This window comes from Dermochelys coriacea, chromosome 8 (genome assembly GCF_009764565.3).
Source record: "Dermochelys coriacea isolate rDerCor1 chromosome 8, rDerCor1.pri.v4, whole genome shotgun sequence".
In the NCBI taxonomy this organism is placed as follows: domain Eukaryota; kingdom Metazoa; phylum Chordata; order Testudines; family Dermochelyidae; genus Dermochelys; species Dermochelys coriacea.
This window is the reverse complement of record NC_050075.1, coordinates 102,894,018-102,946,432: the sequence shown is the minus strand read 5'-3', so window position 1 is coordinate 102,946,432 and position 52,415 is coordinate 102,894,018. Positions and strand designations below refer to the sequence as shown.

General features: G+C 45.6%; 1 protein-coding gene and 2 long non-coding RNA genes across 3 annotated transcripts; 1 reads left to right on the top strand and 2 right to left on the bottom strand.

Moving 5' to 3' along the window:
* The first annotated feature begins 18,508 nt into the window (after positions 1-18,508).
* LOC119859994 (cytochrome P450 4B1-like) lies at positions 18,509-49,040 on the top strand. Its single transcript, XM_038412991.2, has 12 exons — positions 18,509-18,814; positions 24,435-24,579; positions 26,005-26,049; positions 30,577-30,704; positions 34,163-34,287; positions 35,306-35,457; positions 36,216-36,322; positions 37,796-37,986; positions 38,620-38,753; positions 41,686-41,750; positions 45,371-45,453; positions 48,358-49,040. The coding sequence occupies exons 1-12, from the start codon at positions 18,605-18,607 to the stop codon at positions 48,524-48,526; spliced, it is 1,554 nt and encodes a 517-aa protein (XP_038268919.1). The 5' UTR covers positions 18,509-18,604; the 3' UTR covers positions 48,527-49,040.
* Positions 20,668-27,909, bottom strand: LOC122461262. Its single transcript, XR_006283140.1, has 3 exons — positions 27,536-27,909; positions 22,301-22,481; positions 20,668-20,752 (listed from the first exon to the last, which is right to left on the bottom strand). It is a non-coding gene; the product is annotated as an uncharacterized LOC122461262 (long non-coding RNA).
* LOC122461264 lies at positions 24,460-25,733 on the bottom strand. The gene is made up of 2 exons (XR_006283142.1): positions 25,187-25,733; positions 24,460-25,037 (listed from the first exon to the last, which is right to left on the bottom strand). It is a non-coding gene; the product is annotated as an uncharacterized LOC122461264 (long non-coding RNA).
* Positions 49,041-52,415: the final 3,375 nt, after the last annotated feature.

Sequence of the window (52,415 nt, the reverse complement as noted above, 5' to 3'; positions counted from 1 at the left end):
ATTATGTTGTGTGATGAAACCTCCAGGAATAAGTCCAATCAAAATTGGCAACCCTATTGATTTGAGTCCTGACTGCAATGGAGTTAAAACAAACCCACTGTGCTACTAAAATGAAACACTAGTAGCTCCACTCCTAACCACAACTGCATGACAATAGCAGAGCCTAGTGACTCAATGGTAGTTCTGAAGAATTTCACAGAGCCTCTTTCTTTACAATGACAGGTTTCAGAGTAGCAGCCGTGTTAGTCTGTATTCGCAAAAAGAAAAGGAGTACTTGTGGCACCTTAGAGACTAACAAATTTATTAGAGCATAAGCTTTCGTGAGCTACAGCTCACTTCATCGGATGCATTTGGTGGAAAAAACAGAGGAGAGATTTATATACACACACACAGAGAACATGAAACAATGGGTTTATCATACACACTGTAAGGAGAGTGATCACTTAAGATAAGCCATCACCAACAGCAGGGGGGGGAAGGAGGAAAACCTTCCATGGTGACAAGCAGGTAGGCTAATTCCAGCAGTTAACAAGAATATCAGAGGAACAGTGGGGGGTGGGGTGGGGGGGAGAAATACCATGGGGAAATAGTTTTACTTTGTGTAATGACTCATCCATTCCCAGTCTCTATTCAAGCCTAAGTTAATTGTATCCAGTTTGCAAATTAATTCCAATTCAGCAGTCTCTCGTTGGAGTCTGTTTTTGAAGCTTTTTTGTTGAAGTATAGCCACTCTTAGGTCTGTGATCGAGTGACCAGAGAGATTGAAGTGTTCTCCAACTGGTTTTTGAATGTTATAATTCTTGACGTCTGATTTGTGTCCATTCTTTTACGTAGAGACTGTCCAGTTTGGCCAATGTACATGGCAGAGGGGCATTGCTGGCACATGATGGCATATATCACATTGGTAGATGCGCAGGTGAACGAGCCTCTGATAGTGTGGCTGATGTGATTAGGCCCTATGATGGTATCCCCTGAATAGATATGTGGACAGAGTTGGCAACGGGCTTTGTTGCAAGGATAGGTTCCTGGGTTAGTGGTTCTGTTGTGTGGTGTGTGGTTGCTGGTGAGTATTTGCTTCAGATTGGGGGGCTGTCTGTAAGCAAGGACTGGCCTGTCTCCCAAGATCTGAGAGAGCGATGGCTCGTCCTTCAGGATAGGTTGTAGATCCTTGATGATGTGTTGGAGAGGTTTTAGTTGGGGGCTGAAGGTGATGGCTAGTGGCGTTCTGTTGTTTTCTTTGTTGGGCCTGTCCTGTAGTAGGTGACTTCTGGGTACTCTTCTGGCTCTGTCAATCTGTTTCTTCACTTCAGCAGGTGGGTATTGTAGTTGTAGGAATGCATGATAGAGATCTTGTAGGTGTTTGTCTCTGTCTGAGGGGTTGGAGCAAATGCGGTTATATCGTAGCGCTTGGCTGTAGACAATGGATCGAGTGGTATGATCTGGATGAAAGCTAGAGGCATGTAGGTAGGAATAGCGGTCAGTAGGTTTCCGATATAGGGTGGTGTTTATGTGACCATCGCTTATTAGCACCGTAGTGTCCAGGAAGTGGATCTCTTGTGTGGACTGGTCCAGGCTGAGGTTGATGGTGGGATGGAAATTGTTGAAATCATGGTGGAATTCCTCAAGAGCTTCTTTTCCATGGGTCCAGATGATGACGATGTCATCAATGTAGCGCAAGTAGAGTAGGGGCATTAGGGGACGAGAGCTGAGGAAGCGTTGTTCTAAGTCAGCCATAAAAATGTTGGCATACTGTGGGGCCATGCGGGTACCCATCGCAGTGCCGCTGATTTGAAGGTATACATTGTCACCAAATGTGAAATAGTTATGGGTCAGGACAAAGTCACAAAGTTCTGCCACCAGGTTAGCCGTGACAGTATCGGGGATACTGTTCCTGACGGCTTGTAGTCCATCTTTGTGTGGAATGTTGGTGTAGAGGGCTTCTACATCCATAGTGGCTAGGATGGTGTTTTTAGGAAGATCACCAATGGACTGTAGTTTCCTCAGGAAATCGGTGGTGTCTCGAAGATAGCTGGGAGTGCTGGTAACGAAGGGCCTGAGGAGGGAGTCTACATAGCCAGACAATCCTGCTGTCAGGGTGCCAATGCCTGAGATGATGGGGCGTCCAGGATTTCCAGGTTTATGGATCTTGGGTAGCAGATAGAATACCCCAGGTCGGGGCTCCAGGGGTGTGTCTGTGCGGATTTGTTTCATGTTCTCTGTGTGTGTGTATATAAATCTCTCCTCTGTTTTTTCCACCAAATGCATCCGATGAAGTGAGCTGTAGCTCACGAAAGCTTATGCTCTAATAAATTTGTTAGTCTCTCAGGTGCCACAAGTACTCCTTTTCTTTTTTCTTTACAATATACATGTAGCTTGCTGGCCTGTCCCTCAGCCCAGAAGGGGCTGACCTCATGACCAAAGCATGGATCAGGCCCCTTTCTCAGAGTTCAATATATTATTCAAGCACAAAACAAAATTATTCTTCTGACCAAAGCAAGTTGTAGGTGTCTAGAGGACCTTCCTCTTGTATCTGTTCTCCATGTCAGGGCTGGCCATGTCAACCCACGTGCTTCCTATAGCCCACCTCTAATTGTATTCTCTTAGGCCTTTATAGTAACCCCCTGATCCCTTCCCATCTGCGTCTGACAATCGAACAGGGCTTGCCAGCTCCAGGCCTCCTGGCTCTTCAAGGGGCAGAGCAGCTTGTTATAACATCCAAGGCATGCAGACACCCAGTATAACCCCCTATTGTAACATGGTGTCATGAAATTATTACGGTGGGCAATTATTACACATTGACAAAGAGCATTGTTTCCCAGGCTGTTGTAGTCTGCAGCACAGATAGCTTGTTGAAAGTAGGTTGAGCAAGATGATCACTGCAAGAAGCATCCTGCAAAGCAAATCACTTGCTGGTGGTTGTGATTGTTTTCCCCATAACAGGGCAGGAATTTAAGGTGCTGTCAGGGTGAATAAACAGAGGCATGTGTAGAAGTGAGTCAGGATTGTCCATGGAGGGTGTATGCCCCGGCGCTAATCACCTGTGACAACTGAACTTGATAAATAGATTTCTAATGCTTATTTATTCAGATTTATAACACTATGGATAAAAGCACCTGGCCTAGGCCTTTGCCAACAGTTAAAAAAACAATCAATCCAAAGTAAAGTCAGCAGCCGCTCCACACCCCTATGCCAAAGCTAACAGTGCACAGGAGAAGCCACACCCAACAATTCTCACCCTCTTCCACATAAATGATAGCTTCCTGGGTGTCCCTCCCTCCACAAAGGCCTGGGTGAATAAATGGGCTTTGCAGCCTGGCCACATCTGAGCCATTTCAGACTAAGGGCTCAGCTACACTTGAAAGTTGTACCATGATAACCATGTTGGTTAAAGCTCTGGTTTTTTTACTGATACAGTTCTACTGGTACAAGCCAAAATGAAGACACAGTTATATCAGTATAAAAGTGTCTGATACTAATATAGTTATTCCTCTTCCCTTACAGAACTAGCTATAACTAAGCACCTTTAGGGCTTGTCTACATTTACATTTTATAGTGCTCTAACTTGCTGGCTCAGGGGTGTGAAAAATCACCCCCCTGAGTGCAGCAAGTCTGAGCGCTTTAAAGAGCTAGCATAGGCTCTGGGTGCTGGGAGCCACACTCCCAGAGCTCGGAGCTAATTCCCTCGTGGAGGTGGATTACCAGGAGCGCTGGGAGAGCACACTCGCACTCCAAAGCGCTGCCGTGGGAGCGTTCCTGCGGCAGCGCTTTGAAGTTTCCAGTGTAGACATACCTATACTAATGTGTAGACATACCTATATACTCATATCAGGCCTGTACCACTTCAGCTATACTGGAATCATTCAAGTAGCACAACTTTCTAGTGTAGACATGGCCCACATGGAGAGTAAGTTCCAAATAGGGCAGCTTGGAGATTTTCCATCAAAAGAGGCTTTGTGACTAAACTAAATTTTCCACAAAAAGTATCCGCTTTCTGTGGAAAATGTCAGTTTTCATTGAAAAGCTCAGAATCCCAACACTGGAAATTTTTGGACTGGAAACTAAAGCTTTTCAGTTTTTTTGGCAAAAAGTTGAACTTTTCAATAGAAACCAGACCCATCCCCCAACATTTTCCTACTAGCTGTAATACCCCTGGAGGACCTCACAGAGGATGGCCTGCTGGTTACTTGTCACCAGTGATGAAGTGGGAATGTTCTGTAATATTTGTATTAATCCTATGTGTGCCTTAGTTTCCCTCTGTGCTTTCCATTGCTCCCCAGAGGGCTAAAAACAGTTAAAGATGCTCTTGGACTGGAGCAATAGACATGAGGTGTTTGTGTCACCTAGCTGTCTGGGATAGAATGAATGGGCTGTTAAAGGAGTGGCTGAAACCGACCCAAATCGATGGTGAATCTGAGATGACAATGGGAACCCCACTGGCCAGAACATTCACACCTTGCAATCGCCAACCAAGAGGAAGGAATTTTTCCCCTCCTCCCAGCAGGGAAGGAGAGCACAGGTCCCCAGTTAAAAGCAAAGGGAAAAGGTGGCTGGTGGCTGCGTTAAGCTCAAACCTTGAATTGACAAAGGGCTTGGCTACACTTGCGAGTTACAGTGCGTTAAAGGAGCCCCGGGCGCACTAGCTCACTACGTGTCCACACTGGCAAGGCATGTAGAGCGCTCTGACTCCGTGGCTGGTCCGCTCCTGGTACTCCACCTCAGCGAGTGGAATAACGTTTGGTGTGCCCCCGCTGGAGCGCCGCGGTGCCAGTGTGGACGCGCTGGTCCCATAATGTGCTCTGATTGGCCTCCAGAAGTTCCCACAGTGCCTGTTCTAGCCACTCTGGGCATCACTTTGAACTCTACTGCCCTGCCCTCAGGTGACCAACCATCAGACCTGCCCTTTAAATTGTCTGGGAATTTTGAAAAATCCCTTCCTGTTTGCTCAGCCAGGTGTGGAGTGCTCTCAGCGAATCTTTCCAGGTGACCGTGCCTCCACGTGCCAGGCGAGCCTCAGCGTGGAGCAATGGTGAGGTGCTGGACCTCATAGTTGTTTGGGGGGAGGAAGCTGTCCAGTCCCAGCTGCACTCCAGCCATAGGAATTACGATACCTTCGGGCAGATATCAAGGGACATGATGGAAAGGGGCCATGACCGGGACGCACTGCAGTGCAGGGTTAAAGTGAAGGTGCTGCGGAATGCCGACCGCAAAGCCCGCGAGGCAAACCGCTGCTCCGGTGCTGTCCCCGCGACCTGCCGTTTCTACAAAGAGCTGGACACGATACTTGCGGACGACCCCACCTGTTGCTGCTAGCAGGCTGTCTTACAGGACAACTGAAACAGTTGCTGGTAAAAAGCATTTTATTTCCCTTCCCACAGCCATATATATACAGCACTTGTTTATTCCTTTTCTGTTGTTTATCACCCAATGTTCTCATCATTCTTATCTTTGGGTTCCATTATCTTGTGGTGGTAAAGACTCTCAGGTGCTGCTTATATCCTTAGTCCTTAGTTCAGCCAAAGTTTAGTCCTCAGTCCAGCCAAAATCTTCTGGCCTTGTCCTTCAACTTGTTACCCGCAGCCCCGCCTCTTGTACTGTTCTTTTCCATTACTTGGTACACATTTCTAAAACATCTGATACTCAGCATTTCCCACATCTCCCCCTTTTTGTTTAAAAGCAGCTTGAATCATCCGTGACATTCCCCAACGCATACATTGAACTCTATATGGACCACACAAACAAATTATACCAATACAGATACCAATTAATAAAAGAGTGTGCTATAATGATGTTATTCATATTTTGTTCTAATTTTGCAAGTAACTCATGAACAGAGTGAGAATGATCTGACAAATTAACACAACACATACCCTCAAAATCTTCACATCCTGCATGGCAAATGCTATCTACATCGGTTAATAACGCAATTAATATTTCAAAAATTAAATTACACTGTTTAATATTCCAACACACTAATTTCTCTAAATTAAAAGCATTTTCCATAATAGCAACACCAGGGGCAAAAAACGCTGCAAATGGGTCAGCCCGTAGCTACCTCTCAATAGTTCACCAAAAGTTCATTAAAAAATTCACCGCGCTCCCAACTATCCCACAAACACTCTCAACTTGCTGACAAATACACCATGTTCTTACATCTCCTCCCTTATTATTACATGACACACGAACCATCGGCTACTTGCGTAGTTCCATCCAATTTTCATTCATCAGCAGGGGTGACCTAACAGGGGCAGAGCAATGCATCTTACGGAATGTATCAAACAAGGAGGGGAGACATTGCAGGCAGCAACAAAGGCAAATAAGACCAATACATACAAAAACTATAATTCCAAATAATTGCTGAAGCCACCCCAAAGAAGGCAACCACCCTGTAAGCCAGTCCCAAAATCCCGCAAACCCGGTATCTTGACGGATGTGCTCAGTGAGAGAAGTCAATTCATCCAGGCGCTCCTCAATGGATCGGCTATTATCCGTAAGATTAAAACAACACATATGTTTAAAAGATTCACATCCCATATGATGCTTAAGCAATAGAAAATCAATCGCAGCTCGATTATCTAAAATGGCATCTCTTAATTCCTGTTGTTCCATACTTAAAAGAGCAATTGCCTGTGATGTAGCATTAAGCGCTTTAACAGCAAAACAAGCTAATGCATTCAAAGTTTGCACCGTGTAATAAGTTGCAAAGCCAGGAATGCCTGCAACGGCATTCATCAAAGCCAAATATTCCGAGTGACTATATAAGGTAACATCAGCGGAACACGTATTTTGCAAAGGGCACTAACTGCCCCGGATCCCACTGAAGCGTATCCGAAACGACAGGGTGGGGGTCATATGTAGGCATGTCTCTAACCCAAGAACGGTCGACATGCTCAGTGGCATCCATAGGCACATCATCTGGTGGGAGCGGAACAGTACTTGGGTCCAGCGCCGGATTGGGCGCGGAAGGAGCCACGGGAATTACAGTCTCGGAGGCGCCGAAGAAATCTCGGGCTCCCATAGGAAGAACCTGTGGGGGATCATCCTTAGGTTTGGGGCGGAATGTCTCAGTAATCGTCGCTTGCACCTCTGCCTCAGCTGCAAGGGCCGCTATAGCTTTCTTAACCTTGCGCCAGGTCTGGCTAAGTGACACAGCCTCCTTATTCCCATGGGCAACGGAGTCCCAAAGATCCTGTCCCAATCGCTCCCACACTTGTCCATCAAAAGCATGGTTTGGCCTCTTCAGAAACCCTCTCCTCTGTCCCCATTTCAGCAGATGAGACAAGGATTCTGCAGTTACTTTCTCGCCCTGTCTCTCTATGATACGACGTAAAAATTCATGCACGGTTTTCTCTTCAGCTGATACAGCGGTACCCATTGCTACTTAAAGCCGCTCACCTGTGCGCACTTGCGTCACTCTTGGACGCCCAGGAGCCGAAAAGCCGGTACCTCCTGCCGCGGCTAGAACCCACGCCTTTTCAGAAGGGATCACATCGGGGTCACCATTTGTTGCTGCTAGCAGGCTGTCTTACAGGACAACTGAAACAGTTGCTGGTAAAAAGCACTTTATTTCCCTTCCCACAGCCATATATATACAGCACTTGTTTATTCCTTTTCTGTTGTTTATCACCCAATGTTCTCATCATTCTTATCTTTGGGTTCCATTATCTTCTGGTGGTAAAGACTCTCAGGTGCTGCTTATATCCTTAGTCCTTAGTTCAGCCAAAGTTTAGTCCTCAGTCCAGCCAAAATCTTCTGGCCTTGTCCTTCAACTTGTTACCCGCAACCCCGCCTCTTGTACTGTTCTTTTCCATTACTTGGTACACATTTCTAAAACATCTGATACTCAGCATTTCCCACACCCACCTCCACTTCGAGGATCACCATGGACACTTCAGAGCCCAGTTCAACAAGGCAGGAGGAGGAGGAGGAGCAAAGCAGTAGTGAGGGTGCTGAGGCTGGGGGAGACACCCCGGAATCCCTAGATGCATACAGCCAGGAGCTGTTCTCAAACCAGCAGGAAGGTAGCCAGTTGTGGCAGCCGGTGCTTGGGGAAGGACAAACACCAGAGGAGGTTCCCGGTAAGCGGTTTTTACTTTGGGAAGGAAGTTATTCGGTGCAGGCTCTTGGGGTGAGGAGGGTATGGGCTGCATGCATGCCTAATGTGGAACAGGGCACTGATGTGCTCTCTCACATCGCGGTAATCGGCCTCAGTGATCTCTTCAAAGGTCTCATCCAGAACTTGGGCAATGTGCTTGTGCAGGTTTCTCGGGAGAGCAACTGTGGTCCTTGTCCCAGTAAGTCTAACTTGTTCATGCCACTGTGCCATGCGGGGCGGGGGGACCATTGCTGCACACAGGCAAACTGCATATGGGCGGGGCGGAATCCGCATTGCCGTAGAAGACCCTCCCTTGCTTCCCAGGTCACCCTCAGCAGCGAGATATCTTCCAGGACGAACTCCTGTGGAAAATGTGGGGACTGTGTTCAGTGTAGGGGCCCCCTCCTGCTGTTGGCTCTCCCCAAGGCACAGAAACCCAGAGGACAGTACAGCCGTGAAACAATCAGTCATGCTTGACCCTGTGCTTACTCACCATTTTGGGGCTTCCATGGGTTATGTGTGCTTGCTTTGGGATGGGCAAATTATCCTATTGTGTAGATTGTGCTTGCCCTTAAGCAGGGGGGAATCATTGTTCTGTCTGGTATGAACAATGCTGCCTCTGTTAAGTGTTGCATTTTGCCTTTACAGATGCAACCTTGAGATCTCAGCAGTCTATGTTATCACCGGCCGAAAGACCCCAAAGAATCAGAAAGAGAAGAAGCAAGAAAGCAAGGAAGACATGTTGCATGAAGTAATGCAGCATTCAAGTAATAAAAATCGAAAAGTGCAGGAGTGGCGGGACAGTGAAAGGAGGATCCGCCAGCAGAATGAGGAGCGCCGGCACAAAATCACGGTGCTCCGGCAGCAAAGCACGGATTGGCTGATAAGCGTAATGGAGCGCCAAGCGGACTCGATCCAAGTGCTCATAGCCATGCAGGTGGAGCACTACTGCGCCCGACCCCCCCTGCAGCCCTTGTCCCAAAACTCTTTCCCTTGTGCCCCCATGTCACCTCCAACCCACTTTCCCCAACATCTGGGTTCTTACTGCCACCAGCTGCCGCCAACACCTGTAGCTTCACCACCCAGCCCTGAAAACTATGACCCTTACCCACTGCACTCAACCCCCATCACCATGCAGTCTAGCCATCCTAAAGTGCAGCACTCATTGCACAGCACTCCAGACAGGACATACGCAAATCTGTGATTGTACAGTTCCCCATCCCACCCCCTTGCCCTTTCTGTTTCCCAAGCAGTTGTGTTTCTTTTCAATAAGTGAATTTTCTTTTCAATAAATGGATTTTTTGGCTTTGAAAACATTCTTTGTTATGCATAAAGTAAAAGATACCTTAGCCCAGGAAAGAAACAGGCACTGCAAGTCAGCATAGCAAACACAGATTCCTACTAACATTGGAACCACTGCACTTCACTCCCGTGCAGGGCACCAGACATTACTGGTGGCTTTCAGCCGCAGATTGCTCCCTCAAGGCATCCCTAATCCTTGCAGCCCCACACTGGGCCCCTCTAATAGCCCTGCACTCTGGCTGTTCAAATTCAGCCTTCAGGTGTTGAACCTCTGAGTTTCATGCCTGAGTGAAGGTATGGTTCACCCTTCCCTTCACAAATGTTATGGAGGGTACAGCACATGGATATAACCGCGGGGATGCTGTCATCGGCCAGGTCCAGCTTCCCATACAGAGAGTGCCAGCAGCCCTTTAAATGACCAAAAGCACACTCCACAGTCATTCTGCACCGGCTCAGCCTGTTGTTGAACCGTTCCTTGCTGCTGTCAAGGCTCCCTGTGTAGGGTTTCATGAGCCGTGGCATTAAAGGGTAAGTAGGGTCTCCACGGATCACAATGGGCATTTCGACTTCCCCTAAGGTGATCTTCTGGTCTGGGGAAAAAGTCCCGGCTTGCAGCTTCCTGAACAGGCCAGTGTTCCAAAAGCTGTGTGCGTCATGCACCTTTCCAGGCCAGCCTGAGTTAATGTCAGTGAAATGCCCATGCTGATCCACAAGCGCCTGGAGAACCATAGAGAAATACCCCTTCCAATTAACATACTCGGAGGCTAGGTGGGCTGGTGCCAGAATTGGAATATGTGTGCCATCTATCGCCCCTCCGCAGTTAGGGAAACCCATTTGTGCAAAACCAGCCACAATGTCATGCACGTTACTCGGACTCACGGTTCTTCTGAGCAGGATGCGATTAATGGCCCTGCAAATTTGCATCAACACAATTCCAACAGTTGACTTCCCCACTCCAAACTGGTTAGCAACCAATCGGTAGCTGTCTGGAGTTGCCAGCTTCCTGATTGCAATAGACACCCGCTTCTCCACCGGCGGGGCAGCTCTCAATCTCGTATCCTCACGCCACAGGGTGGGGGCGAGCTCCTCACACAGTCCCATAAAAGTGGCTTTTCTCATCCGAAAGTTCTGCAGCCACTGCTCATCGTCCCAGACTTGCATGACGATGTGATTCCACCACTCAGTGCTTGTTTCCCGAGCCCAAAAGCGGCATTTCACAGTGCTGAGCATGTCCGTGAATGCCACAAGCAAACTTGTGTCATATGCGTTACTTGAGTTGATATCATCGTCGGAGCCCTCATTGTCACTTTGGATCATAAGGAATAACTTGACTGCCAAACGGGATGTGCCGGCGAGACTCGTCAGCATACTCCTCAGCAGTTCTGGCTCCATTCCCGCAGACCGAAAGGGAAGACAGAGTGTGCGGTACAAAAACCATTGAAAGATGGCGCCAAATGTGGATGGAAGCACAGGGATTGCTGGGATGCGAACCGATGCATCACGGGGCGTTGGGACAGGACCCAGAATGCCCCCCCCCCCAAAGCCGCAGCACCAGAATGGGAAGAGGTGCTCTGTGGGACAGCTGCCCATAACGCACCGCTCCCAAGGCCGCTGCAAGTGCTGCAACTGTGGCCACGCCAGTGCGCTTGTTACTGTCAGTGTGGACAGGCTGCAGCGCTTTCCCTACTGCGCTCTCCGAAGGCGGGTTTAACTCAAAGTGCTCTACATCGGCAAGTGTAGCCAGGCCCAAAGAGCCAGAGCCCGAGAGAGATTCCATGTCATCTTCGCTGGGTGGAGCGCTGACCTGGCCAGAATGGATAGTTCTCTATGCTAACATAAGGATTTCTGCACACTGTGTTCCAGCGGACTCAAAACCCTACTCTGTTCTGAAAAGACTGCCTGGTGTCACTGCAAATCCTTGCTGAGCTGCATTGGTCCCTGAAGAGTGTAAAAGCCTCTGATCAGGAGTCTACCTCAGCTGGCCTACCCAGGCAGAGCTCATGGTGTTAAGCAGGAGTGCTGGAGCCCAGAGGCTCCATCTTGGAGGTATTGAGACTGTGTGGACTATCCTTGAGGAAGAGTGGGACCCCGTGGGGGGCTGCCACACAGAAGGGGTTTCTCCAAGGGACTGTTTAAAAGCTGGGGAATAGCACAGAGCCTGTGGATCCATGACATCACCCCACCAATGTGATTCCCAGTATTTTTTGTTTGTCTGTTTTTGTTTTGTTTGTTTCCTAAGAGCTTGTCTACACACACAAGTTTCACTGGTTTACCTTAAATCAGTTTATTGAAACCAGTGCAACTGCTGTGTGTGGACTCCCCTATATCAGTTTACAACTGGTTATAGCCATTTAACTTGCACTTGTAAATTTGCCAGCGCAAGTTAAATGCTACAAGTGAAGCTTAAACTGATACAGGAGCGTTCACACAGAAAGTTGCACCTATTCATAGATTCATAGATACTAAGGTCAGAAGGGACCATTCTGATCATCTAGTCCGACCTCCTGCACAGCGCAGGCCACAGAATCTCACCCACCCACTCCTATGAAAAACCTCACCCATGTCTGAGCTATTGAAGTCCTTAAATCATGGTTCAAAGACAATCTGCCCTGGAGGAAAATTCCTTCCCGACCCCAAATATGGCAATCAGCTAAACCCTGAGCATATGGGCAAGATTCACCAGCCAGATACTACAGAAAATTCTTTCCTGGGTAACTCAGATCCCATCCATCTAATATCCCATCTCAGGGGATTAGTCCTATTTACCCTGAATATTTAAAGATCAATTACTTACCAAAATCCCATTATCCCGTCATACCATCTCCTCCATAAACTTATCAAATAGAATCTTAAAACCAGATAGATCTTTTGCCCCCACTGCTTCCCTTGGAAGGCTATTCCAAAACTTCACTCCTCTGATGGTTAAAAACCTTCGTCTGATTTCAAGTCTAAACTTCCTGGTGGCCAGTTTATACCCATTTGTTCTTGTGTCCACATTGGTGCTGAGCTTAAATAATTCCTCTCCTTCGCCTATATTTATCCCTCTGATATATTTATAAAGAGCAATCATATCTCCCCTCAACCTTCTTTTAGTTAGGCTAAACAAGCCAAGCTCCTTAAGTCTCCTTTCATAAGACAAGTTTTCCATTCCTCGGATCATCCTAGTAGCCCTTCTCTGTACCTGCTCCAGTTTGAATTCATCCTTTTTGAACATGGGAGACCAGAACTGCACACAGTATTCTAGGTGAGGTTTCACCAGTGCCTTGTATAATGGTACTAAAACCTCCTTATCCCTACTGGAAATGCCTCTCCTGATGCACCCCAAAACCGCATTAGCTTTTTTCACAGCCATATCACATTGGCAGCTCATAGTCATCCTATGATCAACCAATACTCCAAGGTCCTTCTCCTCTTCTGTTACTTCTAATTGATGCATCCCCAACTTACAACTAAAATTCTTGTTATTAATCCCTAAATGCATAACCTTACACTTCTCATTATTAAATTTCATCCTATTACTATTATTCCAGTTTACAAGGTCATCCAGATCCTCCTATATAATATCCCGATCCTTCTCCGAATTGGCAATACCTCCCAGCTTTGTATCATCTGCAAACTTTATTAGCACACTCCCACTTTTTGTGCCAAGGTCAGTAATAAAAAGATTAAATAAGATTGGTCCCAAAACCGATCCCTGAGGAACTTCACTGGTAACCTCCCTCCAGCCTGACAGTTCGCCTTTCAGTAGGACCCGTTGCAGTCTCCCCTTTAACCAATTCCTTATCCAGCTTTTGATGTTCATATTGATCCCCATCTTCTCCAGTTTAACTAATAATTCCCCATATGGCACGGTATCAAATGCCTTACTGAAATCTAGGTAAATTAGATCCACTGCGTTTCCTTTATCTAAAAAATCTGTTACTTTTTCAAAAAAGGAGATTAGGTTGGTTTGGCACGATCTACCTTTTGTAAAACCATGTTGTATTTTGTCCCATTTACCATTGACTTCAATGTCTTTAACTAATTTCTCCTTCAAAATTTTTTCCAAGACCTTGCATACTACAGATGTAAAACTAACTGGCCTGTAGTTACCCGGATCACTTTTTTTCCCTTTCTTAAAAATAGGAACTATATTAGCAATTCTCCAATCATTCAGTACTACTCCTGAGTTTCCAGATTCATTAAAAATTCTTGCTAATGGGCTTGCAATTTCAGGTGCCAATTCCTTTAATATTCTTGGATGAAGATTATCTGGGCCCCCCAATTTAGTCCCATTAAGCTGTTTGAGTTTCGTTTCTACCTCAGATATGGTAATATCTACCTCCATATCCTCATTCCCATTTGTCATGCTACCATTATCCCTAAGATCCTCTTTAGCCTTATTAAAGACTGAGGCAAAGTATTTGTTTAGATATTGGGCCATGCCTAGATTATCTTTAACCTCCACTCCATCCTCAGTGTTAAGCGGCCCCACTTCTTCTTTCTTAGTCTTCTTCTTATTTATATGGCTATAGAACCTTTTACTATTGGTTTTAATTCCCTTTGCAAGGTCCACCTCTACTCGACTTTTAGCCTGTCTCACTTTATCCCTACATCTTCTGACCTCAATTAGGTAGCTTTCCTTGCTGATCCCTCCCATCTTCCACTCCCTGTATGCTTTGTGCTTCTTCATAATCACCTCTCTAAGATGCTTGCTCATCCAGCTTGGTCTACAACTCCTGCCTATGAATTTTTTCCCCTTTCTTGCGATACAGGCTTCCGATAGCTTCTGCAGTTTTGATTTAAAGTAATCCCAAGCCTCCTCTACCTTTAGATCCATAAATTCTTCAGTCCAATCCACTTCCCTAACTAATTTCCTTAATTTTTGAAAGTCAGCCCTTTTGAAATCAAAAACCCTAGTTGCAGATTTATTTTTGTTAATCCTTCCATTTAGTTTGAACTGAATTAGCTCATGATCACTTGAGCCAAGATTATCCCCTACAGCCATTTCTTCTATGAGGTCCTCGCTACTCACCAAAATTAAATCTAAAATGGCATCCCCTCTAGTCGGTTCAGCAACTACTTGATGAAGGAATCCATCAGCTATCGTATCTAGGAAAATCTGAGCCCTATTATTATTACTAGCACTGGTCCTCCAATCTATATCTGGGAAGTTAAAGTCTCCCATGATCACGCAGTTTCCATTAGTATTTACTTTATTAAAGACATTAAAAAGGGCTCTATCCATATCCAAATTAGATCCCGGAGGTCTATAGCACACCCCAAGCACTATCGTAGGAGAGGCTTTACTAGTTTTCTTCCCCAATGTAATTTTTGCCCAGACGGACTCTGTCTTATCCATTGCATTGCTTCTTATTTCTTTACATTCTACCTCATCATTGATATACAATGCTACTCCACCCCCTTTACCTTTGTTTCTGTCTTTCCTAAACTGCATATACCCTTCAATACCTGTAGTCCAGTCATGACTACTATTCCACCATGTTTCTGTTATCCCTATAATATTTGGTTTCACTTGCTGCACCAGTAGCTCTAGTTCCTCCATTTTGTTACCTAGGCTCCTCGCATTGGTGTACAAACATCTTAATTTTTGCTGTTTGGCCTCGCTCACATTTTGGACCCTATTAGGCACAGTCATTCTACAGCCAGTATAACCTTATAGACTAGTATCCACACCGCCCTCGCTCCTTATATACATTCTCCTACCCACGGCTGTATCCTTTCTTACTTCGTCTTCTTCCCTCTCAATGCTAAAATCTGGCGTGGAGATTTCCTGGATCTCCCAACCATCTCCCCCTAATTCCTAGTTTAAAGCTCTCTTTATCAGTTGTGCCAGCCTTGATCCTAGAAGTCTATTTTCTTCCCTACTCAGATCAAGTCCATCCCGAGAGAACTGTCCTCTGTCCATGAATGCCTCCCAGTGGCCATACTTCCTAAAGCCCTCCTTATAGCACCACTGCCTAAGCCATCTGTTGACAGTCATAATCTTGTCACATCTTTGTTGCCCTTCTCTAGGAACAGGAAGGATCCCGCTAAAGATCACCTGAGCCTCAATTTCCTTAAGCGTCTTCCCCAGCCTAGCATAGTCTCCCTTAATACTTTCCAGCGAGAATCTAGCCCTATCATTTGTTCCCACATGAAGGATAATTAGGGGATTCTTTCCCGCTCCCTTTAGGATCCTTTTCAACCTCAGGTCTACATCCCGTATCTTAGCACCTGGAAGACAGCACACCCTTCTATTCTCTGGATCAGCTCTAGTTACAGGCCTGTCTATTCTTCTCAATAAAGAGTCCCCGATCACATAGACCTGCCTTTTCCTGGTGACGGTGCTATTCTCCAGTCTCTCCCCTGTTCCCTCTGGCTGCAAGTTCTTTCCATTCCTATTTTCCTTTATAATCCTCTTCAACCCATCCTGTATCCTCCTGGGGCTCATATTTGGTGTAGTCTCCCTTGAGTCTTCCACTTTTCCTATAGGACTAGCCTCTCTTCTCTTTTTCCTTACCCTTCCACCTTCAACAAGTACCTGCTGAGCCCCTTCTTCATTTTCCAACTCTGCAAACCTGTTCCTAAGCTCTATTTCTCCTTCACTAGCCCGTCTTTTCCTCTGCTGGTTCTTTTAGTCACATGCTTCCACTGACCACTTTCCTCACCCAGTCTCCCCTCAAAATTCCCCAGCCCTGCTTCCATCCGTGAGTCTGAACTTTTCCCTTCTCTAAGGTGCCACAAGTGCTCCTTTTCTTTTTGCGAATACAGACTAACACGGCTGCTACTCTGAAACCTCTCATATCTTTGCTCCATCATCTGCTCAAACCCCTTCCTAAACTCAACGAGACTTTCCACCTGCATCTCCAAACCTCGGATCTTTCCCTCCATCAGCTCTATCAGACGGCATTTCATGCAGAAAATACTCTTACCGGGTCCCCCCTCCAGGATCATGTACATACCGCAGCTTCCACATCCAGTCATCCTCAATGCGTCTTCCACTACAGGAGTCACTCCCACAGCTGCCTCCGTATCTGTCATCGCCTTCCCACCTAAATCCTGTTAATCTGGGAAACACAAGCCACACCAAAAAGACCACCCCACCCCCAGCAAAAGCAAACCCCAAACAAGCACCAAAATACCTTCTCCTCCAACAGAACTCCCCCTCAAACTCCTCTGTTTACAGCTCTGTTTGCTAGCTCCTGTGCTGCTGCAGCTGTCTGGATTGGTTCAAAATCACACCTTTCATTAAATCCACTCTGTGTGTTGGTCCAGTAAAAGATATTACCTCACCCCCTTGTCTATCATTGTCACTTGCATTTGAGGAAACCTATTCAAGTGGCAAATACACTAGATCCGCAGTTCTCAAACTGTGGGTCGGGCCCCCAAAGTGGGTTGCAACCCCCTTTGAATGGGTCTCCAGGGCTGGCTTAAACTTGCTGGGACCTGGGGCTGAAGCCCGAGCCCCACTGCCCAGGGCTGAAGCCAAAGGCCAAGGGCTTCAGCCCTGGGCAGCAGGGCTCAGGTTGCAGGCCCCCTGCCTGGGTCTGAAGCCCTTGAGTTTTAGTTTTTGCCCCCCTGCCCAGAGCGGTGGGGTTCAGGCTTTGACCCCCCTTCCACACCCAGGGCAGTGGGGCTTAGGTGGGTTCAGACTTCGGTCCCCACTCCTGGGGTTGCAAAGTAATTTTTGTTGTCAAAAGAGAGCAGCGGTGCCACGAAGTTTGAGAACCCCTGCCCTACAAGCTGCAAATCCAAACCAGTCTTGGTTTGTGATTTAGCCAGCTTCTCAGTGGAAAGATTCAGTTTCACCTAGCAGGCAAATACTGCCTGTGCTGTGATTGGAAAGGGTTAAAGAAATAGATTTGTTTTGCTAGCATGGACAGCTGTTTTAGACAGGCCATCAAGAAAGGCACTAATGACCATGGGTTGATTTCTTCTGTGATTCTTTTTTCTTTTAGTCAGCTTGGTGAATGTTGCCTTGAACACCAAGTACCTGGACCAATATGCCTGCCAATGCTGGCTCATATTCTTTATTGGAGCATAGATGTTTAAAAGCTAAAGAGAAGCAGCAGTCAGGGGTTAATTTCTGGTGTCTGACTAGTTAATCAAATCTGCATTTACTTCAAAACACCTCAATTTGGCACCTGTCCATGGTGATAATAATAATATTACGGTTACATCCTTTGACCTGAGCAGTTAGCCAGTTTTGGAGGTCTTGCAGGTTATTCCCATTAGGAGGAGAAATTGATGATGGAGTCAGGTGCAAATCTTATTTACAAAGAATGTTCATAAAGCCCTTTTCCCCTGATCACAATAGGAATGAATCAGCAGAAGACAGTTTCTTAGTTCAAAGATCCAAGCCTCTTTCCGGTCAGCACTTTACCCAAAAGCTCTCTCTCTCTCTCTCTCTCACTCAGCTTTTCTCAGAGTCACACTACCAGTGCTTCTGTGACTGTGCCCGGTGCTTTCTTGCTGCCTGCTTTGTCTATGGTGGTGTTTCCAGTTCGTATCTGCGCACACAAACACACACAGAGCTCCAGCAACAATGCTCAGCAAAACTCCTCTGCCCACATAGCTCAGTTTCTGATTGGCCCAGCATGACTTGTATTTTGGGTGGTAGCTCCTATGGTACCTCAAGCTGAGCACCCAAAAATAACAGTCATTTTTGAAAATGTTGGCTACAGTGCTTGATCCTGCCAGTGCAACCTTAATTTGGCTCCCTTACATGGATGGGTTGTGATACAGTCATTAATTACACGATTCCATACTAATTTTTCCGCCAGCGCCCTGACGCATTTAGTGTACAGCATGGATGGTGCTCAGTTAATGAGCAGCCACTGACCATTTCTCTTTATCCTCTTTGAACTATGTAGGTCACTCAGTGGGGCTGATTTTCCACTACCTTACACCTTGTGCAATTATTGACACCAGTCCAATGTGAGTGTCATATGCTTCACAGCCTAGTCTGCAGCTATAGGATACAGGAAAGACAGGCCAGGTTGTTGCTCTGTGTGTGCTCTTCTCCGCATAAATGATGTTTCTCCAAGGCTGTGCTGGTTGGGCTCTTCCCTCCAATAAAGGCTCTAATGATTTGGCAGTAAACCAGCCTCTGAGATTCTGCCGCTTTGCACAGCATTGGCTGAGGCTGCTGACTATAGCTGTAGCAAAGGAAGGGTGACATAGGACAATGAGTGCAGGTTGGGGGAGTCAGACAGAAGCAGCAGAAACATGACATCAGTGCTAGAAAGAGGGTTAAAGCCCCCCTGGTCCTGGCTGGGGGTGGATATCTATCGGATTTTTCACCTGGCTGCTGTGTTCTGCTTGACCTGCGTGCTGTTGAAAGTGATTCAGCTGTATCACAGGAGACAGGAATTGATCAAAGCTTTCAGCAGATTCCCAGGTCATCCGACCCACTGGCTATTCGGCCATGTCCATGAGGTAGGAAAAGGGCTGAGTTTGCACTTTGGAGGGTGGGGCAGAAGGAGGTGGTATTTAAAAATGAAATAGACACAATGCAGTGAACAGAGAAAGCAGCTTCCCTGAATTTGGGGGCAGGAGGGTGGGAAGCGGGAAAAATCTCACTGATATGGTATGTCCATGGGATCTGTGAGAGAATCCTCCTCGTGCCCCTTTGGCTAATATAAATCATTGGTAAGTCATGCATCCCGCTATACAAAGCTTGCTCTGAAGTCATTATCTAAGAAATGTTGTGTAAGGAACAAAAGACAGGTCAGTGCAAAAAGCAGAACAAAGAGGTAATGATTAACTGAGGGCAAAGGAGAAGGTAACACCTTTTGACACCTTATGGGTCAGCTCTTCACCTGGCGTAAATCAGGGTATTTCCATTAAAACTACACCAATTTCCACCTGCTGACCCCAGGTTTCTTCTGGTTTGACTGGGAAGCGAACTGAGAGTGAAACACTGCAATACTCTCCATGTTGTAATTCCTTTGCAGAAGGACAGAATGCACATTAAGATCAGGCTTCCATAGATGGCAGATAATGAGGTTCAGGGACATTTTGTTACCCATTTGTAGGGTTTCGTTAATTCCACTGCCAAATGAGATGTACCAAATAGTGAAGATCAGTTTGTGATGTAACAGCACCTGCTACAAATCCCACACTCAGCAGTCAGCACTGATTGTCATGGACTGGGGTGTGAGCAGCCATGCCTAGTGGTTGGAACAGCAATGGTCAGACCTAGTGGTCATAGCAGGAATCAGAGGACAGGAACCATGCTGAGGGTCAGACCCAGAGTCAAAGACCGGGATAAGAGTATTTTGACAGCTGCAAAGTGACAGAAGAAGATTCTTTCTTACAGGAATAGGAACTCTATAGGATCCATAATTGTAAATGTAGCTATTATTGATTTTTTTAATAATAAATCAATTAAAAGTTAACACAAGCACTGATAATAATATAGTAATACAATAAATATATACTTGGTTGTTAGTCTAGCAAGTCTGAAGGTAGTTTGGGGAATCCAGGATAAGGTCCTATCTCCCATTGACTTTAGCTGGAGATTAGAATGAGCAATGTATTCAAGAACAGTTAATTATAGACCATTGGTTTGTGGTGGTGAGTGACTGTTGACTTGAGGGCTACCCATATGAGTAAATTTGTGCATCAACTGTCTAGCGCAGGGGAGGTGCAGGAGCTGCCCTGCCTTTCCCCTCCCTCCCCAAGGCTTAGTAGTTCCCCTTCTTCCCCCCTCCTATCCCTCCGACCCCCACCAACCCATTCACAGGGAGCTTCTGCCCGGCCCCTCCCCAGTGATTTCACAAAGCAGACAAGCCTTTGCTATAAAATGGGTCTGATTCAGCTCCAATTGACTTCAAAGGCAGCAGGTTTGAGGCCATTTAGGCAGATGTCCAATGGGCAGGCTCAAATCGCTTGTAACTGAGGATCAGATTATGATCCAGTTACTCATACGGAGTAGGACCCTACTCCCAAGCATAGCTCCAGCTGTAGAGTAAGATCTTATTCAGTGTGAGTTAAGGTATAAGAATCTGCCCTTTAATTATTCTCCAGTGAAATGCTGTTCAGGACCTGCTCCAAAAGGTGAACTATTTACAGCTGGTTTCAGAGTAGCAGCCGTGTTAGTCTGTATTCGCAAAAAGAAAAGGAGTACTTGTGGCACCTTAGAGACTAACAAATTTATTAGAGCATAAGCTTTCATGAGTTACAGCTCACTTCATCATCCGATGAAGTGAGCTGTAACTCACGAAAGCTTATGCTCTAATAAATTTGTTAGTCTCTAAGGTGCCACAAGTACTCCTTTTCTATTTAGAGCTGGTGTTTGAGTTCCAAAGTTCAATTGTTTCCAGGTTAATGAGAAAACAAGGGCCCCATGAAAGCGTCAGACCAAGAGTAAACCTGAAATAGAATCAAAGACAGTCCCTGTTCTAACGTACAGTCTAAGTATTGCACCTTGGCCTATAGCCAGCCCACAAGTTGTGACTCACACCTGATGCCACATTCTGTATGTAAATCACAGGGGTGACTCCGCAGAAATGAGACATAGCAAGGACGTTTCATCAGGAGCAAATTATTATAAGCCATAGATCACAAGTTACCATGAGCAAAAACAGACAACAACAAACAAAATCTTCCTCAGGCTGAGGTTCAACCCAATCTGCAGAACATTGGAATAAACTTGGCCCGCTCCCACACCTTGCAGGCACTCTCCTCTCTGTGGCTACCAACAGGCTAATCTCATAGGGCAGGGGTGGGCAAACTACAGCCAAGGGGTTGCATCTGGCCCTTCAAACATTTTAATCTGGCCCTTGAGCTCCTGCTGGGAAGCGGGGTCAGAGGCTTGCTCCTTGCAGTTCCCGGAAGCAGCGGCACGTCCCCGCTCCAGCTTCTATGCGTAGGGGCAGCCAGGGGGCTCCACACATCGCTCCTGCCCCCAGCGCCACCCCTGCAGCTCCCATTGGCCAGCAAACAGGGCAAATGGGAGTTGCAGGGTGGCGCCTGCGAACAGAGCAGCGTGCAGAGCCGCCTGGCCGTGCCTCCGTGTAGGAGCCAGAGCGGGGACATGTCGCTTCCTCTGAGAGCTGCTTGAGGTAAGTGCTGCCCAGAGCCTCCACCTCTGACCCCCTCCTGTGCCCCAACCCTTTGCCCCAGGCCTGATCCCCCTCCTGCACCCTGGCCCCACCTGAGCCCGCAACCCCAACCGAAACCCTCACCCCCTCCTGCACCTCAACCCCCAATTTCATGAGCATTCATGGCCCACCATACAATTTCCATTCTCAGATGTGGCCCTTGGGCCAAAAAGTTTGCCCACTCCTGTCACAGGGCCTGATTCTCATTTATACTAAGGTCCCTTTGTACCTCTCCGGCCACTTGAACTTATACCAACTCTAAGGCCCCTTTACACTTCTAGAGCTGTGCAAAGGGGCCCCCTGTAAATGAGAACCAGGCCCATAGCTACCCTACTGAGCAGTTACAATGAGGTGGGAAGAGAGGGAGGATGCCAGATTTAACCCCTTGTTTACTATAAACCTGGTGTTGCCTCCACAAATTGGTTTCAAATACAATTGAAGATCTGAGACTGAGCAAAGTCCTTAATACAGCCTTGGGCTTAGTTATTGTACCATGTCGTTTCATTGGTGGTTTGGAATGACCAGACAAATGGATGGCTTGGCTGTAACTCTGACTTCCCCAGTGTTCGCAGGTACAAATCAGAACCTACTTGTCTCCGACTCTGCTTACAAATGGAAGATGAAATAGCACCCTGTGTGAGCTGACTACTGTGGCATCATCTTGGCATAAAGACAGCTTATAAAAGCCTGATATTTACCTTTGCTCCAGGCGGTACAAAATCCCTATTTATTCACTGTTCAAAAACATGTTTATTTACAGCAGGGAATTTTAAAGCAGATTTTTGAGTTGCTCGACCAAGCTTTGTGACACGCTTACCTGAATGTTTCCATCTTTCTTCGGCATCCAACTTTGGGGTAGAGAGTTAGGGCTCCATTCTGACCTCAGAAGCGTGGGCTTGAGCCTTCTGTTAAAGCAGTTCCATTGCGTGCAGATGCTCTACCAGCTTTGAATGACATACAGCCCCCCAAGATGTGCACCCCTATCTTGACCTGGAAACCTGCGGTGTTCAAACAGGAGCAACACTGTGGTGGGACTTTGTCTTGCAAGCTTCCACTGGTTGAGATTTAATATGAATAATTATACCTGAATAGGTTTCAGAGTAGAAACCGTGTTAGTCTGTATCCGCAAAAAGAAAAGGAGTACTTGTGGCACCGTAGACACTAACAAATTTATTTGAGCATAAGCTTTTGTGAGCTACAGCTCACTATAGCGTATAGCATTTACTGCTGACTGCACCCAATGCCCCAGTGCAGTAGGCCACTATTATTATTCTCATTTTACTTAGAATGAAAATGGAAGCAAAGAGGTTTAGGCCTAGATTTTTAAAAGGTATTTAGGCGCCTAGCTCCCATTAATTTCAATAGGAGCTAGGTGCCTAAATACCTGTTTAAAATCTGGCCCTTTGTGACTTGCCCAAGTTTATGCTGCAAGTCAGTGGTGGGATTAGAACTGAGGAATTTGTGGCTCTTACCTGTTTATTCAGCCTACTAGACCATACTGTGCCTCTCCCCTTGTAAAACCCAAACCAGAGGTTAGTGGAAGGGATGGGTGAATGATTCTGTGACAGATATGGCAATTTCCTTCACTATCCTGGACAAACCTCATTGGATTAAGCCAAACTTTATTAGATTAAATTGAGTATTTTAGGAGTTATTGTATTAACAATGCAAAGGTTTATGTATTGTGGGATTGTATGTAACGCCTCTAAGGGGGAGATGTGACTAATGCAAACCCTGGGAAGTGTTTTGAGCTTCAAGGACTCTTTTAAACAGTGTGCCGGACAAGAATGAACTTTTGGCTAAGTGGGTTTCCTAGGAAATCTCTAGGGGGAGATGAATGCAAATGTACCCCATCCCCCTTCTAGTTATGCAAAAACCCAGCCTTTTGATGCTATGCCCTGAGGAGAGGTCCATTGTCTATTTACCTGCTCCTGGAATCTCTAAATCAGAGACCCCAGATGTATAACACACAGGAAGATTTATTCATGTGGGCTCTTCTTCTGAGCAAAAGATGTATGAACTTATAACCAAAAAAAACACCCTGTGTGTGGTTTGAAGGACCGACTCCTACTAGAGCCCTTGCTGGAGTTTGGGGTGGGGGTTATGATCTCTGATAAGTAATTAGCATGTATGTAGGTCCTTTTATTGTTTTTAATATGTTTCCTCTGCACTGTTTTCACCTTTATAACAAATGTGTTTGCTTAAAAGAGCAGGGTGCTAATTTCTAACCAGGGGCAATTATGCTCTTTACAGCCTCTGAGGAGAAAGCCAAGCAGGCTTGCTTAGGCAATCTGATTGCTGGGGAACTGCGCAGTCTGGAAAAACCCTGGCCAGTAGGGAGAGAGACACAGGTCTCCGCCCCAGAGAGGTGACGGCTGAGGAGTTGGGAGCATAGAGTGGGTGCCCTTGTGAGACCACAAAGGGAATTGCAGTTGCCCTGATCTGTGACAGCTTCTGGCCCATCTTTATCTGGACTCTTTATTGGTTGGTTAGATTCCTCCTAATCCTTTACAAAGTCCATTATATATTGTACCACTATGGCAAGGATTGAACCAGGGACCTCCTAGAGCTGAAAACTTAAGTCTCCATCTATGAGCTAAAAAGCCAGGCTGTCCTGCTAGGAGCTGTAACAGATTCACATCCTCTGTGGATTGGTTCCAGGGTAGGGACACGTAACATACACTGACCAGTCCATTACAGCATACCATGTAAAGGCATTTTCCTTGGTGAGAATCCCTGGATGAACAGTTATTTCATATAATGTTTAAAAATGACACCCCTCTCTGCAGTACATCAGGCCAATTCAGAGGGACCATGGACTGTTTATAAATGCCATGTCCTATGAACATTCCCCATTCTTCTGGCTGTAGCAAGATTATCATGAGCTCTTATGGACAGAGAGTTTTCCAACCACCCTATTTTCTTCTCTCTTTTCTCCTCTGCTGTTGCAGCTTCTTCAAGAAGGGGAGGTTGTAAACAAAATAGAGCAATGGAGCCAGAAGTATCCGTATGCCTTCCCGATCTGGTTTGGGAGTTTCTCAGCATTCTTAAACATCACCCACCCTGATTATGCCAAGGCCTTATTTGCCAGAGGAGGTAAGGCCTGCTGCATCCGAGTTCTGAATGACTGCAACATGGCTGGAAATTGCAAATGCCATGCATAATTTCCCAGGTGTTCACTATTCACAGCAAAGTGGAACTCCACACATATGCTGTCACTAGGAATCTCTACTGCTTGATGCCTCATCATGTGTGCAACTGTCTGACCATGGATCTGTGCCCAGCCAGGGACTGCTATCAGCTCTGAAGGACTGCTAGGGTCTTTTACTACCATGGAACAGTCTGTGTACTTTCAGGCTGGATAGTAGTTACTCTTTCCAACCTCATATTTCCTGCTCCTTGGTTGCAAATCAAACTTTCTGAAGTAGTACATAAAAACTGCACACTTGGAGGCTGATCAAAGGCACACTGAAGTCTGTTGGGAGTCTTTGATAGTTTCCTAGAGCTTAAGGCCAGAAGGGGCTGTTAGATCATTTAGTCCAGGGGTCGGCAACCTTTGGCATGCAGCCCATCAGGGTAATCCGGCAAACCGTGGCTACTGGGAGCTGCAGGGGGCCGTGCCTGCGGACGGTCAATGTAAACAAAATGTCTTGCGGCCCACCAGCAGATTACCCTGAGGAGCCGCATGCCAAAGGTTGCTGACCCCTGATCTAGTCTAACCTCCTGTCTATCAAAGGCCATTAAATATCACCAGATACCCCTATAGAGACAACGACTTTAGTTAGACTAAAGCATTTCAGTCCTTAGGAGACTAAACTGTGTGATGCAGGCAGAGAACAGGAGATACCAAGGTGCCCCAATACTAAAATCCCCTGCAATGGCAGGGAATAGATTAGGTGGGATATGCCCAGATGATCCCAGCAAGTGTATTATGCTCCACGTTGCAGTGAAAGGTGAAATCCCCTCCAAGATCCTTGCCAAGGGAAAATTCCTTCCTGACCCCAGATCTGACAATCATGCATCCCTGAGCATGAGCAAGTCACACCAGCCCAGCATCTAGAACAACAATTCTCTGTACCCTCTCAGAGCGCTGGTCCACCCCATTCAGTGTTCCATATCCAGCTGTGTCCAGCAACTTCAATGAGCTTTGGGTCATGCTCTAATTTATGATAACTACAAAGTAATATACTGAGCACGTCCATACAGAGTTGTGCTGAAAAATGATGTAGATGAGTGGTGAACTCTTACGGAAATACCTTTCCGTGTTCCCATTCAGCTCTAGACTCGCAGCATCCTTGGTTAATGCTAGTCTTGCATCTCTCCTTCATTCAGCCTCCTCACAATTATGCTGAACTGGGTGTGGCTTTGTTGTGAAATATTGATTCATTATGAACAGATGCCACCCATTTTGTTTCATTTACAACTGAAGGTTGGTGCGTACTCCACAGATAAATGTACAATGCAGTGAATCTTGCTAATAAAGTACTGTTTTCTTCTCTCTCTCTCAATTGACTTTTCCAGATCCCAAGGATAACGTTAGCTATAGGCATATAGTTCCATGGATTGGTACGTATATTCGTGGCCTCTTCCATATTCCCGACCAGAAATGATGCCGAGGTCAGTCAAGAACAAGCCATCAATTGATGGCATTTTGCGCTCCTTGGCGCGGTGAGGGCCGGAAGCTTTCTGAAATCATCATGTACGCATTGGGTATCAAAAAAGGGTGAAACTCAAAGAAGATTTTGGATAAAGGTGGTTACATGCTGCAGAAGAAGGTTCAGATTGCAGTGTTGAAAGGGCTAGTTTTAAATTGGTGGTTACAAAGTCATTTTCTTTTAAAAATTACTAAAAATATTGAGTTTAGAGAAACAAGAAAGGGTAGGCCAGCTTTTATGGATTGCTTCCCTTACTGCCAACTCAGTGGTGTGGCTTCCATTATTTAATCACCAGGGCTCTTTGACATACCATGGGGAACACCTTGATCATGACCAAGCCAAATAACCCCAATGATTAAGTCTGGCCATTTTATTATGAAAGAGAGAAAAAGAAAACATTAAACAAAATACCACAAATGACAGCGTGATAAACTGGCTAGTGTCAGTGATGGGGAGGTGGGCAGTCATGCCTAGTGGTCAGAGCAGGAGTCAGGCCTAGTGATCGGACAAAAGTCGGTAGCCAGGCATCAGAGCCAACGGTCCTAGCTGGAGTCAGCAGCCAGGGTCAGAGCTGGGTTACCTGGAGTGAAGCAAGGCAGGAGCAGGGCTAGGACCAAGGCAAGAGTAGGAGCTATTGCAGCCATAGGCTAATACTTTAAGCGTCTGCTGAACTGCTGCTGCTGCTGGATTTAAAAGCCAGTCTGCTGCCTCTTCCAGGCAATAAGCAGTGGAGCCAGTCAGGCAGCCTACTAAAGGCCAGCTGTGAGCGTTAGTTTGCCCAGAGACTGGCTTTGCTGCAGGCCCTGATTCTGGGCTGTAACTTCCATTAGTCTCTTTTGCAAGCCTTTCTGTGGTGAACTTTTAACAGAGATTATACCCTTGAGAGTGAACCCACCTTTGGGGAGGAGGGGTCACTTTTCCCTCAGTAAGTAAAGACCAAAGTATATTGTTTTCCAAAATTCTTGTGAATTTGGTTTTAGTAGCTTATTAGATACTTAAGTGTTTAATGTCTGGCAAAATAATTTGTTTAAGCCTATCTAGTTGTTTAAAATAACCCAAACAGTTTATAGCTGGGCAAAGTAAGCAATCTTAACTAAATCCTATGAATTCAAAGACAATATTTACATTAGTTTCTTAGAAGAAGCCATTTAACAAGCTGTCTTAAAACAGGCCAGGTACAAATATTAAGAATCCTAAATCCAATTAAATCCCACTGTTTCTCCATTTACCAATGTTTAGCCTGTGTCTCCTCTCCAGGAATACATGATCTAACCATTTGGTGATTAACAGGAGAAATGATAAGTAAATTTAAGTTACAACGCCATTTCAATGTTCCAGTAAAATCATTACAAGAGTTTTAAATCTAATCCCTTGCAAGTGATTTAACTTCTTCACACCGATCCATGTTGAAGTCGTGGAGAGGTTACTTTGGGTTGTTTCTTCTTGAGTCTTTTCTGATCTGTCTGTGGCAGCTTGCTTGTAGAGATGGACAGGATGAGTTAGGGCGTGCTTTCTCCATGATTACTGGGAGTGTCTGAGCATGAGGTGTTTATTTCAGAGTCTTTTATACCTTCTTATTTTTCTGAAATTATAGGAAAACAAACCTCTTTTATGCTTGTTTTAGATTCTGGTTGGTTGCTGTCACTCTTATTGACTCCATGATTTTAGGATTGGTTTAGGTGACCTTTTCAACTCCTGAACACGCAATCTGTCTAATGAATATGCAACATTTCTTTATCATAGAATCATAGACTATTAGAGTTGGAAAAGACCTCAGGAGGTCATCTAGTCCAACCCCCTGCTCAAAGCAGGACCAACCCCAACTAAATCATCCCAGCCAGGGCTTTGTCAAGCCGGGCCTTAAAAACCTGTAAGGATGGAGATTCCACCACCTCCCTAGGTAACCCATTCCAGTGCTTCACCACCCTCCTAGTGAAATAGTTTTTCCTAATATCCAACCTAGACCTCCCACACTGCAACTTGAGATCACTGCTTCTTGTTCTGTCATCTGCCACCACTGAGAACAGCCAAGCTCCATCCTCTTTGGAACACCCCCTTCAGGCAATTGAAGGATGCTATCAAATCCTTCGCCCCCCCCACCACCACATTCTTCTCTTCTGCAAACTAAATAAACCCAGTTCCCTCAGCCTCTACTTGTAAGTCATGTGTCCCAGACCCCTGATCATTTTTGTTGCCCTCCGCTGGACTCTCTCCAATTTGTCCACATCCCTTCTGTAGTGAGGAGACCAAAACTGGATGCAATACTCCAGATGTGGCCTCACTAGTGTCAAATAGAGGGGAATAATTACTTCCCTACATCTGCTGGCAGTGCTTCTACTAATGCAGCCCAATATGCCATTAGCCTTCTTGGCAACAAGGGTACACTGCTGACTCACCTCCAGCTTCTTATCCACTGTAATCCCCAAGTCCTTTTCTGCAGAACTGCCGCTTAGTCAGTTGGCTACTTACCCTTTTTCTTGTGGCAGGGAATATCCAGATAACTTTTAAAGTTAAAACTAATTATTTTCATTCAGTCCATTTTCTGATAAAATGTTTTTACCTTAGTTTGACAGGAAGTGAAAATCTGTTTTCAAAAAGTTCAAACATTCCTGTTCATTATATAAGAATTTTTAGTCCTCAAAACAGTCTTTTAAAATTAAATAACTCTCAGTAAGACCTTAGCTCAAGTTGTTGATTCTACATGGAAATTTTGGGAATGATGATTTTATGTTCTTCCTATGTTGGATGAGGGTTTGCTTTGATTAATTAATTCCCCATTAATATAACTATTCTATACTTAAATGGCTTCTTATATTAGTCACTAATCTAGCATCAAATGACTTTGCTATATTTCTACATAAAACATCTTACTATTCATACAGCAATGATATCAAGCAATTATTATAGGAAGGCTTGACAGCCCTAGTAAAAACATTTACCACCATGAATATTCTGCAGGAGAAAGAATGAAGACTTTAGTGTGTTTTCAGGAGAAATCAGTTTCAATGAGGATATTCCTAGCATTCCTTGTGTGAGTTTAAACTCAGGTTTCTCTTTGGAAAGAAAAGGGGAGGGGATTTGTTATAGGCCCAATTTACCTCTTGATTTATTGCTCTGATAACACAACTTTGCATTCTTTTCACAATCAGTTTTCTTCCTATCAGGGTTTAAATGGTTATTCTACTTGATGATTGCTTGTCCTTGGCTATTAGAAAAAGAAACCTTCTGAAATCTCTTTGATTAGCTTTAACATTTTGTAACATAATTAGCTAAACTCATATCTGTTGTATTTTCAAGCTAAAACATTATTATGGCTATATCTTAATGTTCAGTAAAGGTTCAGACAAGTTGTAACAACTTAAAAAAAAGTTAATATTTTTATTATCATTTTTGTATCAACACTGAGGTCTCTCCCCCCACAAGATGCTACTTATGTAAGGTTACCAACCCTCCATGATTGTCCTGGAGTCTTCAGGAATTAAAAATTAAGCTTTAATTAAAGATTGGTTTCAGAGTAGCAACCGTGTTAGTCTGTATTCGCAAAAAGAAAAGGAGTACTTGTGGCACCTTAGAGACTAACAAATTTATTTGAGCATAAGCTTTCGTGAGCTACAGATCACGAAAGCTTATGCTCAAATAAATTTGTTAGTCTCTAAGGTGCCACAAGTACTCCTTTTCTTTTTTTAATTAAAGATTATGTCATGTGATGAAATCTCCAGGAATTTGTCAAAGTTGGCAACCATATATTTATGTGATATACACAAGTGAAATTCCATTAACATATCTTGAATCCAACAAGGACTAGTGATGGGCGAAGATCCAAAGGTTCAGTCTGAAGAAGCAACCCAAAGTTTAGCTGCTCATCTGAACTTCTTCGCTCTAGAAATCTCGCTGTGGATTTCATAAGAACAGGCATTCTCTTGCGATTTAGACTATTCTTTGCTTCTGGTCCCATCAGGAATCTTGGGAACACAGCCTTTCTACAGGCATTTCTGTACATCCACTTCTGGTCCGGTCTGAAATGAATAAATGCAGAGAAGCATGAAAATGAATATGCAACCAAAGCTAATTTTACTGGAGACTGGTAAAAGTCTAGTTATGGGTGGAAGGTTCAAATAGGTTCTTATTTAATCTAAACCTGATCACCTATCCACAATAAAATCATCACCTGGAGTAAGATCCTGAACAATCATGGTGAAATTTGAAGATGAAATTCAAATATCCTCTCCACATTCCTGTCAGTTGTTTGTTTTCATAGCACTAGAAAATATACTATCCTAGCAGATAGGAAATAGATTAGATGTGACCAAATAGTTTCCATCTCTGATGGAAGTTCTGGTTACTGTAGGTTCAGACTTTACCTGTATACATCAAAAATATCTGCTTATGGTCTTTAAAATCTGAAATGATCTGAACTCCATTGCTTGTGTTCCCCCAGGGAAAGGATTATTGGTCTTACATGGGCCAAAGTGGTACCAGCATCGTAAACTGCTGACTCCAGGGTTTCATTATGACGTTTTGAAACCTTATGTGCCATTGATGGCAGATTCTACCAAAGTGATGCTGGTAGGAATGATTACTGCTATTGCCATATTTATTATGTTAGTTTCTTATTCTTGATGGGTTGAAGGCAAAGTGATGGATCAAGAGTTTCCTTGCTGCTACCTTGCTGTTATCAGCCTGTACAGCCTATAATTCCATGAAAATTCTCTCTTCTGGTGGTTTAGCTTTTTGAATGAATCACAATTCTTTTCTGAGATATCGCAACTAATTGGTCCAGAAGCTGTACAGACTCTGTGGCCGAGCCTATAATATCATTTAAAAAAAAACAAACAAGATCAGGGACCAGGGCTGATCAGAGAATGGTGTTTTGAGTAAATGAAAATCTGGCTGTGACGTGTCTGCTGTCCTTGAAAATTTCTGGTTTTTTTCCTCATCAAAACTGAAAAACAATTTTTTTAAAAAACTTTTCGGCAGTTTACAGCCAAATATTTTTGGGGGGTTGAGTTTTGTTTTCTAATGAAAAGTTGACCTTTTCTATGGAAAATGCCCCAGTGTTCTGACCAGCTCTGTGAGGGACACATTTTTCAATGAAAAGGTTTGTGAGGAATGGGTTCCAACCAGCTCTACTCGAGTTAATTAATGCATTTTGCCTGTTAGAAATGTAAGGAAATTGGCAGTCTGGGCCTTTCTGAAGTGGATTCCAGCTGCAGTATTTCCTTGCTTTTTCAATAGCTAACATTCTAGAACAATTCTAGAATCCAGGGATTTGGGGTTCCATTTTACCATGATCCAAAAATCACATCTAATCATCCATAGTGATTACTACTATTAATAAGGCATTAAATAGGTTCTTGGTGGCACTCTTTAAAGGTACTTATATGAAAAGCAGGATTAAATAAGGGATCTCATGCATTCCAAAACCCTAGGATTGGGGACACTTCAACCCTGTGATCTGGGGATTAGAAAATACCCCGAGATGCCAGTATTCACAATGTTTAGATTGCAATCTCTGCTTTGCATAGTACACAGTGCAACTACAGTTTCACTTCTCGGTGGGCTCTATACAGGAAAAATAATAGAGTTACCAGATTTGCGCATGGGACCATCATTAATTTCTGCAGTTACACTGTCAGGGAGTCTGGGTACAAGAGCAACTAAACGGGCAATGCATTGTCCCTGAAAGAACTCTGATTCCATGTGGACAATGCTGCCTTCTAGTGTGAGAATTAAAGACAGGCCTGAAGCTTAGATTCACTACTGAGGGAACCGAACATGTGCACGGAGAGAAGCAATAATACTGACACACTGGTGTGGAGTTTGAACCACATGGGGCTATCGTTACAGAAAAATAAAACAGCCCTATTTTCTGTATGTGTTAGCTAATATGACTGGGATTGAACAGGGGATTTCCACTGCTGAAAACATGAGCCTGTACATCTTGTATGGAGCTAAAGAGCTTCCGGGTGTAGCGGGGAGCTGTAACAGAACCAGACCCTCTTTGGAATGGGTCTGGAAGGGCACACATTCACTAGCAGGTCACATCTCCTTAAGACCAGTATTGCTGCCTCTTTTGTTGCCTTCTTTAATAGGGCAGCAAAAGAGCTAACACATTCCAGTTTTAAATATGATGGACAAGATTCTCCCTTGCCTTCTTGTGGTGGTGCAGGGTGCATAATGCCCCACTGACCCAGCCTTTCTACTTAGCCTGCAGCTTCAGGTGGGCAGGAGGAGGAAAGGTAAGATCCAACGCTGCAGTGTTACTACTTCTGATCCCCAGTAAGCTGGGCAGGGAATAGGATAGGAGGGGAGCAGAGTAGCCACAGTGTTGTGGCTTTTCCCCCCAACATGCCAGTTGGCAGACGTAATAACCCAGTGCAAGCTTCGAGGTGTTAAGAGCTGGAAGCCATTTGCAGTGCAAAACAACTTTACTGAACCTATAAACTTACAAACCATACAACAGATGCTGTTATTCTAAGTGCCACGAGAGATTCTCCATGGGCTTGGTAGAATTTATTGATTCATTTTTATATCTTGGACAGCTAATATTGATTATTTTTAAGCATTTTTTTTCAATTTTTGATTTAAATTTTGACAGTTGCACAAAATTATGGGTTAAGCTTTTTTTGTATCGTCAGTTTAAATTTTTCTCGGTTTCAGGAAATGATTGGGGTGGGGGGGGTGTCAGACAATAATTATTACAGAGAGATTGAGATTCAAAAGGGTAATGCTTTCTAACCATTAAAACACAGTTTGTCAACACCACACTGACAAAGTTAAAAGCCTTAAATCAAACTCTAAGTTTTCCTATCTGTATATTTCGATTTATTATTTATGGAAATATTTCCCCCCTCGGTTTGTGTTTGTATTTGAAATTGACATTCACCGATATTTATCAATGCATCTATATAGATATATATATATATATCTATATTCCACGCCTATATAGATATGCTACCTCCCCCCCACACACATACACACAAGGAAGCAAGCTGCATCCTACAAATGATTGCATCAACTTACATCCCTACTGATGCAAAGGAGAACCCAGGCTGGAGTTGCAATTCTTTCAGTCAATTTCCTTCCCAGGTCTGCTCCTGGGCTAATCTAGCTATGGCCACCCCTATGGAGGAGTAAGGCGCAATACAAATCATATACCAACGCCGAAGCGTCTGACATCCTCAGCCATCAGTAGTCTTTAAATCAGTCAGTACTGGTACCTGAAATCATTGATCAATGAACCAATTATTTTTAGATTGACTTTTATTATAACACCTCAGAGCCTCACAGTGACACAGGAAACTAAACATTAACAGCCCGTTGTGGGACACTCAGCTGTCCTTGTGACTTCTGCTGTACTCAAACACTTCCCCTTGTGGCAGTTATTTCTGACCTCATCATGATGTGAGCCCGAGGCTTCTCCCAAGGTGGCCTTTGGCAATGACATTTGACACATCAGGATGGGCTATGGGCCAGCATTAGTGTGTCTCCTGTCTGAATTGACACTGGCAATGTTGGCATGGGACAGATATCTGTCTAGTAGCGAACGTGCCTCGTAAGGAAGAGGAAGGCATTGCTCAGGCTGGGGGCAGAGTGTCTGGCATCCTATACATGGGGACTACAATGAAAGCTCCCTCCTGTGCAGAGGGCTAGCCCAAGACCTTTGCATCAGGGTTTGGCTAAAGAGGGACCATTTGTACATAGTCATTTTGGGGACTAATTTACCATACCCTAAGATACCCTGCAGTGTAACGATCAAAGCAACTGACTCTGGACAAAGGCAAGAGAGTGAAAAATAACTTGGGTCTGTACCACAAGTGCCAAGTCGATTCCTAGCTTCCTCTTGCTTCAAGGTGGCATCTCTAAATGAGAATTAAGGGAGCGTCTCCCTTTCCCATTTTTTGTCCCCAGAATACACAACTGGTTCAAGGTGTCCCTCGTTTATTTTTAAGATGGAAGGTAAATGCTGACACTGCAGGGCAAGGCATTTCTGGGCCTTCTCACCTGTCTCCTTCCTGCACTAGGATAAGTGGGAACAGCTGATCGCACCGGAGAAGTCGGTGGAGCTCTTTGAACATGTCAGCTTGATGACTCTCGATAGCATCATGAAATGTGCCTTCAGTTACCAGAGCAACTGCCAGACGGACAGGTCAGTACCGGGTGCTCTCGGGTCCTCATGGAAGGCTGCTATTCATTGGCCGTGAATAAACTGTGCAAGTTGCTTATGACTGGTAAATTTATCCCACCTTCATTTTAAAAGTTCTCCAACAGTCCATTAGTTTAATGGGCGGAATGCACAGGAATCCCGCCTCCGGCTGCCAGTCACTCTGTTCCAGAGGTGACTTTTACATTTCCCAGAGTTTTATACAGTGTCAGCATGTACATTTTCTTCTCAGCAGATAACTCACAGCAAAGATTCTGCCTTTGCCAGAGTGTCTCTGGGGCTCCCAGGAGCGGATGCGTTATTGAGACCACTGCCGCCTTTTCAAAGGTTGCAATATTTGCTTCCCTCCCTCCTTAGGCAGAGAGGAAGGATGATCTTGCAGTTCAGGCATTGGACGGGGATGCGGGACCTCTGGCTTCAATTTCCAGCTCTGCTACAGAGTCCTTTTGTGCCACTTAATCTCTGTGCTTCAGTTTCTCATCTGTAAAAGAGGAATAATAATTCTCCCTTTCTCCTACCCTTTGACTGTCTTGTTTATTCAGACTGTGTATTTCCCTGCAGCATGGTCCAGTGTACTGTGTCTTACCATATATGCAGACAGGGCCTAGACCAGAAGATCTCTGATCTTGCATAAGGCCTTCCGATGCTATTGTATTATAACTAATAGTGATAGCGCACTCCTTCCTGGTTGGTATCTGGTTGAATATATGGAGTCCTGATGTATTTGCCCCTCCCTTCTACTCTTGGTCACCATCGTCCACTTTAAAATCTTGTTCAGCTGCTCCCCCATGTTACATTACGGTACTAACATTGCTCATACTTCGGAGAGAGATAACTGTTCCCCCTGCAACGACAGTGCTGCTTTGTAGCCTGTGACCAGGAGGTGCTGGGAAGTCATGGTGTCCATGGGTGAAAGTGAACAGGGACTACGTGCATCACGGCATACAGTATTTGATTTCCTGAAAGCAAATCCCTTCTGTTTGTCCCTCACCTCCAACCACAGGGAGAATTCCTACATCAGAGCTGTCTTTGATCTCAGTTACTTGGTGCAACACAGGCTGCGCATCTTCCCGTATCACAATGATCTCGTTTACTGGCTCAGCCCTCATGGCTTCCAATTCAAGAAGGCCTGCCAGCTCGCGCACCACCACACAGGTACTTCCCAACACCCTGGCCTTTGGTTTCCTGAATCCTTTGTGCATTTCAGGTGTTTAACAGCAGCCATCACAGCACCTGACCAACATGCTCCAACCTTCTTCTAAAAGGCTAGAGCTGAGAGAGTAGTGCAGACTACCTGGCCCTTACGCTCTCCGGCCTCAGTGCCGAGTCTTCAGCCAGGGGTCCAGTTACTTGTCCGATGTACCATTTGTTTCTCATGATGTGAGCACAGGGCAGCTAGGAACCAGACTGAGACCCAGCAACTCGTTTCACATTGACTAATGAATAGCCATCCTGGGGTAACAGCTTTGGGTGCTGACTCATGCCCGGTCTGCACTGGAATTGATCAATGACCTTTTTCTGAATCCTAATTGTGCCATATTGTTCCTGGAGTGTAGTAAATGGGGTTGGTGCAGGTGCTAAGGTAAATGGGGTCAGGATAGGAGGAAATCTCCACTCCTGAAGTCCTCCTTCTAACAGATTTTGCTGATGCACAAGGGCCCATCTCTTCAAAGGTATTTAGATGCCTAACATCCATTGATTTCAATGAACACCAGGAGTCTAAATCTGAGGGATCAGGTCTACATACTATGGTAACAGAGTGAGTGCTACCATGTTCCCATAGGCCAGATGAGGGTCGGTGCAGTTGAATGGCCACCCCACTTTGTGTTTGGAGAGCACGTAGGCAGTCTCCAGGGCTATAGTGCTCTACCGGCTGTAGCTGAAAGGTGTACTTCAACCGTTTTCTAATGCAGACAAGGTGATCAGGGAGCGGAAGGAGTCTCTCAAGGACGAGCGAGAACGTGAGAAGGTCCAGAAGAAGAGGCACTTGGACTTTCTGGATATTCTTCTCCACGCCAAAGTGAGTTATGGAGGAATGCGTGTGCACTAAATACCACCAAGCAGGGGGTACGTTCCACTGGGCTTCACCACCAGAGGCCTGGGTGATACTAAGTGAACTGCACCCCTGTGCTGAGAGCCAGCACAGGACCTACGCACCACTTAGGCCCTCAAATGAGGGCTGAAGTGATGCATAAGCCTCATGGCTGGCCTATTGCATAGAGTGAATATCACCTGGTGACTAAATAAAATATTCCCTTTTCTCATCCTACTGAAAGTTGGGTGGGCCTCCAGACTTTAGCTGCAGGGCCCCCCGTAGAGAAAGTGAAAAGAGAAGTTAGTCCCCGTGCTCAGTTAGTCACCAATCAAGCATCCAGATGTAAATCTTACTTCTTGTCTATAACCTTCTTTTCCAATCTGCAATAATTGATTCAGCCCACTAGGGAGCCCCCTTGCTTCAATTTACCCCTCTCTAGCATAGGCAGGCCTTGCTCCCAAGTCTTCTTTCCCGCTGTCATTTCATAGCGCTGGAGAGTGAAAATATTCTCTTCTCCCTTCCTCATGGTTGCTTGCTGGAAGCTCCTGGAGTGGCATGTATCTACACAGAAGAGTAGAGCAGGCAGATGTGGTGTTTAGATGTTGCTTGTAATTATTAGAATTGGGAGCACTGACTGTTGGGAGTCTGGAAGGACAGGAAACAGAAAGGAGGGAGGAGGAGTTGAAGAGGCTGAGGGAGAGCTACTGAGGGTGCAGCAGCAGCTTGGAAAAGAGGTTTCCATTTTAAAAAATAAAGTCCTGTTGACGTTTGTTAGTACCTTGCCTGGCTACTACAACAGCAGATTAATTTTTACAGGGGACATAACTCCTTTCCCCGGACAGGTGGCATAACTTGGACTAAAGAGGAAATATTAAGAAAAGGAAATGTAGATGTAACCCACACACCTCCTGGGTGTGGTGTTCTCTACCATCTAGTGGCACCGTGCCCACTTAGAGAAAGATATTAATGAGTCTGCTCTACAGCCTTAGCTAACAGCCAGTTGGCTTTTAGCTCATGCTGTACAAGCTCATGCACTAAGTTCCAGAGGTCCCAGATTTGATCCGGCTCACCAATGACCAGGGTCTGTCGGCGTTAGATAGAGACAGCTGGTCAAAAGTTGGTACAACTTCATGGCAGTCAATTGGCTAAGGCCAGAATGAATTTGGCCCTTTGGGCCTCCAGAACAGTCTCTGCAGGAAAGTGGGAGAGCATGTTTCCTGGAGATAACCAAAGAAGTGTGCTGTAAGGAACGATTCTCCACTGCTCCTCCACAAGAGGAGCCAACCTGCCTCTTCCCATCTCTGAGCCAGGGCGAGGCAGCAGGAGTTGTGCATGGGCACTGTAACAAAGAGATTTTGGATTCCTGCCTGAACTGGTTGGCCTAGCCATAGCTAGCATGATGAGTAATTCCTACTGTTGGATTCATTTGTGCCACTGACAGTGTCCATGTGTTGTTAGGATGAAAACGGAGCTGGATTATCCGATGAAGACCTACGTGCCGAGGTGGACACGTTTATGTTTGAGGGTCATGATACCACAGCCAGTGGGATCTCCTGGCTCTTGTACTGCATGGCCCTGCACCCAGAGCACCAGCAGAGATGCAGGGAAGAGATCAAAGAGATTCTGGGAGACCGGACTACTATCCAGTGGTGAATCTCACATTTTTGTATTTATTTGATTCCACCCTATCAATATTGTTACTAGGTGATAACATATTAATAAATGTTGGTTAGAAAGCCAAGGTGCTCAGGGCCTAGTTTTCAGAGGCACTGAATACACAGTAGTTATAACTTCATTTGATGTAGTAGATGCTACGCCCTTCTGAAAATTGGGCCTGCAATATCTATATCAGTGGTTCTCAACTTATTTATCATAGTGGGCTGCACATGCAGCCCACAATGTGTTACCTGGGCTGCAGGGGCCGGGTAGCAGGGCAGCAGCAGCCCAGACCCTGATCCTGGACTCCCACCATGCGGGGCCACCTGGCCGGCCTGTAGCACATTGCTGAGCTGGGCTGCAGCTGTGTGGTAATTGGGTCACATGCAGCCCAAGAACCTCTGATCTATATTTAATCTAGTCCGTGTAACTGCAGTTCAGTGCAATATGTTACCCTCAAATTAAGTCTGAGCAAATGTAGGGAAAATTATAATTCCAAATCACAACCAGAGATGTGCCGGATGCAAACAGTGTGTATGCTTTGTGTACAGCTGTTGCTTGCTAAAATAGCTGTACTGGGAATATCTGTATCACTCACTCACACGCTTACCTTTGGGTCATTTCAGGGATGACCTTGGCAAGATGACTTACAGCACCATGTGCATTAAGGAGAGCCTTCGCCTTTACCCTCCGGTACCTGGAATATCCCGACAGCTCAGCAAACCCATCATGTTCCACGATGGACGTACCTTACCAGAAGGTTTGTACATTCGGCTTCCTCTTTTCCATTAATTTTTAATGGTCAAATTCTGCGCTCAGCTATAGAGATACAACTTCCATTGACAGCCATGAGAGTTAGAATCATAGAATATCAGGGTTGGAAGAGACTTTAGGAGGTCATCTAGTCCAACCCCCTGCTCAAAGCAGGACTAACACCAACTAAATCATCCCAACCAAGGTTTTGTCAAGCCGGGCCTTAAAAACCTAAGAAACGGAGAGAAGGATATGGCCCACCTCTAAATAAGTTATACGCCATTAGAAGAGTAAGCATTTATATAAAAAGGTGCAGACATCACCCTCTGGTTGTCAGAAGATGAAGTGCAGTAAGAAGAAGGTGATTAGAATCAAACTGTTGGAAACCAATTGAATGAATTCCGACGCAAAAATCTTCAGTCAAATTTTTGACTGCTCTAATATTGTTAAGAGCGGAGACTTAAGTCCTTTAGAAAGGGATACTCGATTGCTCTAGGGACTAGTGTTGGGTAATGGAATTGCAAGTTTAGCCAGCTGAAAAACAACATATGACATTTGTGAGCAAGAATGATTTGTGACCACTGGTCATGTGCCTATATGAAATGAATCAGTGATCTAAGTTCAATGAATAGATGCTACGGCCAGATGGGACCATTGTGATCTCCTCATCTGACCTTCTGTATAGCACAGACCAGAGAACTTCCCTATCCCCCAAATAATTCCTAGAATAGATCTTTTAGAAAAACATCCAATTTTGATTTTAAAATTGTCAGTGATGGAGAATCCACCACAACCATTGGTAAATTGTTCCATAGTTACTCACTGTTAATTTATGCCTTTTCACAGTGGATGGGTATCAGATCACACAGAAACCCACCACAACTGAAACACAACTGAAGAGAGTAGAGATGGAATGAGATCTTGGAGATTAAACTCCCTCCAGGCCAGTACTGTGAAACTTTGGCTCAGGGGGCAATTTACGCTGTTGCTGCTGCCTTGGAAATTTCTTATCGGTGGACAAACAGATTTCTTTCTGCAGGATAATCAGGCCAGCACCCTGCCCTAGTTCTGAACTTTGCACAATATTTGCTTTAAAAAAGAATGAGGAAAGTTGGACTTTGCTCTCCTGTATCCATTGCATTTAGTTTGTCCCTCTCTATTCATGCCAGATTCTCAATTATTCACGTCAAAGTGTGTAGTGTGAAATTTACCCCAGGCCATGTGCCAGAACAAGGTGTATGCCTCATTTAAATCCTAAAAAATAAGGATTAATTGGGATGTGAGTGGTTCATGAGCCCTTCTGCACAGAGATGAACTTCACCCCCTACTGTTTAAATACATTCATTTCTTGGTTTATCTTATACTAGATGATGGTTTTATAGTTTAATGCCTGACAATTTTCATGCTCACGGAGGATCCAGTAACCTAAACAAATTGGAATGGGATGCTGCTCTACAGTCACAAAAGGGATATCATGGGCTCTCCAGAGCTGGGGTGTCCTGTGGAGCAGGCTTACCTTAATTTAGTTTTCTGTAAAATAATTTTCAACTCAAAATGGCCACCTGAGTGTTAAAGACCATAACATAATAGTCTTTCACAGATCTAACCAAACTATCAGTGTTAGGCCTATGACCAGCCCAGGTTTTAGTCTTAAATCAGGGAGACAGAGCCTTCCCTGTCACTGCCGCACCCAGAACTGGCCTTTGAAAGCAGCAGCCAACCCTTTTTATCTGTCTTCCTGGCCCCTGATTGGCCCCTGCCTGCTCCCAGCCCTTCTAGCCTCACTTATTCATCCAGCAGCTAATCCTGGGAGGCCTCTCTAGGCAACTCCTGGAGGTCTGAACTCGCTACTCTTCTCTTCTGAAAGGACTGCTTCATAAGGCAGGATTGTCATGGCAGCAGGGCCTCCAGCAAGGGGCAGCAAACACCTAGTCCACCCTGTCAGAAAGAATCAGCAGATTTTCACCCTGTTGACTTGTTCTTCTCCTAAACGGGTACTGAACAAGTGACATTTAATTTGGCAAACAAATCAAATAGAAATCCTCTGACAGGGTCTGATCTAAAACCATTGACTTCACTGGGTGTTATATCAGGCTCCTAAAGCTCAAGAGAATATGTGACTGGCCCCTTGTGAAAAGCAGTCATTGAAGTCCAATGTCTCCTCAAGCTGGAATTTACACTCCTGCTCAAAGTGTAGACATACCCCAAGAAAGAACTATTCAAAACTGCCCTTTTTTCTTCCAAGCCCATTGTCATGCTTTTAAACACGCGCGAACTGAATTTTACCACATCTGAGTGAAATGATCCCATCTTGACCTACAGACGGACAGACAAGACACACAGATTATTTTGTACTGAAGCTCCACTCTTCTGATCAGCGAGTGGGCTGCTAAATCAGGGGCTGGGAAAGATGTTGGTGCAGCAGAAACTTGTTGCTAATTTCCACCTCCTGGCCACTTAAGCAAGTGTCAAATGTAGACAGATGGAATAAAATGGATTAAGAACAAATGAATTATTATTATTATACTCGGAGGGTGGTGAAGCACTGGAATGGGTTACCTAGGGAGGTGGTGGAATCTCCATCCTTAGAGGTTTTTAAGGCCCAACTTGACAAAGCCCTGGCTGGGATAATTTAGTTGATGTTGGTCCTGCTTTGAGCAGGGGATTGGTCTAGATGGCCTCCTGAGGTCTCTTCCAACCCTAATCTTCTATGATTCTATGAAATAGTAGGTACTTACATCCCAATTCCTGTTCAAAGATTCATAGGAGAAATGGCAAAACTTCTATGGGCTTCAGTGGGGCCAGGATTTCATCCATAGACTAAGGCCAAAAGAGACCACTGATCACCTAAGCAGGTTTCCTGTGTAACACAGGCCATAGACTTTCCCTCTGTAATTGCTGCATCAGTAAACATTTTCTCCCCTTTGTTTGCTTTACAGGCTCTTTGGCTGCAATAAGCATCTATTTAATTCACAGAAACCCCAGCATATGGAAAGATCCGCTGGTATGTTTTCTTTTGTCGTTACGAGACCCTTTCCGCTGCAAGCAGTGCATTCAATGTATGTATTTTAGTAGATGAGCTAGCACTTTTAGTAGCTAAACACCTTTGCACACAGACCCCTGTGATTGAAGCTTGTACGCTGCACAGGTTTCATGCACACTGTGTTGTGACTTTCCTGGCTTTGTCTCCCCAGATGGGTGGGTGGCATTGATGGGCTATTTCTACTTCACAAAAACATGCCCTGCCCCCCCCAACCCTACTGCCCCCCCACAAAAAAGTCCACAAGAAAATCCATGTGCATGGGCACACAACCCATGGAGTCGGGACACCTCGGTTTAATCCTGGCTCTGCCAATGTCTAACTCCATGGCCTTGGAGAAATCCTTGAGTCAGAGACCTTTGTCAGCAATTAAAGACACAGTTAGGGGAGAGCAGTAAAGGGATTTCACAAGTCCACCTGCCTTCTCTGTGTTGATTGGGCATTTCAGGAAGCGTCTTCTAATGGGTGGATCTCTTAAAGCACTTACACAATAGTTATTTGCACATCTGTTCCATCTTTTGATCTGAAGATCTCCCAGAGAGTCTAGACATATTAACAGGTTTCAGAGTAGCAGCGTGAAGTGAGCTGTAGCTCACGAAAGCTTATGCTCTAATAAATTTGTTAGTCTCTAAGGTGCCACAAGTACTCCTTTTCTTTAGACATATTAATTAAACCTTCTCACACCTTGAAGTAGGGGCACCTAGAGTGAGCATCCACTTTTCAAAATGTGGGCCCTGACCTTTCTGTGGGTGTCAGCTTAGCCAAACAGAAATTGGCTTTGGTAACAATCTGTCCTGGTACCTCACAAGGGCACTGGAAGGATTAATTAATTGTTTGCATTGCAATTCCTCAGTTAATGTCCCATAATGTACAAATTGTTGATTATTATTAATTGTTTTTGGAGACACTCCACCCCCAATTGAGAGATGAAGTCCTTACTCAGATTAATAAAATAATAATTGACCTCCGTGTGTGTCACTAGCTTGTTTTGAGCTGCAAATCGAGTTGAGCTTTCAGACAGGCAAAAGCCCTCAGGGAAACTTTCTCCGTGATTCTTACATCTGGTGAGTGGCTTTACAATGCTAGAATCCCCATTATACAACTGAAGGGCTGTAATTTATGAAAACAGAGACATCTAGAGGCAGGTGGCTAACTAAATAATAGCCATGATCCTCAAAAGTGAGTAGTGATTTTTGGGTGCTCAACTGGAGATACCTAAAGAACATAGGACTGGAAGGGACCTCCTGGGACAGAGTCCAGTCCCCTGATTTTGTAGGCAACTCTGTCATCTAATCCCATCCATAAACATATCAAGCTCCAGCCTCAAAATTAGGGTGTGTGCCCCACTGCTCCTGTTCGGAGGCTGTCCCAGAACCTAAATCGGGGCGGGCAAACTTTTTGGCCCAAGGGCCACATTGGATTCTGAAACTGTATGGAGGGCCGGGTAGGGAAGACTGTGCTGCCCCAAACAGCCTGGCCCCGCCCCCTATCTAACCCCCACCCACTTTCCGCCCCCGAATGCCCCCTCAGAACCTCCAACCCATCCAACCCCCCCTGCTCCTTGTCCCCTGATCACCCCCTCTGGAGACCCCCCACCCTAACTGCCCCCCCCAGGACCCCACTCCCAATCTAAGCCCCCCTGCTCTTTATCCCCTGACTACCCCCTCCAGAGGCCCCCCGCCTCTAACCACCCCCCCAAACACCCCACCCCCATCTAAGCCCCCTGCTCCTTGACCCCTGACAGCCCCCTCCAGAGCCCCCCTGCCCCCTAATCACCCACCAGGATCTCACCCCTATCCAACCCCCTGCTCCCTGTCCTCTTTCTGCCCCAACCCCTCTCGGTACTCCCACACCCTATCCAACGCCCCCATTCCCCATCCCCTGACTGCCCCCCGAGACCCTCTGCCCCTTATTGAACCCCCCTGCCCCGCCCCGGCCAGGCCAGGCCCCCTTACCATGCCACCAGACACGCTGCCACGCTGATCTGTCAGCACGTGCAGCCCCCCCCCCGAGCGCTGCTCGCATGGCGCGCTGAGGCTGCGGAAAAGGGGGAACAGTGTGGGAGGGGACAGAGCAGCCTCCCCAGCCGGAGCTCAGGGGCTGGTTAGGACGAGCTCATGGGCCGGGCCGTAGTTTGCCCCCCCTGATCTAAATCCTCTGATGTCTGGACACCTTCTTCTCATTTCCAGCCCGAATTTGTTTATGGAAATAGATCCCCATTTGTTCTTGTGCCAAGATTGTGCTTTATTTTCAATAGCTCTTTCTCCCGCTCTAATTTACCTGCTTCCCCATTTTAATCCAATGTATTTAGAGAACAATCAGATCCCCTTCCCAGTCTTCATTTTGCTAGGCTAAACAAGCAAGCTCTTTTAATCTCCCCTGGTTAAACAGGCCCTCCATTCCCCCGATCACCCTAGCAGCCCTTCTCTCCACCTGTTCCAATTTGAATTCATCTTTCTCAAACATGCATGACCTGAGCTGTCCACTATTGCAGATGAGGTTTTACCAGTGCCTACTACTGGCATTAATACATCTCTCTCTCTCTACTGGAAAAACCTTGCCTGATACATGCTAGGTGCCACAAGTACTTCTTTTCTTTTTATAGTCTTACTGTGATTGACTAAGGCAACCTGGTCTTTCTCCTCCCGTTTCCAACTGATGGACAGCAGAAATAGTCTAAGTGCATACCCTTGAACTTTATACTATTAAATTTCATCCCATTTCTATTACTTCAGTTCTCCAGTTCTACTTGTATTGGCTCCCAATTTGGGTCATCAGCAAGTTTAATTAGTACAGTTCCTTTAAAGGGACCTGACTTTCAGAGGGCAGGTACTTGACCCTTCCTGGGGTTGAAGTGGGGAAGAAAGACACAGATTCTCAGGCCAGAAGGGACCATTAGATCATCTAGTCTTATCTCCTGCACACCAGGACCTAGTAATTCCAATATCAAGCCCTCCATTTCTATCGGAGCTAGAGAAAGCTGTTTAAATCAAGATTGCATACCTATTTAAAGGCTTCAGTGATAGAGAATCCACTGTGTCCCTTGTTCAGTCGTTCCATGGATAAGCAGTGGCGGATTAGCCACTGGGTGAATGGGACCTGTGCCCAGAGGCCCTGGCCAATTGGGGGTTCCTGGAAAAATGGGTGCCCCCTGCACTCCAACCCGCTGCGTCTGTCTGGTGCTCCAGCTGGGCAGTGGGGTCAGGGTACGAGGGCTTATCCTGCTTAGCCTGCCTGGCACTCCTGAGGAGTGGGCAAGGCCCCCACGCCCTGACCCCGTTCCCCAGCAGCAGTGTAGGGGGGACTGCAGGTGGAAGGGGTAGGGAGGGACCCCCACTTGCTCTGGCCCAGGGCCCCACAAAATCATAATCCACCCCTATGGATAAGCACCCTTGCTGTGAAAGATAAGTTGTGCCTTGTTTCTTGTCTGAATTTGTCCAGCTTTATCCTATAAAGGAGTCTCAAATTGGGCATCCAGAAGATAGACACCAAGGCTACTAGTTGCTTCTGAAAGAATTGACCAGTAGTTTTGAAACTGAAACGATCATTGTGGTTTGTTTTTTAAATGAACTCTTTCATTCCAGGTGTTTGATCCATGGAGATTTTCTCCAGAGAACATCTCTGACAGACATTCTCATGCCTTCCTGCCTTTTGCTGCTGGGTCAAGGTGAAGTATATTTTAATTTAAAAAGTCAAAGGGAAGAAAAGAACCACCATTGTTAAATGTGATTTAGCAGATGTTTCTATTTGTGTTGCAAAAGCACTTAGAGACCCCAGCCAAGAATGAAGGTTGGGCCCCATTGTGCAAGCACAAAGGAACAAATGAGCCCTGTCCCAAAGACTGACAATCTTAATATTTTCTATCAAGTTGACATCAGTTATTATCTATATTCTGGTAGCACCCAGAGGCCCCAGCTAAGATCCTGTACCATCGTGCTAGGCAGTCATGTACCGTCACCCACAGAGCTTATAATCTAAATACACAAAATGGGAAAGTAGCATTATCCTTATTTTAGACACTGGGAACCGAGGCACAAAGAGATTAAATGACTTGGCTGGGATCATGCAAGGAGTCTACCCCATCTCAGACAAAGAAATTCTCATCTGCTCTTCTCCTCTGATACCTCCACTTGCCCAAGTGAACCCATCCCATCTCCTGATCTCTCTCGTGCCCACTCTCATCCCCTCCCTTACTCTCCTTCTTAACCTCTCACGGTCCTAGGGCTTTTAGAGTCATAAGGCTCGGCTACACTTGCGAGTTATAGTGCAATAAAGGAGCCCTGGGTGCACTAGCTCACTCCCCGTCCACACTGGCAAGGCATATAGAACGCTCTGACTCCACGGCTACAGCGCTGCTGGTACTCCACCTCGGCGAGAGGAATAACGCTTGTTGCGCCTTGGCTACAACACCCGGGCATCAGTGTGAACGAGGTGTTGCATTACTGCGCTCTGATCAGCCTCCGGAAACGGCCCATAATCCCCTTAAGTCAAGTGGCCACTCTTGTCACTGTTTTTGAATCGCTGCAGGAATGCGGATATGCCCTTTGAAAGCTCCGTTTCTGACAGCCGACTGCTTCTTTGCTCCGAGACAAAGCAACCATTAGTGTGGAATGGTGTGTGAGAGAGAGAGAGGTGCGGGGGAAGGAGGGGGTCTGCTGCTGTCTGAACTTACAAGACAGCATGCTGACATGCTCTCAGCCCCCCAAAAACCCACTCTCTCTCCCCCCACATACACACAATGCACTCCCTGTCACACTCCACCCCCCCCCCCACCCATTTGAAAAGCATGTTGCAGTCACTTGCATGCTGGAATAGCTGCCCACAATGCACCGCTCCCAATGCCGCTGCAAGGGCTGCAAATGTGGCCATGCCAGTGTGCTTGTAGCTGTCAGTGTGGACACGCTGCAGCGCTTTCCCTACTGCGCTCTACGAAGGCTGGTTTAACACAAAGCGCTCTACATCTGCAAGTGTAGCCATGCCCATAGAGTTTAAGGCTAGAAGGGGCCACCAAATCTTCTATTTTGACCTTCAGTACATCACAGGCCACCATCATCACACAGCACTAACAACCGAAATGAGATCAAAATATTACAGTCGACAGGAGACTAGATGTGGGAAGAGAGAGATCATACAGAAACTGAGAACAGAAAGGGAGAGGGAGAGAGAGAAGAAAGCCGAGCAGGAGCCTGTAAACACAGTATGACCCTGGAAAAAGCTAGTGAGAAAGATTTGGGGTCTGGTGTTAGCTAGAGAGACTTTGGGCTTCTAAGATAAGAAACTTCTCCTTTTATTTTTGGTTCTTTCTGTGTTCAGAGACACGGGACTTTGTACATTCCTTGTAAATAAACAAGATAGATACCAAAAAGAAAAGGAGTACTTGTGGCACCTTAAAGACTAACAAATTTATTTGAGCATAAGCTTTTGTGAGCTACAGCTCACTTCATCGGATGCATTCAGTGGAAAATACAGTGGGGAGATTTATAGACACAAACAGAGAACATGAAACAATGGGTTTTATCATACACACTACCCATTGTTTCATGTTCTCTGTGTGTGTCTATAAATCTCCCCACTGTATTTTCCACCAAATGCATCCGATGAAGTGAGCTGTAGCTCACGAAAGCTTATGCTCAAATAAATTTGTTAGTCTCTAAGGTGCCACAAGTCCTCCTTTTCTTTTTGCGAATACAGACTAACACGGCTGCTACTCTGAAAGAGAGATACCAGACTCCATTAATTTCTGCTTCCAACTGGAACATTCCCAAGGCCCCAAACTTTGATTGCATCAAGAAGGGGCAACATAAGAACAGCCATACTGGGTCAGACCAAAGGTCCATCTAGCCCAGTATCCTGTCTTCCGACAGTGGGAAATGCTGTTGCCCCAGAGGGAATGAACAGAACAGGTAATCATCAAGTGATCCATCCCCTGTCACCCATTCCCAGCTTCTGGCAAATGGAGGCTAGGGACACCATCCCTGCCCATCTTGGTTAATACAAACATAAATATGAACACTGAGTTTGAAGGAGACCATTGATTACTAGCATTGGCTACAGGTACCCAAGGGAGGAAACAGGTGCCTGAAATCCAGTCAAGCCTTCAAGGTCATAAATCATTGATATATGGGGGAGTGTACCTTAGTCCTGATCTAGTGGGGGAAATACTGCAAGATTCCACCATAAGGCAGGGCAAAGGCAAGAGGCCTGTCCCTGAGGGGCTGCACACAGAGACCAGAAACGGGACAGATGGGCAAGAGTCTTACAGGACACTCTGGAACTTTATGGAGGGTTTTAGTAGAACATATGTGAAAGACGAGTGGTTGGTTAAGTCTGAGAATAGGCTGGATACATCAGGCAGGTAGTATGTGAGTCTCAGCTACTGGAACTGCTGAGTAGCCATCTGTACTACAACTCTGTCTGTCTGGCAGAGTAAGAGAACTAAAGAAAACCATAAGTAATGGCTGGTTTTGGGCGAAAGAGATATAAAAGAGAGGGTGAGCTATGGAGAGAAGTTCATGCGTTTTGCTGATACAGGCCCAGCTTCTCTAAATTTTCTTTGGGTCTCTTTTCTCAGGAACTGCATCGGGCAGCAGTTCGCCATGAATGAGTTGAAAGTGGCTCTTGCCCTGACTCTGCTCCGCTTCAAACTCTCACCGGATCTGGCCAACCCCCCCATCAAAATATTTCAGCTCATCTTACGCTCCAGGAATGGAATTCACCTGCACTTGAAGAAAGTCCTCTGATGCCGATATTGCACGGTGCTAAGTGCGGGAAAGGGACCAAATAGATAACATGGTACCATGTGAATCAGACCAAGGAGTTAGTTAGAATAGACAAGCTTTTGGGCCCAAGATCTTCACCCCCCTTCTTCTGCCACCGTCAGCCAAAGTGCCCATTTTGACCTGAACTGATGTGTCATAGGTAGTTGGTTCAACAAAAGGCATGGATCTTATTGCACAGTAGGATTTTGTCTAGCAAGTGATCCCCCTGGAACATCTGCCCCTGTTCTGATCTTGCCTCTTTACGTCACTTCCCTGGCTTCCTGTTGTCTTTCAACCAGGGATCCAGTCCAGCACCCAATTAAGCCTTTTCCTTGACTGCAATGGGCATTGGATCAGGACCCAAAGTTCTAGCGTCTCTCTTGCAACTCTGACTGCTTCCTACTATCCATCTAGCCTAAATTTCCCTCCTAGTTACCTTTGTGGTTCCTTCTTCCACTGTCCATACCTTCTACAATGCCTGCATATGAACCCCTCCGTCCTCACTCAAACCCTCCTTATGTTGCACTTGCAAGAACAGGCCAAGTATTACTGACCTTTAATCAATGCTTATTAAAAAACTTAAAGTTTGGACTGTTGACCTCTGGGCAAACTGCATTATCTGCATCTGATTAAGACTGGAAAGCTGCTCGGGACAGTGTCTGTCTTCTGTGTTAATAAATAACTAGTTATTAACATAACAACAGCTTTATTGAGTTATTAGTGACATTTATAGCTAAACCGATCAAACAGGAGTACCGCAGAAAACACCTTAGCAATAGGGAAGGAAAAAGCAGCTAATGTAAATTGGTATAGCACCATTGACTTCAATAGAGCTATGGTGATTTACCGGGTCTAAGAATCTGGCCCACTGTGCAAGAGAAATGTGTGCAATGCTCGGTGTCAAATCCCATGAACAACAGGACAAAAAGTGATTCAAATGCCTTAAAACATAATTAAATTTAAAAAAGCAAACCACCATCATAAAATTCAAAGCGCTAAAGCAAACAGAGTGTGTGTGTGTGGGGGGGTGACAAAACACAAAAAGCGAAGTGACAGGCAATAGTGAAGATGGAACTGACAGGTGCTATCCTGAAACACATTTGGTGGGGTGGGGGGAAGGTTTCAGTGTTTCTTAAAGGCTGGATCTAATTCCCATTGACCTCAGTGGGAGCTTTTCCATTGACTTCAGTGAAAATTGGATCAGGCTCTAAAATGGTAAGAGATGAATGAGGATGATTGTCAAGGCGATTGTGTTTCATAGTCAAAGGCCAACCACAACAAAGGCAGGAGAGCTCACCAATCTCAAGTGTGATTTTGGGACCCCCAGTAGTCTGTGGATTGTAAGCGCACCTATCCCTTGGGTACGAGGACTCAGCCATGGCTAGAACCCACCTTGCGTCATCTTCATCAATCCACCAGTGTAACTGATGCAGAGTTGTGGGGAAACAAAAAATCCCCTTGGTGCCCATACCTCTCTTTAGGCCTCATTTAAAACAGGCTCTTCAGGTTTCCTGCAGGGTAGGGCAGGCTTTTCAGATACACTCAGCACTGGGCTAACTCCCAGCTCTCACTGGAGTTTGATCATTCATGTCAATGGGGACAGAATGAGGCAAATACTGAGAGCTTTTAAAACTCCCACATGGAGTGCTGAACCTCTATTGGTCCCAGTTTGCAAGCACTAGTTAAGTCAGTCTGTATTTAGCACTATACAGCCAGCTTTTTCTCCGTTGTCCAAAGTGTAGTTAGCTCCTTTTAACTCTTTTCCTGTTTGATACGATAAGTTAATTTGAAAGTAAAGAGCCCCAGATCATGCCCAGCAATATCACGAACAGTCCAGACACCAAATGAGTAACCAAAGTTCAGAACCCAGCATTTGTTGCCCAAATGCAAAAAAAGAAAACATGGGTGTGACAACATAAAGCAATTCCCCTGCTCCCAGTGTAGAGTGCAGGTTCCCTGGCCTCTGGCATTCTAGTAACCAGGGTCTTCCCTCCGCCCAGGGATTTCCCCAGGGCTTCCCGCCCCTTGCAGCTCTCTACGTCAAGGTCTATAATTTGGTCTTTTGTTTGAGGATGGCATTTTCATAGCCCTCTCCTGGGCCCCAGGCTCCTTTAACAGAGCTGGGACCCTTCTTTCTATTCCCTAGCTGGTAATCATTAGACTCAGTCACCTGCCTCCACTCAAGTGGGTCTGATGACTCTCAGAACCTGTGAGGACCCTCCCTAGAACAGGCTGACTCTTCCCCACCAGTCCCAGCCCTTAATGGGGCAGCCCTCCCTGTTACCCTTACCCACTCATCCCCCCTTACAGCGGCATGTGTTTTGTACTTTGCAATGCATTTTTCCCAGATTAACACTGAGGAATATCAACCTCTTCAGTGCAATGTGTTTTTATAGGGAGGAATGTACTGATTTTTTTTCTTTCCCAGGCAAGTTTTAGCAGCTTCAGGAGTACACATCCAATCTTGTTTGTGATCTGTTGCTTTAGCTAGTGAAATGCTCTTTAACGTGGACTACATCATTGTTTTCCCCTGTAACTATGGCATCTGATTGTAGGACATGGTGTTCTCAGAGATTGTGGCTCTTTTCCAACTGTTCTGATTTGAAGGCTGTAACTGTGCCAATAAAATTACATGTGAAGCCAGTACAGTGCCTGGAACTGCTGAGTAGTAACACAGAAGTCTTTGTTGTGAAAGCATCTATGTTGCACAAGCATCTGTGTTGCATGCACCTTGCATAAGAGCTCTCACAGTAGTGTTCTTCCACCTACTGTAGGGTGTCCCTCTCTCAAAATAGGACCGTCAGGACTAAATATCCAAAGATGAGCCTGAGCCATAGACATGGATCAAAATACGAACTGCCCCAAGGATAAGAGGCATTCAGGTCTGGTGTTCTAATTCAAGCACATAAACAGATAAAGAACATTTGCTACAAATTGCAGCACTTCAGGAGAACATCTCCCAAATTCAAGAGATTGAGGGGGAGGGGATCAGATCTGGCATTGCTCTTAATTACGGCTTCATTCAAACACTAAAAGACAATAGAATCAAACTTATTAGAGACAGGTCTGCACTAGAACATCCCAGAATCCAAATCCATTAATGACTTGTGCAGCTGACAACCTGGTTGGACAACCTAACACCCTGGGCAAAAATCCTCATGAATTTAGGGGTTCAAAAATCCAGATCCACATCTGTCTTTTGCTCAGCTTACTGCATCAAATGTGCATTCATTTCACTGCCCCACCAGGTTCGGAGTAAAAAAATTACTAGATCATTCAGGGAAAGTCTACTCAGGAAGGCTCTACCCAGTGTCATGTTCCATCCCATGAATAAGTTTTTGATCTGTCCTGAAAGTGCCGAGGTGGAGTCACGCCGAGGCTGGGGCTGGGGCCAGGAGCCAGGGATGCAGCTTGGGGCAGGACACGGGCAGAGCTGGGGGCAGGAAGGGGCTGGGTGGCACTCCCTCCCCGTCCACCCGTGGGGGCTGGCCCAGGCCCCCCCACCCTCAGACTTTCCCTACACCCCTCTAGGGGAACGTGCCCCACAGTTTGGGGACCGCTGTACTATGCAGGGAACATAAGTGACAATTTCATCCTGCCAGTCCAATTCAACCTTCTACCTCTAAAATGGTTCTGCTCCTGTATAAACCTGTGCTCTGCTTTCTTCCCACTCCCTTTGAGCCAACACAACCGATTTCCTTACCTCTCCCTGTGCACCCTGCTCCCAATCCTCCGCCCTTGTTCCAGGCTGCTGCTTATGCCTAGAACACTCTCTTGTTTCTTTGTGCTCTTGTTAGTCACTTCCTCTCCATAACCTCAATTACATCTAGAAAGGAGCAAACAGTTGAACGCAAAGGTGTTCTCACGTTTC

Bases quoted from the DNA above. Each gene is read 5' to 3' on its own strand.
- LOC119859994 (XM_038412991.2), top strand. From the start codon at position 18,605: ATGACATCAGTGCTAGAAAGAGGGTTAAAGCCCCCCTGGTCCTGGCTG. The intron at 18,815-24,434 runs GTAGGAAAAGGG...CTGCTGTTGCAG, and splicing joins TATTCGGCCATGTCCATGAG to CTTCTTCAAGAAGGGGAGGT. The intron at 34,288-35,305 runs GTCAGTACCGGG...CTCCAACCACAG, and splicing joins AGCAACTGCCAGACGGACAG to GGAGAATTCCTACATCAGAG.